The 72,089-nt window shown below is 43.7% G+C and overlaps 1 long non-coding RNA gene across 1 annotated transcript; it reads right to left on the bottom strand.

Moving 5' to 3' along the window:
* Positions 1–27,245: 27,245 nt before the first annotated feature.
* On the bottom strand, positions 27,246–41,646 carry LOC309552134. The gene is made up of 3 exons (XR_014225127.1): positions 41,602–41,646; positions 30,499–30,612; positions 27,246–27,283 (listed from the first exon to the last, which is right to left on the bottom strand). It is a non-coding gene; the product is annotated as an uncharacterized lncRNA (long non-coding RNA).
* Positions 41,647–72,089: the final 30,443 nt, after the last annotated feature.

Raw genomic sequence — 72,089 nt, 5'->3', positions numbered from 1 at the left:
ACTGCCCAACGCAGCAAGGGAACGAGCGCACCAAAGTCAGCTCAAAAGAGTTCTCTAGCGTGGAAGTTCTTTAGAAAATGTGCTGATGACAGGACACGAGTGGTTTGCACCCTGTGCAATCAGAGCCTGAAGCGAGGCATAAACCTTCTCAACCTGAGCACAACCTGCATGATCAGGCATCTAAGTGCAAAGCACGAGCTGCAGTGGAGTACACACCTTCAAAACCAAGAAATGTCTCTGGCTCATCCTGCTTCCTCTTCTGCTGCAGTCTCGGCCGCTCCAGCCACCTCTGTAGTCATACCGGCACCTGCCACCCCGCAAACAGACGATCTGTCAGCAACACCACCACCTGGGTCACCAACAACCATCTCCACAATGTCCCGTGGAAGCGTTCAGCTTTCCATCTCCCAAACACTTGAGAGGAAGAGGAAGTACCCCCCTACCCACCCGCGATCCCTGGCCCTGAATGCCAGCATTTCACAATTATTGGCCTTTGAAATGCTGTCATTCCGTCTGGTGGAGACGCCCAGTTTTAAAAAGCTTATGTCGGTGGCTGTCCCACAGTACGTCGTGCCCAGCCGCCACTACTTTTCCAGGCAAGCCATCCCTTCCCTGCACAACCAAGTGGGGGAAAAAATCAGGTGTGCACTGCGCAACGCCATCTGTGCCAAGGTCCACCTAACTACCGATACGTGGACCAGTAAGCACGGTCAGGGGCGTTATATCTCCCTAACGGCACACTGGGTAAATGCAGTGGCGGATGGGCCTGAGGCGGATAGCAATTTGGCACATGTCCTTCCACCACCGAGGATTGCAGGGCGCTTCAGTTTGCCTCCTGTTCCTAACTCATCCTACTCCGCTACCTCATCCTCTACCGCCTCCTCATCCGGACAGCGTAATACCTTCACCACCAACTTCAGCACGGCCAGGGCTAAACGACAGCAGGCAGTTTTACAACTTGCCTGTTTGGGGGACAAACCACACACCGCGCAGGAGTTGTGGAGGAGCATGGAACAGCAGACAAATGAGTGGTTGCTGCCAGCGAGCCTCAAGCCCGGCCTGGTGGTGTGCGATAACGGGCGAAATCTCATAGCAGCTCTGGGCCTAGCCGGTTTGACGCACATCCCTTGCCTGGCGCATGTGCTGAATTTGGTGGTGCAGAGGTTCCTTAAAAACTACCCCGATATGTCAGAGCTGCTGCAGAAAGTGCGGGCCGTCTGTGCGCACTTTCGGCGTTCTCACCCTGCTGCTGCTCGCCTGGCAGGGCTGCAGCGTAACTTCGGCCTTCCCGCTCACCGCCTCATATGTGACGTGCCCACAAGGTGGAACTCCACCTTGCACATGCTGCAAAGACTGTGGGAGCAGCAGCAGGCCATAGTGGAGTTTCAGCTGCAGCACGCACGCGTGAGTCGCTCTGCGGAACAGCACCACTTCACCACCAATAACTGGGCCTCCATGCGAGACCTGTGTGCCTTGTTGCGCTGTTTTGAGTACTCCACCAACATGGCCAGTGGCAATGACGCCATTCTCAGCTTAACTATCCCACTTCTATGCCTCCTTGAAAAAACAATTTGGGCGATGATGGAAGAGGATGTGGCACAGGATGAGGAGGAGGAGGAGGAGGATGAAGAGGTAACATTTCAAAGGCTTTCAGGGCAGTCATTCGCAAGGGGCTCCGAGGGTGGGTTCCTGCACACACAAACGCCAGGGACACAATTGTCCAGCAGGGGCACAGTTCTGGAGGATGAGGAGGATGAGGAGGAGGAGGAGCTGGAGGAGGAGCTGGAGGAGGAGATGGAACCATGTTCACAGCAGGGTGGCACCCAGGCCAGCTCATGGCCATCACTGGTGCGTGGCTGGGGGGATACAGAGGACACGGACGATACACCTCCCACAGAGGACAGCCTTTCGTCGCCTCTGGGCAGCCTGGCACACATGAGCGATTACATGCTGCAGTGTCTCCACAACGACCGCCGAGTTGCCCACATTCTAACTTGTGCTGATTACTGGGTGGCCACGCTGCTGGATCCCCGTTACAAGGACAACGTACCGTCCTTAATTCACTCACTGGAGCGCGATCGCAAGATGCGCGAGTACAAGCGCACGCTGGTAGACGCGATGCTGCTGGCATTCCCATCTGACAGCGGGGCCACAGTGGAAGCACAAGGCAGAGGAGGAGGAGGAGGAGGAGGTCGCCAACTCAACCAGGGCACCGCCAGTACCTCAGAAGGCAGGGTTAGCATGGCCGAAATGTGGAAAAGCTTTGTCAGCACGCCACAACAAACAGCAGCACCAGCAGCTCAGATGGAACATCTTAGCAGGAGGCAGCATTTTACCAACATGGTGGAGCAGTATGTGTGCACACGCCTACATGTAGTGAATGAGGGGTCTGCCCCCTTCAACTTCTGGGTCTCCAAATTGGGCACATGGCCTGAGCTTGCCCTTTACGCCTTGGAGGTGCTGGTGTGCCCTGCAGCCAGTGTATTATCTGAACGGGTATTTAGCACGGCTGGGGGTGTTATAACAGACAAGCGCAGCCGCCTGTCCAGAGACAATGTGGACAAGCTCACGTTCATTAAAATGAACCAGGCATGGATCCCACGGGACTTTTCCGTACCTTGTGCAGAATAGCAATGGATACCGACCTTACCCAGCCATTGTTCCATTTTTGCTCTTTCTCACTCTTTTGGGGTGTACCCTCATTTAAAATTTGTGAAAAGAAGCAGTGTTGGCTACCTCGTCCTCCTCCTCAGGGCCAGATTAACGTAGGGGCTATTGGAGCTGCAGCTCCATGCAGGCCCCTACCTTTTATATAGGCCCCGGGTTGGCCATATTCACTGTGACCGCTCTTCTGTCTCTTGTAAACACAGAAGTCTGGCTTCTATGCTCGCTTCCCCAGGCAGCACCCTCAGAACCTCCCCACACAGCGCGAAGGCCGGACAAGGAGGGACAGTTGCCGATGCATGGATGTGTTTATGGGCTTCAGAGACAGCATCCCATGTTGAATTAGGCATGCATGGCTGCACCCTTCCTCCTCTGGGTGCATGCCAAGGCACGGCCCTTAAGGCCCTTCAAAATCCTCAGCACCAAGACCATGATGCTCTTAATCCGGCCCTGGTCCTCCTCCACCGCCGCTTCCACCTACACCGCCCATAGGTGTGCGCAGCCTATTGCATTAGGGTGTGCACCCCAAAGTTGAAATACACATGCATGTGTTTGCCTACATGTACATGGCCCCGATACATTACTCTCCCTGCTGGCAAAGAGAAATAGAGCAGAGCAGGTGCGAGGGAGATCTTTCCCATCTCCTCACTGGCAAACAGAGCGATAATGCAATGTGCCCTAGGTGATTAGGGTGTGCCCAGGTACACCAGGCACACCCTGTGCGCACGCCTATGACACCGCCACATCCACCACCACCTCAACCTCCCTCCTACTCCATATGGGCCTCGTCCTTCAGAGATGAAGAACATTGTTTTATTTTTCTGTTTTTTTTTTGTTGTTTTAAGTTATTTCCCTATCCACATTTGTTTGCAGAGCACTTGCCATGCTCTTAACTACGTTTTGCTGCCATTTGCAGCACTCTAGCCCTTTCCATTGGTGTTTTAGAGCCATTTTAGTGCCTTAAAGTTCGGGTCCCCATTGACTTCAATGGGGTTCGGTGTCCGGGAAAAGTTCGGTAAAAGTCCGGGACACGGACCCGGACTTTTTTTTAAAGTTCGGCCGAACCCGTCGAACACGGACATCTAGGTGTCCGCTCAACCCTAATTAGCACCATTGCACTTTCTTTATAACACAATCTAACAGCGCTGAAAATTTTTGCTTTTCCATTGTACTATTGTGATGAGCTCAGTAATTGGTCACAGTGCTCAAATGGTACAGATGGAGGCAATCACAGCTGATCTGTACCAAGTGATTTGCTGTGGCTAATCACAGTAGTAAACACTGAATGAATAGTTTTCAATTCAGAAACAAATGTTTGCTTATAACTGCAAAATTCACAGTTATAAGCAATCATAGTGTGTAAAAAAAAAAAAAAAAAAGAAATCCTGATCACCTCTCCAGAGTAGTACAGTGTTACTATGGTAACACTGTATTGCGCTAGTCACCATTATCAGTGAAAGTAAAAGAAAATCTCAAGAGATTCCCTTATTTGGCAGGGATTTCCTCTAATTTCCTGTTTGGCTATGGGACAGGAAGTGAAGAGAAATCTCTGCAATGGGACACAGGGGACGCTCCACCCATCCTGGATCGGTACCACCACATTCCCCTAGCCCTGTGCAGGAGGTTAAGGACTTGCTCTGCTACCTGATAGAATGGGGTGATTCGGGAAAGCAATAGTCCATACTCTGGTCACCATTATCATTGAAAGTGAAAGTAAAAGAAAATCCCAAATTTTGGGTTGTCCCCAGAAAAGTAATAGCGGGGAAATCTTCCAATGGGGACACTTGTTCTGCTGACCTGGGACACAGATGGCAAAAAAAGATTCTGCCAGGGGTTATAACCCTCCTTTGCTCTATCCAAAATGAAAAAAATTAAAGTGTTGCCTATAGTTCTTTAACTTTACCATAGGGAGAGTTATTTTAGCTGTTGTAATTTCAAGGAGGGTTAGTAATTGTTACAGAGAGGGTTGGTGTGAGGGTTACAGGTAGATTTCATGTGAAGGTTACAGGGAGGTTAAATGTGAAGACATTGCTCTCAACTCTGACCATAAATGTACCAGTGTCAAGCTGATGATCGTAAAAACTGATGTATTAATTAAAGTTCTTTCATTCACTGGACATGGATAAAACAGATCCAGAGTAACATAACAATTTTGAAAATGTATGAATAATTTGCTGTACTTACTGTGATAATTGCACAGACTGGACCTAGAAAGCTCCAAACAATACCATGAACGAGCCAGCAACTGATCAAAATAACAATAGAATATTGATCACATCTACCATATTTAATATGATTAGAACACAAAGGGACATAACACAACACAAACCAATATTTTTTCTAAAATATGTAACAGTGAGAGCGGTACTCTAATGAGCGATAATGGCAAACAAACATAACAATGGCTTACAAAAATAATTTTATTAGCATTCATATATTTAAAATTCAAAAGCTTCCTAATTTTAATGGGATTATTATTATTATAATACAGAATTTCTACTGTATAGTGCCAGCAGTTTGTGCAGCACTTTACAAAGTAAAGGCAGACAGAAAAGTTACAATACAGTTCAATATAACGGGGTTAAGGGGGCCCAATTGTGAAGGCTTACAACATAAAAGGGAGGGGCAAGTGATAAAAAAGTATAAGCTGATAAAGAAACAGGAAATATGGATTTGAGGTTGAGGTTGGACCGAATGGGGTAGGGAGTTCCAGAGAACAGTAGAGGTTCTTGAGGCAAGCGTGGTAGGTTGTGAGGGGAGAGCTAGAGATATGGTAATCCTGGGAAGAGCAAAGAGGATGGTTTGGGTGACATTTTGAGATGAGGTTGGTGATGTACTGTAGCTGGGGGCAGAGTTGTTGATAGTTTTGTAGATTGTTGTTAATATTTAGAATTTTTTTATGTTTGGCTACTGGAAGCTAGTGAAGGGATTGGCTGAGAGGGGTGGCAGACACGGAACGTAAGGTGAAAGACAGAAGATGCGAAAGCCTGTGTAAGGGAAGGTGAACGAGAAGGGCTGAGGTGAGATTTAACTAGGGTGAAAATGAATTAGCTTGTGGTCTTGTTTGTTAAAAAAAGGGAAAATGTTACGGAAATCTGTTGCCAATCTTTCCGGTGACAACTGCTGCTGTCTTTTGGGTGACAACTTTGTTACATAGTTACACAGTAGTTGAGGTCGAATAAAGACAATAGTCCATCCAGTTCAACCTGTGTAGGTGTGTGTGGCCTAATCATCTCTCATACCCGTAAATGTTGTGATCATTGAGATGTATGTCCAAGAGTCTTTTGAAAGCAACCATACTTCCCACAGAAACCACCTCTTGTGGTAGAGAATTCCACAATCCTGTAGCCCTAACAGTAAAAAACCCCCTGCGTTGCCTGAGGTTAAAACACTTCTCTAATCGCATTGTATGCCCTCGAGTCCTCATGCAATCCTTTCGACTGAATAGCTTTTTTTATGCTGAGATCACCATTGAGGTATTTATAAATTGCTATCATGTCCCCCCTCAGGCGTCTCTTCTCCAGGGAGAATAAATCAAGCCATTGCAGACGCTCTTCATAATTAAGGTCCTCCAATCCCCTAATTACTTTAGTTGCCCTTCTCTGGACTCTTTCCAGCTCCAACACATCCCTCCTGAGGACTGGCGACCAGAACTGGACAGAATACTCCAGATGCGGTCGGACCAGAGTTTTATAAAGTGGTAGGATTATAGTTTTATCTCTGGAATACATCCCTTTCTTTATGCATGCTAATATTCTGCCGGCTTTGGCAGCTGCCGCTTGACATTGCATGCTATTGCCTAGTCTATCCTCTACCAAGACTCCCAGATCTTTCTCCATTTTTGATTCCCCCAAAGGTCCCGCCCCCCTAAAGTGTATTGTGCTTTTATGCTTGAAATAGTGTATAATACAATTTCTGCATAGTGAATTATTCTTATACAGGATTTATATAACGCCAACAGTTTGCACAACACTGGTAGAATTTATGTTTTTTATAATGTTGAAGATGTTGTACCACGCAAGGGCTTCCTTTGTGCCAGGAACATAGCACAGCATCCGGCAACTCATCCAAGCACCATAGTGTTTCTCATTACTAGTAGGTATGTTTTTAAAGTGTATGCAATCCCTAATAATGAGCTTACCTTTTTTGCTCCTTTTTGGTCTGTTAAATATAGTATAGAAAGCATTTTGTTATATTTGTTTGAAAATTAAAAAAAAATACCTGTTCATCCTGCCTGAAATCTTGTTAGCTCATAACTTACAAAGCTCTCTGACTGTACTGCCTTTGTATCAGTTACACTGTTTCCAGTTATCTTTGAGGACTACAGAACACAACCCCACTATTTTATGGGGAAGAAGAAAAACAAAGATTCAGTAGTCCTGTTCCTGTTGTCCTGATACAGCAGGGTGAGTGAGCTTTGTCACTTTAGAACAGGAATTGTGTTAACTGCAGAATCACCAGGAAAAACATAAAAAAGAGAAAACTAATGCAGCCACCATGTCTAAGGACGGGTAACCAATGTGTTACAATTTTCTTTTGGCTTAGATTCACTTTAACCCTTACAGTTAAACATTTCAACTAATCAACAGGAAAATAAAAAGCCCATACCATGACCCCCATGTTCCGTTCCACATGCACGTCAACATGCAGAGTTTGCTTTGCTTTTTCATGTTTTACTGAGGTGCATTTACATGCATGCTCAAAGTACCACATTGGTGTAAACTAGACTTGTTTAAATACTTCTTCAATCGACTTCGGGTCCAGGCTCCGACATCTTAAATAAGGAAAACCGTCAATGAAGCCGGGCAGATTCACAGCTGGTTTTCCACTGCATGTTGCTCGAGCCGCACTCCGCTTTGTGAATGGTCCTACAGTCTTCTGGGACCTCTGATGTGTCCCAGAAGGCTGCGAGGGAAGCGTGGGTGAACTTCTGCTCGGATCGTCATGACTATCTGACCAGAAGTAGGAGCGGGTGGGTACCTGTCAAAACCAGGTACCCGCTTCCCCCACCCCCAAAAAAGTGCCAATCATTAAAGTGTATGGGGGGGGGAGAGTATTAACGTTTCACTATAAGTTCTGTCCCCACTCTGTTTCTAGACTCCATCATGCCTAGGAAAGCTTCTGCTTGGTCCTTGAATACATATGGACTTAGCAGGAAGGTGGTGATACTGGGATCTCAGAGGGGTCTTCCAAGGAAATTTATGAGAGTTTTAAGAAGCAGTCAGGTTATTTTAATTTGTTGGTGTAAATGCAAACTGAGTTTGGGATAGACTTAACCCCTATCTAGACTATTATATACTTGTACTAGATACTACATGGAAGCTCTGCAGGTGAAAACAAAACAGAAATACATGACTCTCAAACAATACAGATAGTACGACTAGAACTTACTTTTTTTCTGTCCCGTAATTATGAGGATGAACAGCTGCTGAGATCCCCACAATCACAGATGGAACCCCAAATCCCAGTAGACACATAATTGGGAAGTTTGATTTTCGGGAAGCCATATAATTCACAGCCCTCAGGTTTCGGACAGTCATGAAGAGCAGAAAACCCTCAATAGACATCCAGCAGAAAGCACAGAGGAAGAAGAATTGGAGCCCACCAGCAATGAAAGCACACAGGAGCTATAACAAAAAAGAAAAGAAAATGATCATAATATAAGTTATGCTGCTATGCACTAAATATAAGGCTAGTTTTCTGATTCTGTGCACAGGATTGTTACATCATACTTATTTGAAATTTACTGTTCCTGACAACTGTAAAAATGTATTTACTATCTCCTGTCCTGCCTACATTTACATAGTTACATAGTTTGTGACTTGTGAGGTTGAAAAAAGACATCAGTCCATCCAGTTCAACCTATGATGTGTTTGTGTTTGCTGTTAACCGTACATTGTATACCCCTGTATGTTGTGGTCTTTAAGGTGTCCATCTAATAGTTTTCGAACACTTGCAATTGGCAAACACTAAACGGCCGATTTATAAAGCAGTGGTGTGGCTGTACTGATTTGCTTTCCATTTCACCTGCTTTGTGAAGGCACATTCATTCTAAAGCCCCATACACACACGCAGATCGTCGTCATACAAATGTTCATCTTTTCTCCCCGGGATGTCGGTGTCTGTTGAAAAGTGCAAAGACAGCACAAGGACAGCACAAGAATTTTGTCTGCAGACTTCAGCTGACTGCAGAAGTGATGTCATGTAATGGTTAACTTTCCCTGTGTTTTTTATTTTCTGAGCATGCCCAGTCTTGCAAATCTGCGGTCTGTCGGCTGATTTCTGTACTGACAGGCAAACAATTGTCCGTTCTGGTGTCTGCAGACAAAAATTTTCATGTTTGCAAGAAAGACTCTTGTCCGCAGATTGTGTGCAGACATCTGTCGGAGGCACCATACTAACACGCATACAATCGGCAGATCTTTCGTCCGCAGACGTTTGTATGAAGACGATCTGCGTGTGTGTACGGGGCTTAAGTGTCAGCAGGAGGTGGAACCTTTCACATGATTTTGAGAGGTCATGTGACAGGGCTGTCTTCTGCAGTATTGTGCAGAGAACACTCCAAAGGATACAGCAGGCTTCATGCTTTGGATTTCATTAATAAAAATGTAAAATGCAGAGACATTGTGGAGTAATCATTTCTATATACTGCAAAAGGCAAATACTTCTACATGTTATATTCAGGGTCCTTAGAAAATTATAAAGACACTATACCTGGTATATGTGTACATTCTTACCAAGAACTAGACCAATTTCTGCTCAGTCACAAATAAGCTTTAGACCCTTCATTCTGCTCAGAAATAAATTGCACTAACAATAACAAGTTGGCGGAATATCTTTTTGTTCTAGTAATGACAATTAATTTTTAGGACTTCTGGAGACAGAGGTAGCAGAGAAATTGGCTCGGTTAAAGGAGTTGTAAAGGCAGAAGGTTTTTTTTATCTTAATGCATTTATGCATTAAGATAAAAAGCCTTCTGTGTGCAGCAGCCGCCCCAGCACCCCTTAATACTTACCTGAGCACCATCTCTGTACAGCAATGTCCACGAGTCCCTCGGCCACCCAGGACTCTCCCTCCTGATTGGCTGAGACACAGCCGCAATGCCGTTGACTCCCACTGCTTTTAATCAAAGTCAGTTAGCCAATCAGGAGAGAGAGGGGAGGGGCAGGTCCGAACCACAGCTCCGTGTCTGAATGGACACACGGAGCTGTGGCTCAGCTCAGGTGCCCCCATAGTATGCTGCTTGCTGTAGGGGCACTCGACAGGGAGGGGCTAGAAGTAGCGAAAAGGGAACCGGGAAGAGGAGGATCCAGACTGCCCTGTGCAAAACCACTGTACAGAAGAGGTGAGTATAACATGTTTGTTATTAAAAAAACAAAAAATTAAAATGAGGCTTACAATCACGTTAAAGCTTAATAAAGCAATGGGCCCTGATGGTATTCATCCCAGAGTTCTAAGAGACCTTCGAGGTATAGTTGTTGGATGATTACCTGATCTTTTTAATTCATCTCTTCTAACAGGAGAAGTTCTCCATGACTGATGGACAGCTAATATTGTACCTATCCACAAGAAGGGCAACAAGGTAGAAGGTTGCAATTACAGGCCAGTGAGTTTAACATCTGTTGTAGTCAAGCTAATAGAATATCTCCTAAAAAGAAGGATCATTGATCACTTAAAAATACACAACTTGCTTGACCCAAAGCAGCATGGCGTCACTGAGAGGCTTTTCCCGATCATTTCAGACCAATCTGATTTAATTTTTTGACTATATTACCAATGTTATGGATCAGGGAGGTGCTGTGGACATGGCATATCTTGATTTCAGCAAAGTATTTGATTCAGTTCCACATAATGATCTAACACAAAAGGTGTACAAGTTAGGACTTAGAGCGGTAGTATACTCCCGGTCATAAAAAAAAAACAAAAACCCTGCAAGACAAAGGCATAATGAGCTAGTATGCATCGCATGCCAGCTCATTATGAAATACTTACCTTAAAATGAAGTCCCAACACGGACCCCGGACACCGCTCTGGGAGCTGACATGCTCCCTCTGCGTCTCTTACGGATTTAGCAGTTCCGGCGCTGTGAGTGGCTGGAGCCGCGATGACGTCACTCCCGCGCATGCGCGTGGGAGTCACTTTCCGGCAAGTTCCCGGCAAGGAACTCTGAAGGTCCGCCGGACCTTCAGAGTGCATGCGCCGCTAGCTTTACTGGCTGAATGCAGGGCAAATATCTCCTAAACCGTGCAGGTTTAGGAGACACAGTATTAATTGTACCTACAGGTAAGCCTTATTATAGGCTTATCTGTAGGTAAAAGTTAAAAAAAGAGTATACTACCGCTTTAATCCTTGGGTGGTTAAGTGAATATGCAGTTGGCTAAAGGATAGATACCAGAGTATGGTTGTAAAAGGGGTACACTCAGAACAGAGACCAGTCACTAGTGATGTACCCCAAGGCTCTATACTAGGTCTGTTCTATTTAATCTATCTGTAACTGATATAACTAAAGGTTTGTTGGGCAAGGTATGTATTTTTGCTGATGACACAAAGGTGTGTAATAGGGTTTACATCCCTGGAGGTGTCTGTAACATGGAACATGTTTGGCATTGCTGGAAGATTGGTCAAAGCAGCGGAAACTGCAGTTCAATGTTTCTAAATGTAAAACAATGCACCTAGGGAAAAGAATCCCTTGAGATAGTACAACATTGGGGGTACAGTGTCATCTGCAGGAGGAAGAAGGTTATGATTCCCCTATATAGATCTGTAGTGAGACCTCATTTAGAATACTGTGTCAAGTTCTGTAGACCTCACTTACACAAAGATATTGATAAGATAAAACGAGTCCAGAGACGGGTAACAAAAATTATGAAAGGTCTAGGGGATAAAACATGCCGAGAGCGATTTCAGGAAATTAATATGCACAGTATGGAGGAAAGAAGGGAAAGGAGAGACATCATTGAAACCTTTAAATACATCAAGGGGGTGAATAAGGTTAAGGAGGGCACTTTTTTCAATATGAAACCAAAATCAATAACACGGGGACATGACCTCAAACTAAGAGCAGAGCAATGCGCTCCGACACTCCCCACTTTTGTGATGTCCTGGCTGTGATTGGTCCAGTCTCCAGCCTGGACCAATCATCATTCAGGACATCCTGACCCCATTGTTGGGGGCGGTCACCAGTTATAAGGCTCTGCATTGGAAGCTCAGCAACCCCTGAACCGCCCGCACAGCCCGGGGACTGACTCATCACCGAGGAGGAGGAGGGGTAAGGGGGTGGGCCGAGCCGAGCCTGGCCCTGCACGTGGAGAGCAGCCCCGGGGGCTGGAGGAGGGGAGACGAAGGCTGTGTGCATCCTCCTCCATACAATGCATGATCTGGAGGACCGGTGCAGGACTGTCCCATCTGTCACAAGGACTTTATTCTAAGGCACCCCATGCATGCTATGCGGACATCTCTACTGGCTCTGCTTGTAGTTTTCCCTACAGGACGGCTACAGACAGCACTACAAGCCAGGAGGACAGCTCTGATAGCTGGAGCCTAGTCGGTCCCGGCTAGTTTGGGACTCTGCTGCTGCTGAAACACAAAAGGTGAGTGAAAGCAACCCCCCCCCCCCATCACACTGAGACTCCATACCCCCCAGTTGTGTAACCCTGTCCTGGCTGGACTAGCCTGCAATGCAGAATTGTGCTTGCCAGTAAAGGGATCATGTAATGGACAGGCTGGAAGGGGTTAAATAAGCAGGTGACTTTTTTTTTTGGGGGGGGGCATCCAAGTAAGAACTAGGCTGAAGTCCATAGGAGGGACTGGAATATCACCTACAAAGTGCAGCACCTCCATATTATTTGTCGGGTTATTATATATTAATCCTTATTATTAATAGCAATGGGTGTCATTTATCCAGCCAGCCCCCGGGGCACATATGCCTATTGCCTTCTTGTAGCCCATTTACTTTTTTGGGGGTCATCCCAGCACTAGGCTGTAGTCTATGGACCTGACTGGGACATCAACTATAAAGTGTAGCACCTCTATATGAATTGTCGGGTGATTTTTGTATATCCCTATTATTAATAGCAATTGTGTCATCAATCCAGCCAGCCCCCAGGGTCTGGAAACCCATTGCCTTCTTGTAGCCCATTGTCTTCTTGGGGGGTGGGGGGATCATCCCAGTAAGAACTAGGCTGAAGTCTATGGGAGTAAACTGGGACATCACCTACAAAGTGCAGCACCTCCATATGAATTGTTGGGTGATTTTGTATATCCCTATTAATAATAGCAATTGTGCCATTAGTCACGCACCGTCCCCATGTCACCTTCCCGCCCACCGTCAGAGAAGAGGCAGCGGGTGGCGCGCATGGAGGAAGAGGAGTCCGGTGTCCGGTCGGAGGACACTGGTCCGACCAAGTCGCGGCGCCATGGAGGAGGAAGAAGTCGACTTCCGAGCAGCATGGTCGCCAGGGAGTCGGGACGGTGATGGGTGGCGCGCATGCAAGTCAAGACGAGGACTCAGAGGGAGAAGACGTCCGACCGAGTCCCGAGCAGCACGCCAGGCACGGTGATGGCAGTGACACCAGAGGTAAGTGAAGTCTCGGGGGGGGGGGGGGGGCGCACGCATTGATGGGGACATGCTGGTCAGGTCACTGTGCATTAATGGGGACATGCTGGTCAGGTCACTGTGCATTGATGGGGACATGCTGGTCAGGTCACTGCGCATTGATGGGGACATGCTGGTCAGGTCACTGTGCATTGAATGGGGATATGCTGGTCAGGTCACTGTGCATTGATGGGGACATGCTGGTCAGGTCACTGTGCATTGAATGGGGACATGCTGGTCAGGTCACTGTGCATTGAATGGGGGACATGCTGGTCAGGTCACTGTGCATTGATGAGGGACATGCTGGTCAGGTCACTGTGCATTGATGGGGGACATGCTGGTCAGGTCACTGTGCATTGATGGGGACATGCTGGTCAGGTCACTGTGCATTGATGGGGGACATGCTGGTCACTGTGCATTGAATGGGGACACGCTGGTCAATCTTGAACCAACCTAATGATTGTTTGTTAAGTCACGTAATTTTTTTACAGCGTTTTTTGCCACAAAGCAATGCCTATTACATTTTTCTGTTTGTGCCCCCCCCCCCCCAAAAAAAAAAATTTTGAGAACCAGCTGCCACTGGTTTCTATGTAATCCTGAAATTGGGTTTTGGCAATTTGTGGATATGGGAAATAGTTCCAGTCCTTAGAACAGCTATGAACACTTACCTTATTCCAGGTTTGATGAATGCCCACCATAAATAAAAGTTGTCCCAGGAAGAGACATCCACAGAGAGCTGAGAGAACGGAGGTGTGAGCGCTCCTCAGAGTCCGACACAGGATAAAAGTGAGAAGAGACAGACACAGGCAGACTACAGATATACTCAGTCCAATGTAGGAGAGAATGTCAACAGTAAAATCCTCCTGTACAAAAAGAGACAAGAAGGCTGAACTACTAAAGGAAAGGAGAACCATTACTCAAAAACTTGGGTAAATATTCACTGTTATCCAATCACATGAAGAGTAAATTCCTGTCCCAATCATGTACAGATGCTTTTCACAACATTGGTGTCAGAGAAACCTTCAGCTGCAGACTGGTCATCACATGACAAGCACCACATGACTTCCACATGACTTCCTGGCTGCCTATAAAAGCTGAGCAAGTGCTCAGAGGAATTGCTGGTTTGTCTTTCAGCTTCCTGTACCTGAGTTCCTGTTTCCTGTGTGATCGTTTACCTGCTGTGACCCGGATTGACCCTGACCTGCTCTGCTCTTCTCCTGGACCCGACCTTGGCTTGTTTTACGGACTTTGCTTTTGCTTACCTGTGTTTGACCCTCTGCCTGCGACCCGGATTTACCTTCAGTCTCCTGTGCCTTGACCCTCTGCTTGTGACCAAGTCTTGTCTCCTATCTCCAGTGCCTTGACCCTCAGCCTGTGACCTGGATTGTCTGCTTACCTGTGTTTGACCCTCAGCCTGCTCCGGACTTTTACTGCTGGATCCTGATCAGTCTCTGCTCCAGCTCTACAGGACCTCCACGCAAGCTCTACCCTGCCTGCTGGTAGCTTGTGCCTCTTTGTGCCATCCACCCTCTGTATCACCTCCAGAGGGGCGGAGTGCGCTTAGTCGCAACAGCGAACCGCTCTCGGCATCTCGGCCTCGGTGAGTACCTCTATTCTGATAGTACAAACCAGCCATGTCAGAGGCCGACAGAGCGCGTTCTCCTCTTGAGATCCTGTGCCAGCAGGTCACAACCCTCACTGATGCAGTCCAGAAACTGCAGGAAGGCTATGCCCAGATTGACGGTCGTCTCCAGCAACTTTCAGGGTCATCTGCATCAACAGCCGCAGCCCCTGCGCCCACCAGCGGAGCCTCCTCTTCTCAAGTTGCATCAAGCCCCACAGTGATCATGGCTACCCCTGAGCCCAGGGTTCCCACACCGGAGCGTTTTTCAGGCGATCGCAAAAAGTTCCGGGCCTTCAAAAATGCATGCTCCTTGTACTTAGCCCTTCAGCCCAGGACTTTTTCGTCCGAAGTAGTTAAGGTGGGATTTGTCATCTCCCTGTTGACCGAAGAGCCGCAGGCCTGGGCCCACAGCCTGATGGAACAGAGGAGCTCTCTTCTGAACTCTTTGGACCTTTTCTTTGAAAGTATGTCTCAACTATATGATGACCCCCAACGCACCGCTACTGCAGAAGCCGTGCTACACTCCCTGTCCCAAGGAAAGAGACCAGTGGAGGACTACACTGCTGAATTTCGAAAATGGTCAGCTGACACAGGGTGGAACGAACCCGCTCTTAAATACCAGTACCGCCAGGGGCTGTCAGAAGCTTTGAAAGATGAGTTGGCCAGGATTGAAGCCCCTGCCACTTTGGAGGATTTAATCCAATCCGCTACCAAGCTAGACAGGCGCATGCGCGAGCGGCGCTCTGAGCGCTCCCAGGGTCCCCGACCTAGTTGGATGCTCCCTAAACCTTCTCCCGTTCACCCATCCTTTCCAGTGACTCCTGTCACCTCTGCTCCAGAGGCTGAGCCCATGCAGCTTGGATTGGTCCGTGCTCCTCTTACCCCTGAAGAGAAGCAACGACGGCGACAGGCCAATCTCTGTCTGTACTGTGGGGGAACTGGACATTTTCTGCGTACCTGCCCCGTGAGACCCAGTAAGTCACGCTCGCAGTTTTTTATGAACTTTCAGAACCCTGATTTATCCCAGACTTATGTCACCCTCTCTGTCTCCTTACAGCTAATGGAAAAGGAAGTTCATCTACCAGCAATTATTGATTCCGGAGCCTGTAGTTGTTTTCTAGACACTTCACTGGCCCAAAAACTGCACATTCCACTGCAAACCAAAGAACAAGGCCTCCAAGTCTACCTGGCTGATGGGTCTCTCCCTCGCTCTGGATTTGTCACACAACAGACAAGGCCCATCCTTGTCACCACGGACTCCGGCCACCAGGAGCTTCTAAGCTTTGACATCATCTTCTCCCCCATGTTCCCCATCATTTTGGGGCTCCCCTGGCTACAGGCACATGAACCTGACATCAATTGGAACAAGAAGAAAGTCTCCTTTTCCTCTCCCTACTGTTCCCAGCATTGCCTTCCTCCAGCTCCAGCCGCCTGTTTAACCTTAGCACCTACACCTGACAATCTCCAGCACGTCCCTCCGGTATATCTTGAATTTAGAGATGTCTTCGATAAACAAAAAGCTGATTGCCTACCACCTCATCGGTCTTACGACTGCCCCATTGATTTGCTACCTGGTTCTGAAATACCCTTTGGCCGTATCTTTCCACTATCAGAGACTGAACTAGCGGCTCTTAAAACGTATATTGATGAGAACTTGGATAAGGGTTTCATTCGTCCATCATCTTCACCGGCCGGAGCCGGCATCTTCTTTGTGGAAAAGAAAGATGGTTCCCTAAGACCATGCATAGACTATAGAGAACTGAACAAAATAACGATAAAAAATCGCTATCCTCTTCCACTTATCCCAGAGTTGTTTCAGCGTTTCCGTTCTGCCCGAATCTTCTCCAAGTTGGATCTGCGAGGTGCCTATAACCTCATCCGAATCAGGCCTGGAGACGAATGGAAGACTGCCTTCAGGTCCAGGTTTGGACATTATGAATATTTGGTAATGCCCTTTGGGTTGTGTAACGCCCCGGCCACATTTCAGCACCTGGTAAACGACATCTTTCGAGAATATCTGGACAATTTCCTAGTTGTTTACCTGGACGACATTCTTATTTTTTCTGCCACCATTGAGCTACACCGGGTTCATGTAAAGACAGTCCTTGCAATTCTCAGGAGACACAAATTGTACCTTAAAGCAGAGAAATGCGAATTCGAAAAATCTGTTGTGCAATTCCTAGGCTTTATCATTTCTACCAACGGGGTCGCAATGGATCCACAGAAGGTCAAGGCAATTCAGGAGTGGCCGGCTCCAGTAGACAAAAAGGGGGTACAGCGGTTTATCGGATTCGCTAATTTTTACCGGAGGTTTATCGTTGGCTTCTCATCCATTGTTGCACCCATCACCCAACTAACCCGCCAACATAGTCGTTTTCAGTGGTCCCAAGAGGCCCAGGAAGCTTTTACCAAGCTCAAAGCCCTGTTCACCTCTGCACCAATCCTACGGCATCCGGATCCAGCCCTGCCATTTGTGTTGGAGGTAGATGCCTCGGAAACCGCCACTGGAGCCATCCTCTCCCAGAGACAGGGCCCCAAGGCTCTCCTCCATCCTGTAGCTTTCGCATCTCGGAAACTAAGTTCCCCGGAAAGGAATTATGATGTGGGAGACCGGGAGCTGTTGGCCATCAAGTTCGCTCTGGAGGAGTGGAGATATCTGTTGGAGGGTGCTTCCCATTCCATCATGATCTTCACCGATCATAAAAACCTAGAATACCTCAGGACAGCCAAACGCTTAAGACCCAGGCAAGCCCGGTGGGCCCTCTTCTTTTCTAGGTTCAACTTTCATATCTCTTATAGACCTGGCCTCAAAAATGGGAAAGCAGACGCACTCTCCCGGATGTTCCCTGAATCTCCCCAGTCAACGGAACCTAGCACCATCTTATCTCCACAAAACTTCCTTCTGCTCACAGACACTGATCTTATGACCACCATCAAGTTGGCATCCAGCCATTGTACTGACCCAGAAATATCCTCCTTGGAGAAACGAGATGACTTGTTCTGGTCCCAAGGAAGAATTTTCGTCCCACCGGAGGCTAGACCCATGACGTTAAAGTTGCTTCATGACCATAAACTGGCTGGTCACTTTGGGACTCAAAAGACTTTGGAATTGGTTGCCCGTTCTTTTTGGTGGCCTGGTTGGAGGCAGGACTGTAAAGAGTATGTCCTCTCTTGTATTTCTTGCCAGCGCAGTAAAGTGGCTAACACCAAATCTTGGGGATTACTTAGACCTTTACCCATTCCAGAACGCCCATGGGCTGAAGTTTCTATGGACTTCATTGTTGATCTTCCTCCCTCGGAAGGTTTCACCTCCATTCTGGTTGTTGTCGACCGCCTTTCCAAAATGGCACACTTCTTGCCCATGGTGGGCACCCCCTCTGCTTTGGAGACAGCTAACATTTTTATCAAAGAAATAATAAGGCTACATGGAGTACCCGACAGTGTTGTTTCTGACAGAGGGGTTCAGTTCACCTCCAAATTTTGGAAAGAACTTTGTAAAGCACTACAAATAAAGGTCTGTCTCTCCTCTGCGTATCACCCTCAAAGCAATGGCCAGACAGAGAGAACGAACCAAACTCTGGAGCAGTATCTCCGCTGTTTCTCTTCTGGCTCTCAGGATGACTGGTCCTCTCTGCTACCCTACGCGGAGTTTGCGTATAATAATTCAGTTCATTCAGCCACCAACCAAACGCCCTTCTGGTCTAACTTTGGGTTTCACCCTTCTTTCCTTCCAAACGCTACCCCTGAATTATCTGTTCCTGCTGTCCAAGATCGCATAGCCTCCATCCAACAGAACTTTCAAAGGATTCAGGAAACCATGCAAAAGGCCCAGGATGACTATAAGAAGTACTACAACAGGGGAAGGAAGGAGAACCCGGTTTTCAAGGTCGGTGAGGAAGTTTGGTTATCTTCAGCTAACCTCAAATTACCTTTTCCCTCACGGAAGTTGGGCCCAAAGTTCATAGGGCCGTTCAAAATCAAGAGGATGGTTAACCCTGTGGCCTTTGAATTGGCCTTACCCAGCTCTTACAGGATTCATTCTGTCTTTCATGCATCCTTACTAAAACCAGTGATTCCTAGCCCCTTCCCAGGAAGAGAGGAGCCGCCTCCTCCACCGGTCCAGGTGGATGGAGAAAATGAATTTGAGGTTGAAGCCATACTGAACTGCAGGAAGAGGGGTAGACTTCTCCAATACCTAATCAAGTGGAAGGGGTACCCACCTGAAAACAACTCTTGGGAACCCTCAAGAAACATACACGCCCCTCGCTTGATCCGAGCTTTTCATGTGAATCACCCGGAATTGATGTCCAGTTTGGGCGTCCAGAGGCCGCCCCTCGGGGGGGGGCACTGTCAGAGAAACCTTCAGCTGCAGACTGGTCATCACATGACAAGCACCACATGACTTCCACATGACTTCCTGGCTGCCTATAAAAGCTGAGCAAGTGCTCAGAGGAATTGCTGGTTTGTCTTTCAGCTTCCTGTACCTGAGTTCCTGTTTCCTGTGTGATCGTTTACCTGCTGTGACCCGGATTGACCCTGACCTGCTCTGCTCTTCTCCTGGACCCGACCTTGGCTTGTTTTACGGACTTTGCTTTTGCTTACCTGTGTTTGACCCTCTGCCTGCGACCCGGATTTACCTTCAGTCTCCTGTGCCTTGACCCTCTGCTTGTGACCAAGTCTTGTCTCCTATCTCCAGTGCCTTGACCCTCAGCCTGTGACCTGGATTGTGTGCTTACCTGTGTTTGACCCTCAGCCTGCTCCGGACTTTTACTGCTGGATCCTGATCAGTCTCTGCTCCAGCTCTACAGGACCTCCACGCAAGCTCTACCCTGCCTGCTGGTAGCTTGTGCCTCTTTGTGCCATCCACCCTCTGTATCACCTCCAGAGGGGCGGAGTGCGCTTAGTCGCAACAGCGAACCGCTCTCGGCATCTCGGCCTCGGTGAGTACCTCTATTCTGATAATTGGATAATTGAAGTGAATATGCACATAATTTTTTTATGCGGATTCTCAACTCCTTTTGTAGAGCAGCCTAATTAGGTGGACATTTGATGACAATACAATTATTGCTACCATCTATTCTGTGCAATAGGAACAACCCTTTTGTTGGCTTTAAGCTGAATTACAGGCAAATAATAAACAAACCACTGAAATACACACATGGGGCTGGTTTTAATCTCTAGAATTTATATTTCTATCCATCCAGTCTTTTTATAGGCATGGGCGACAGCAGAGCAAGCCAGGTGGCTTTACTTTTCTCTTCTATACTTAAGCAATTTGTAATTTTCTCCTGCAGTTATGTAGGTTACCTCCTCACCCCAATCTATAATTGTACAGTAAAGGTGCTGCAGCAAACTAATAAAGTTATCTCTTTGCTCTACACAAGGGTACTCACACTCAGATACTCACACCCAGGTACTCACACTCAGGTTCTCGGGTACTCACACTCGGTACTCGGGTACTCACACTCAGGCGCTCAGGTACTCCCACTAGGTACTCACACTCAGGTACTCGGGTACCCACACTCATGTACTCGGGTACTCACACTCATGTACTGGGGTACTCATACACAGGTACTCACACAAGGGTACTCATGTACTCCCACTCAGGTACTCTTGTACTCACACTCAGGTACTCACACTACACCCTCAGTCAGTCTAGTCACAGTCTCAGTCTATGCTTACCTTATCTGTGTCTCTGTGCTCCTGCACAGCGGCCCCTGTAACTTGAGACTGAGACTTGCAGGCTAACGGCCAATCCTCCTCCCTCAGTCTGCCTGTCAGTCTCCTACCCTGCTCCCTCCGCCTGTATTGTCACTTACCCGCCACCTTCGGTCTCAGTCAGCCCTCGATTAGCCTGTCCTTTGGATTCCTGTGTCCCTCAGTCCTACTGCTCACCTGATCACCCGCCGCCTCTTCTGGTCCCCTGCTCTCCCGCTGCTGGAACCCACCGCCTCACAGTCCTGGGGAAGGGGGTGGGGGGGGGTTTCATTCAGGATAGTAGCTCTCTCCTCTCACTCTGCACTCTCCTTGCATGCTGACACGCTGACTCCGCTGACTGTTCTCCCGCCTTTTCCGCACCACGTATGTATTTGGCAGTCATTAGACTAGGTTGAACAAAAAGAACCCATGCCCCCTATGTGTTCCTCATCAGAGTCCCCCTTTACATCATGGTCCTCATCAGAGTGCCCCCTTAAATCAGTTGTCCTGATCAGTGTGACCCCCTAAATTCAACTGTTGCCATCAGAGTGCCCCCTTACAACAAATGCTGCCCTCAGTGCCCCTTACATCAACTGTTGCCATCAGAGTGCCCCCTTACACCAAATGCTCCCATCAGTGCCCCCTTACATCAACTGTCTTCATCAGAGTGCCCCCTTACATTAATTGTCCCCATCAGACTGGCTCACAGGATTCATGCACTCTCAGAGACCTGGAGGGGCACAACTAAAGCCCACTAAGGTCTGGGCCTGTTACAAAAGGTGTTTCTGGAATTTTTTTATCTGCCTGGATTTTGGCTTTAAGTGGTAGTATACTCCACTTTTTACCTTTTACCTACAGGTAAGCCTATAATAAGGCTTACCTGTAGGTATTATTAATATCTCCTAAACCTGCAAGGTTTAGGAGATATTCATCCTGCATGCAGCTTCTGAAACCAGTGGCGCATGCGCTCTGAAGGTCCGGCGGACCTTCAGAGCTCTTTGCTGGATCCTTGCCAGGAAAGTAACTACCGTGCGCATGCGCAGGAGTGACGTCATTGCAGCTCCGGCCACTCATAGCGCCGGAGCAGCTGAACCAGGAAGAGACGCAGAGAGAACATGACGGCTCCCTCAGCGGTGATCGGGTGACCATGTCGGGGCTTCGTTTTAAGGTAAGTATTTCATAATGAGCTAGTATGCGATGCATACTAGCTCGTTATGCCTTTCTCCTGCAGGGTTTTTTTTTTTTTTTTTTTTTAGGTGAGTATACAACCGCTTTAAATGAGTTTATTAAGTGACCTTTTTAAACTACTATGTTTTATCAACATTCCCATGCCCTGTAATTACCTGTATTTCAGAGGGCGCCATGAGGAGTCCAAAACTGGAGAGGTGGGTACAGGAGCACTTGGTGTGGGTGCCATCGGATTGTCCCGTCTCACAACCTTTTTCTGACCAGCCATCCCTTACAGGGTCCCAAAATACACAGATAAACTTAAAAAGGGGCTGCAATGGCTGTAATGGAAAGATTTATACATTTGAGTGACCTTGTGATGTCATTCATACATACAGTACTTTCCAAATGTTTCATCCGAGAAAAAGGTAAAGTCTGGTTAAATAAACTGAGGTATTTTAATGTAATCTTTTCAATAATAAGTGCAGAGAAAAAAAGATCTGGATGCCCAGATGACCACAAGGGTATGTACAATTCTCTGCCCACTGTCCAAAAATATGGCGTAAGGCAGTCCATACATTAACTTTTTTTCAATCAACCAGCAGGTTGACCAAAAAAAAAACAAAAAGAAAATTCCCACTCGATGTAGAAAAAGGGAAATTCTCCCACTGTGCCTTTGTATTTTGACAGCAGGGAGACTTCCCTGCCCCCAGAATACACTGATCAGTGCCATTGGCTATCACCAACAGATTCTGTTTAACCTGCCTGCCCATACATGGATCGAAATGCAGCCGGTCCCTGCTAAACCGGCTGAATTTCAATCCATGCATGGCCGGCTTGAGCTCCTTGTTGCTCAGACTTGTGGAAAAGTGATGTCATGCTGTTCTTGGAGGTGTCTGATGCAAGAATAAGATAGTCTGTGTTGTCTCATTGCAGTCAATCCTATGCAAACCACATTAGTTGCTGAGGGCAGCACGACAGATAGCCTTACCCTTAAAGTGTTTCATAGATAAAGCCATGTTTGAGGGTTTTCAATTCCCTTTGAATCTCCTTGCCCTAATCTTAAATTATATGTCCCGGCAAACTGTTTTTTTTTTTTGTGGATAGGATGGGGAAATATTAGAACCAGTGTCAAGTATTGCTTTTCTGGGCTCCGTTAGACAGATTTCATAGTTTTTGAGGTTGAAAAAAGACATCAGTCCATCCAGTTCAACCTATGATGTGCGCGTGTGTTTGCTGTTAACCGTACATTGTATACCCCTGTATGTTGTGGTCTTTAAGGTGCCCATCTAGTAGTTTTTTGAAACTATCGATGCTCCCTGCTGATACGACTGCTTGTGGAAGAGAATTCCACATCCTTACTGCTCTGACAGTGAAGAACCCCTTACTAGAGATGTACCGAACGGTTCGCCGGCGAACGGTTCCTGGCGAACTTCGAACGTTCGCCGCTGCGGGCGAACATATGCGATGTTCGGTCCGCCTCCTATACATCATCATTGAGGCAAACTTTGACCCTGAACATCACAGTCAGCAGACACATTCCAGGCCAATCAGCATACCTCCCTCCCACACCCTCCCACCTCCTATAAACTTCACAAGTACACTTTTTAGACCCCCTAGACACTAAATCACACAAAAAAGTTCTTAAAAATTGTCATTTTTGATAGAGAGACAATTATTGGAAAACTTAACAAAAAAAAAATTTCTTTGTATTTATTGTTTGGGGGGTCTAAAAGGTGTACCTGTGAAGTTTCAGCTCTGCAGCATGTCCAGAACCAGGAAAAAAAGATCATATAGGTGTAAAAGGGGTTCCCACCATCCCTGCTCTACTGAAAAATTATCTTTTTTTCTGGTTCTGGACATGCTACAGAACTGAAACTTCACAAGTACACTTTTTAGACCCCCTAGACACTAAATCACACAAAAAAGGTCTTAAAAATTGTCATTTTTGATAGAGAGCCAATTATTGGAAAACTAAAAAAAAAAAAAAAAAAAAACTTAAAAAAAAAAAATTTTTTGGATTTATTGTCTGGGGGGTCTAAAAAGTGTACCTGTGAAGTTTCAGCTCTGTAGCATGTCCAGAACCAGAAAAAAAATAGAATCAGGGTTAGGGCTAGGGTTAGGGTTAGGGTTAGGGTTAGGGTCAGGGCTAAGGTTAGGGTTATTTTTAGTGCTTAGGGTTAGAGTTAGAGGCGTAGGGGTAGGGCTACTAACTCTAACCCTAAGTATCTCACCGTAACCCTAACCCTCTAACCATAACCCTAACCCTCTAACCTTAACCCTAACCCTCTAAGCCTAGCCATAAAAATAACCCTAACCCTAAACCTAACCCTAACCCTAGCCCTAACCCTAACCCTAACCCTAGCCCTAACCCTAGCCCTAACCCTAGCCCTAACCCTAATTCGTAATTTTTTTTGGTTCCGGACATGCTACAGAGCTGAAACTTCACAGGTACACTTTTTAGACCCCCCAGATGCTAAATCCAAAGAAATTTTTATTTTTTATTTTTTTTTAATTTTTCCAATAATTGGCTCTCTATCAAAAAATTACAATTTTTAAGAACTTTTTTTTGTGTGATCCCTCTCCGGCATGCCACAGTCCAGGTGTTTGTCCCCTTGAAACAACTTTTCCATTACTATTGTGGCCAGAAAGAGTCCCTGTGGGTTTTAAAATTCGCCTGCCTATTAAAGTCTATGGCGGTTCACAATGTTCGCCGGTTCGCGAACATTCGCCGATGTTCGCGTTCGCCGTTCGCGAACAGCGAATTTTATGTTCGCAACATCACTACCCCTTACGTATTTTATGGTTAAACTGTTTTTCCTCTAGTTTTAGTGAGTGGCCACGTGTCTTATTGTATTCCCTTTCTCTAAAAAGATTGTTCCTTATGCTAGGGGAGGTGGAGTTGTTTCCTCTGACGTCACCCGCTGTTGTCTCAAGCATCTGCTGGGCTGGCTGCCGTTGTGCAGAGCCCTCGGCGCTATTTTCACCCGATGGATGGATGCATTACTGCCTCTTTGCTTGTAAGTGCGATTCTTTATTAAATGTTATTTAAACATACAGTGTGCACTTAGAGGCTTTGTCTATTTCTTTTACACTGCATATGAAGTTTTATTCAAACGGACTGGAGTATAGGAGGCAAGCTGTTTTCTGAGATCATTGGAGAAATCTGTCATACTGCTTTGTTTGACCTGCTGGTGAAACAGGGGTCAAACTTTGAGGTGAGCGCAGTGGTGTGCTTCTTGGTGAAGGGATTCTCTGATTGGATTCTGTGTGACCTGCCTATTTTAGCACTTTTTACGGATTTATCTACCTCTGATGACTCTCTGGGACTTTTTACCATTATTGATGGACAGTTCTAATATGTTCCTGTTTTACTAATGTACATATTATTTGTTATTCATATTTTGATTTGCGCTGCACTGATTTTTGCAATAATTTCTGTCTGGGATCCTCTGTGTATTCTGGTTCGGTGTACAGCCAGCATTTCATTTTTATATTTGTGTTTTATCACCTGTCTGCGCTGTTTCTTTTGTATTCGCATTGGGAATTATAGCAGAACCCAAACTGGTTATAACTTTTCTATTTCAATCATGTTTATTAGTTTTTCCACAACAAGGAGAAAATATAATATTAGTATTTTCAAATATCAAAAATGTACAATTGAACAAAAAGAATTAAGAAAGGTTAAGCCCAATACATATGAAAAAAAGTCTAGAGAAACAGTGACAGTCAATGTACAGTAAAATTAAACATAATATTCAGAAAGCTCTAATCTTATTCCTGCTGTCTTAAATATCTTCATCCCTTATGGGACCACCTGAACAAGGAAAAGGTCAAAATAAAATGTTACAGATAGGTAACAGCATAACCAAGCTCAGTAAGATACACAAACATTTGCCTGCTTAGGGAAAGGGTGGAGGAGGGCATGTATTAAGGATCTTGTGGCGACAGAGTGTTTTGGGAAGTGACCCCTCAAAAAAGGTTATACTTACTTATACAGGCACCTTGTCACATAGTGCAAATCTGATCAGAAAAGGGAGTTTATAGTGTAAGCGGGCAAAATAATTGGTTATAACTTGTAATTGATGTATAATAGCCAGGGTAGGGTGGGGGAAAATATTATTTATTTTTGGCAGTCATTGCCAAGAGCTGCTGAATAGTTTTATGACTTGTGTGTCATCTTTACTCGCTATTAATTTAAAGCCTACATTTAGCAGAAAAAAAATGTTTTCATAAAATCCGCACAAGGGACATTACTTACATTTATTGCAAGTGTCCTTTGTGCTGGTAACTGGTTGTTTTAGTGGATAGTGGATTAGGAGTGATTCCCCTCTTAATAATAATATCTGTGCAGTGTTACATCTGATTCTTATCTCCTGGGGTCCTTTGAGTGCACTATGCTCCTCCTGTGGCTACCTGTGTTTTCCCTGGGTTATTAGGTTAGGACTGTTTTAACTTTGCCTGATAAGTATGGGTACACCATATACCTGTAAGTATGAAAGCACACCCTACATTGGGAAAGTAGTCCTATTTTGCTCTAATACAGTATATGGAGGTACTTACTTTACACTATTTATATGATCCTTGTATATTTCCGCCCCTAACAAAGAGATATCAAATAGTGTTGGGCTTCCACCATATGGACAATTATTGTAATCCACTGTGAATTTATTTAAATTGATGTGCAAAACATGGAGACTGTGTTAGGATTTGGTGTATCAGTTAGTTACGATATGTCAGTCATTTTGTTTTTATGTATTTTTAAAAAATATTTTAATGGATACAATAAAAACATTGTATGTTATTGCTTAATTTGTTGTATGCAAGTGGTGCCTAGAAAATCCCATGTTTCTTTACACATTGTTTTGTACCACTTAGTAATAAAGAAAACACATACTGTACACTCTATGTATTACTATATATGCAGCATGACTGCATTGCAGTAATAAATACAGAGGCTTCAATTTTAACTTCAAAGTGTATGTAAACCCAAAATAAATGTTCTTTATTTATGGATAGAATAAGGAAGGAGGTTTTCCTTTATTTCTGCCCTAGAAACACAAAAGGAAAGTAGTAAAAATTCTCTCCAAAGTAAATGGAATCACCATCTTAGAGTATTTTCCTTCACCTCTTGCTCTAATGCCAACGTCTTAGTGACAATGTTCATCAGGACAAAAAGATGGGTGAATGTTCCCAGAGGGAACACAAAACAAACAACCTCACAAAGGGTCTAACCCTTCCCCACTTGATTCAAAACTGAAAAAATGGCTTTTACACTTCAATGGGGCAAAACTGTTTAGTTTATTCTAAACATGGTGGCTAAAAACCGTCCCATGAGTCACCTTCCTTTATGTCTAACATACTGACCTGTAGATGGGAAAGTCTGAAATTAACGGGGGATCTCAGACTTGTGCTATTACTGTTTGTGATTGCTCCGGTCACCACCTTTGAGTTGATCACTGCCATATTATGTTGTCTATAATAATTCCCATTAAAGATGAAATTAAACTCTTTGTAGGTAATAAAAATAGCACCACCTAAAGAAGAAAGAAACCAAGATGGTAAGACAGAAAACCAATATAACTCAGAAGCACAGCAGTCTTCCTCTTAGCTCTAGTACAGGACATTCATTTAAATGCATTCCTACTCATAAAAATCTAGGTTGACTAAAAGCTTATCTGTATACCATATTATATTAAAGTACTGACAAATGTATTATTACTAGAGGGGTAGCTGTGGAAGTAGTATACTTGGATTTTTCAAAAGCATTTGACACAGTTCCCAACACGTCTAATGTGTAAGGTAAAGTCTACAGGCTTGGAAAGATCAGTTTGTAAATGGATAGAAAATTGGCTAAAAGATAGAATTTAGAGAGTGGTGGTTAATGATGCTTACTCTGAATGGTCTAAGGTTATCAGTGGTGTACCCAAAGGTTCAGTGTTGGGACCCTTACTTTTTAATATCTTTATAAATGATACGGGATCTGTGATTAAAAGTACCATTCAGTCTTTGCAGATGACACCAAGCTTTGCAGTGAAATAACTTCCTTACAGGATGTCTCCAACTTACAATCCAACCTCAATGCACTGTTTCATTGGGCAACTATGTTGCAAATGAGGTTTAATGTTGATAAATGTAAAGTTATGCACTTGGGGGCTAAGAGTATGCATGCATCATAATACTAGGGGGAGTAGAACTGGGGGAATCCATAGCAGAGAAGGATCTGGGTGTTCTGGTAGATCATAAGCTGTGGTTTCCAAAGCAAGCAAAGTCCTTTCTTGTATTAACAGAGGCATGGACTCCAGAGAGAGAGATATAATTTTGCCCCTTTACAAATCATTAGTAAGACCTCATCTGGAATATAAAGTTCAGTTTTGGGCATCAGTTCCCAAAACAGATATCGGGGAACTGGAGAAAGTGCAGAGAAGGGCAACCAAACTAATAAGAGGCACGGAGGAGCTCAGCTATGAGGAAAGATTAGAGGAACTGAATTTATTCTCTCTTGAGAAGAGGAGATTAGGGGGGGTATGATCAACATGTATAAATACATAAGGGGTCCATATAGTGAACTTGGTGTTGAGTAATTCACTTTAAGGTCAACACAGAGGACAAGGGGGCACTCTTTATATCTAGAGGAAAAGAGATTTTGTCTCCATATTCGGAAAAGGTTTCTTCACAGTAAGAGCTGTGAAAATGTGGAATAGACCCCCTTCAGAGGTGGTTCTGGCCAGCTCACTAGATTGCTTTAAAAAAAAAAGCCTGGATTCTTTCTTAGGGGTAAATAATATAACTGGGTACTAATATTTATAGGTTAAGTTGATCCAAGGAATATCTGATTGCCTCTTGGAGGGATCAGGAAGGACTTTTTCTACTGCTGTAGCAAATTGGATCATGCTTTGCTGGGGTTTTTTGCCTTCCTTTGGATCAACTGCGGGTATAGGATTGTGTATATGGGATTGTAGGGTTGCGTTTTCTTTACTGTATTTTGTTTTTAATTGAAACGTAGAAACATAGAATGTGTCGGCAGATAAAAACCATTTGGCCCATCTAGTCTGCCCAATATATCTGAATCCTATGAATAGTCCCTGGCCCTATCTTATATGAAGGATAGCCTTATGCCTATCCCATGCATGCTTAAACTCCTTCACTGTATTTGCAGCTACCACTTCTGCAGGAAGGTTATTCCATGCATCCACTACTCTCTCAGTAAAGTAATACTTCCTCATATTACTTTTAAACCTTGAGCCAGATGGACTTGTGTCTTTTTTCAACCTGACTAACTATGCAACTTAACTGGGTACTAATATTTATAGGTTAAGTTGATCCAGGGAATATCTGATTGCCTCTTGGGGGGATCAGGAATGACTTTTTTCTACTTCTGTAGCAAATTGTATCATGCTTTGCTGGTGTTTTTTGCCTTCCTTTGGATCAACTGCGGGTATAGGATTGTGTATATGGGATTGTATGGTTGCGTTTTCTTTACTGTTTTTTGTTTTTTATTGGTTGAGCCAGATGGACTTGTGTCTTTTTTCAACCTGACTAACTATGCAACTATGTAACTAGACAATTTATTTCCTACTAAGGGCCTATTCATACTAAAGTGGTAAAAATCAACATTTTACATTTATGCACATTACTGCAATGCAAGTTAACCCACAACCTATGATGTGGTGTGTTGCAGAATGGCACCCCAGTGCACTACTACAGTATAGAGAAACACATTGACACTGCAAATCACCAAAACATGCATACCGCCACATTGTGGTGCACCAATTTAAAAAAAGGGTCAAGTCAGTAATTTTCTGCATTAGGTGCTAAATATAAATGGGCTGCCCTAGTACTGCACACCTTAAGGATTGATAAAGTGTTGTAGTACCACATGGAATGGGCCAATAGATTGAAAAATAAGACCTCCTCCATGTTCTTCATCTTGTGTGATATTTGTCTTGATTTCTCTCAGACTAAGAACCCCATGTAGAAAGAAGAGGTATGGCCTTATCAGTACCTAACTACTACTTTAAATAAAAAATATGCACTGCGTGTACAGTATATAAAGGACAGTGATGCCATAAAGAAGAATAGAGGAAAAAGGGACCAGTAGGGGAGCTTGGTCCTATGACCTGTCAAAGTCATGTGACCATCCTCTTTTCCAATCTCAGGGTTATATCTCTAGCGTTTGAAAAATGGGTCCCAAAATGTAGGCCCCGGTGTGGAGTAATGCTGCAATGTCCAGCAGATAGTAGCAACAGCTTACTGCTATGAACTGGAGCCTAAAGCAGCCCATACATTAACATTATACACTTTTGTTCATTCCACCAGCAGTTTGTGCTGATTCCTCCATCCACACATTTGAGGAGGGTGGAGGAATCACTCCTGCTTTAGTATTGTGTTCTGACGGTGGGGAGCCTTCCCCGCCTTCAGAACACAATAATCAGTGTTGCTGGCTGGCTATATATATATATTGTTCAGGAAAAATGTGACAGAGAGGTGGGATAGAAGTTGATCAATAGATCGACTGCTGTATAACCAGAATGCCCATACATGGATCTAATTTAGATCAGTCACTGCTGAAGCCACATTTTGATCCAGATTCGGTAACTTAAGCCACCCTAAATTAATATTTCAGTTCATACTTGTGGTTTGGACCACACACCAGCTCTGCCAGTAATCCAGTGTGTTTGAATACTTTTTTGAATACTTTTTTGGTTTATATCATAATATTAGCAACTGAGCCATTTTGATTTTATATTACCTCCTTCTGCAGGCATCAGAGTGCAGGGCACCTCCATAATGTTGTCAACTGAGACCAAGGTGAAGGATTGGACACCGGAACTGCAGATATCATTGGAAGGCTTCAAAGTAATGTCTGGCAAAAGATAAGATGTGCTTAGCTAAATTACCTTTCTCACTTTACTGTAAAGTGTATCTGCATTTTGCACACTTAGAGAAAACCAACAGGTTCATTTTAAAGTGTACATCTTGCCAAAACTTTTAGTAAGGAATGATTGGAACCCCTGTTAAATTTTTACTGTTATCCAGGAGCTCCAGTAAAGAGATTTTCCCTCACTTCCTGTCCTGCTGACAATGATTTTACAAGACAGAAATAGAGGGAAACTCTCTCACAGTATCACAGACAGAAAAATAATGTATTTGTATAGTAGGGTAGCTGAAGACTACAACCCCTGTCTATGTATGTTACATACACCTGTCCTCTGCACTCTACTTTACCCCTTCCTGACCCCCACACTATATTACACACCTGATCCCTGCACTATGTACGTAATCCACCCCAAATCCAACTACTATGTACGTTACCCAAGCTGGAACCTTGCAGTATGTATATTACCTGACCAGAACCTCTGCATTATGTACATTACATACTTCTGATTCCTGCACTCCTGATCTCCTTAGGATCAATTTTTAAGCCCCTACATGCACCACTATTAGCCCCACCTTTCACTCTGCCCCCTCCTTCTCCCCATTCTCAGGAATTCTGATTTCTACAAGTTCCAAAGTATGCCAACCAATGTTGTCACACAATGAGTCCAGAGCCCTGTGTTTGTTACACTTTTAGCTTACACAGGACTCATCTTCACTAATAAACTCAGCTGAACAGGACAACAGTAGAGACTAAACTCTTGATTCTAGTTCACAAAGCAATGTCTGCATATGTATCACACAACATTTTTTTTTTTTTTTTGCCATGCTTACATCTGAGTACAATAAAGTTATCACAAAATAAATAGTAATAATAATTTAGAGTTTGCAAATATTTTTGGAAATAAATAGGATTATTTAATTGCACAAATGTTTACCAAGATATTTTCCTTGATCACCCAGTGATGGAAAGTTGCTGCAGATATGACTCTTACCACTAAACATGGTGCTGGGTATATAACTGAGCCTTGTTTTTTTTTTTTTGAAAATTACAGGAGCAAAGAGACAGAAAATGGCAACATAACTGTGTAATTCTACAAGAGAGAACAATATAATGAAACTACCACCTAGTGTCAGAACTACTAATCGCAGTATAATACAGTATATGAGAATGCTTAAGTATTAAGCCCTCTGGATTGGTATCAGGATAAGCCTGCACCCCATGTTCTGGGATACAGGGATATACTTTCTAGACATGTGCAATTCGTTTCGGTCCAAATACAAAATCAGACACATTTTTGGTTATTCGGAGATGCGGATGTACTTGAATCTCCGAAATGGAATAGTAACGAATTTCATTGAAATTCATTAAAGTTTGTTTAGTTTATACATTTTCTAACAAATTCTAAATTTTCAGAATGATTAGAATTTGAATCGGTTGAAAAATGATCAACCAATTAAAATTCTGTGTGAAGAATAGCTGGTTGTTAAGCAGTGGGCTGGGAAGCATGGGGTCAAGGGTCTCTTCCCCGCAACCCTGGGCTGTAGTTGTGGGAGTCTGCAGGCAGGGGGCTTATCGGAAATCTGGAAGCCCCCTTTAACAAGGGGCCACCAGATCCCGCGCCCCCCCCCATGTGAATAATTCACCAAAATGTGTAAAAAGTGAATAAAACAATAAACAAGTTTTTGACAATTCCTTTATAAAAAAAATAGAAAATAGTGTCCCCCGATGTAGAATCGTCTCACGCCCCTTGCTGCACTGAAATATTCTCTGAAATATTGCCTGTAAGAAGGAGGGATTTGGGTTTTTAGAGCACTGGGCTCACTTTTCATTGGGGTGCAACCTATATACTAAAGATGGTTTGCACTTAAATGGAAAGGGGTCTTTTGTGCTAGGGGAGAGGTATATGGGAAGGCTGGAGGAGTTTTTAACATAGGATTGAGGGCTAGCTGCTGAGCCGGATGGTCGCGTAGCTCGTGAGCTCCGTCTAGACACCAGTGTTAGTGGTCCCAAGCAACCAGACCCGGCCACGGAAGCGGACATCCTTCTTCTTCCAGGCCGGCGGTAGTGATATCAAAGATGGCGCTGGATCTCCGTCCTCCACACGAGGCAGTAGCAGCTCTCCACCAGGAACACAGGCAAGTTCAGTGTCTCCCCTGAGAACATTACATATCCCCTCCTCACTGACAGCCTCTACACCCCTGAGCAGGAGCCCAGTTAAACCAAAGCCTAGACTGGAGAACCAGGCTCAGCAGCTGGATGACCTAGGCAGCCCTGATTTTCTCAATCTCACAAGAGAATTGCCAGATTCCATACTGTCCTTCCCCACTGTCAATCAGCTCACTGCTGGATATGACCATGAAGGACATGCTGGTATCTCTCAGGGGCTCTATTAATGCGGACATAATACAACTGATAAAACACTTTACTTCTGAAATTAACACATTGACAATCTCCCGAGTAGACCATATTGAAAACAAAATGGATGAATTTGCCCACACAGTAAATTACCTAATTGACGCATAAAAGGAGCAGTCAGAGGATCAGGACTGGATCAAAGCTAAGCTTGCAGATTTAGAGGACAGATCCAGACGTAATAACCTGAAAATCAGGGGTATCCCAGAATCTGTCCAGGTGCAGACCTTGCGCCAGTATGTGCTGGATCTGTTCAAATCCCTTTTACTGGAGGTGCCAGATTCTGAGCTAGTCATTGACAGGATTCACCGCATTCCTAAACCGTCATTTTTACCGGACAAGGTGCCCAGAGAGGTGTAACCACTTTTTCCACATTAAGGAACAGTTGATGGCAGTTTCCCGCGCACAGGGTCCGCTCCCAGCACCGTATAACAATATACAACTGTTTGTAGACTTTCACAATACAATATACAGTTGCGGAGAAAACTGACAACTATAACTAAAGCTTTAAGGAACCACTCAATTGTCTACAAGTGGAGGAATCCCACAAAGCTCCTGGTGACTAAAGATGGGAGAACCCATGCAATATCCTCATTGGAGACGGGAATACAACTCCTTAAAACTTGGGGTATTATTCCCGAATACCTGCAACAAGACAGGGGTCGGGCTCGGCCCTTGAATCAAGATACTACCTGAACTCAGTTCAAGCACCCTTCTTAGACACTATATTGCTGCCTTCCGAACAAATAGTGATCATTCCACACTTCACTGGAGAGCATAGATGCCTCCTTTATTAGTAGATTATTAGTAGACTGTTCCCCTTCACTAATGGAGAGAGGTAGTATTTTCAACTGCACATGGATCTCAGATCCATTCTTTTAATGCTATGTTCTTGGGTGTATGTTGGGTGTACGTTTTCTTTTTGTTTTTATGTTTTATTGCAACCCATCCTGGAGTCCAACACAGTGCCTCAACCGGAAGTCCCAAGTGTGCGTCATAGTGAGCCAAATACATGGAAGAATCTTCAGAACTTGGCATCCCCCGGAGTGTCGACTACCACACGAGCACGACACGTAAGTCTATCAAGAGCAACCAAAACACACCATTACATATACAAACATGTAGATAAAGATACTATCACTTAATGCTAGGGGCCTTAACCACCCCGCCAAGCGCCGATCACTCTGGAAGGAGGCCACGAGACACAAAGCAGATATTTTGACTATCCAAGAGACACATTTTTATCAAGCATCTAACCCTTATTATCATCATCGTAGTTTTCCACATACATTTCTAGAGTCCATGCGGGCAAAAAAAAGGGGAGTACTAATCGCCCTGTGAGACAGGATAGGGCAGCAGTGTCTTGATTCCTTATTAACTGACATCAAATCTATTGAAACACAAAACAAACTTAAACCGACTCCCACACTTTTAGTGCAACTGACGGCCCTTAGAAGTGAACTTCGCAATCTCCTAGTTGAATCACATGAAAAAACTATCAGACACTTGAAAATGACACATTATACCAGCGGCAACAAGACGGGCAAGGTTCTCGCTCAGAAACTTAGAGGCTACAGACATAAAGGTAAAATAAGCCACCTCACCCATCACGCTACAGGCTGTAAACTATTTAATCCCCAAAACATTGCCAATGCTTTTAGTGATTATTACAGCTACCTATATAATCTAAAAGCAGATGAGGCCACCCCCAACCCTCACCTTCTATGGCTGAAAATTTTCTTGAGAAAATCAGGCTGCCTAAATTGTCCACAGCCCAACTACAATCACTCAACTCCCCTTTTACAGAACAAGAACTCACCACAGCTACTGGCTCCTTGCCAAACAACAAATCTCCAGGCCCAGATGCGTATAGTGGAGAGTACTATAAAACATTTCATAACATACTTACCCCTTACCTATGCAATGTTTTTAAAACAGCTGCTGCCCCATCCTATTTCCCCCAGGAAATGCTGAAGGCTTTGATCATTACGCTACCGAAGCCAGGAAAGGAGCCTGATGCTCCACAAAATTTCAGACCCATCTCATTGCGCAATGTTAAATTGAAGTTGTATGCTAAACTAATAGCTTCTAGGTTGGCTGATGTGCTACCCACACTGGTCCACCAGGACCAGTCTGAGTTCACAAAGGGCAGGCAATCCGCTGATGCTACTAGAAGGGTGATAGATATACTTCATATTGTGAGGGTGTCCAAAACGCCCTCAATGCTTCTAGCTTTGGATGCGGAGAAGGTGTTTGATCGCATACACTGGGGTTACCCATTGCGAGTTCTACAAAAATTTGGATTTGGAGAATAGATATTCTCAGCTATTATGGCCCTATACACTAATCCCTCTGCTCAGGTGTATACAGGTGGCTTGCTGTCTCGACCATTCAATATCACCATATCACTCTGTGTATACAAAGGAGCATGGAGGAGCTCATGACCATAATGAGGATAGTATTGACACAGCCCCAAATGATCCACAATGGTTCAAAAGTGTTATGGTCCAGACAGAATAAGGGTAGATAAAGCGCCTGGACCAGATGGCATCCACCTAAGCATCCTAAAAGAATTGAGTGATGTAATTTCAAAGCCTTTGTTTTTAATATTTAGGGACTTGTTAAGGACTAAAATAGTACCACTGGATTGACGTAGGGCCAATATGGTGCCTATATTTAAAAAGGGATCAAAGTCTTTGCCAAGTAACTATAGACCTGTTAGTTTAACTTCTATAGTCGGGAAGATACTGGAGAGTTTAATGAAAGACCACATAGATGAGTTCTTGCTGGAAATTTTTTTTTTAAGAAACAGACAGCATGGATTCATGAAAGACAGAAGTTGTCAAACAAACCTGATTTCGTTTTATGAGGAGGTAAGTAAAACCTTGGACAGAAGGATGGTTGTGGATGTAGTATACTTGGATTTTGCGAAAGCGTTTGACACAGTTCCCCACACATGGCTGCTGTGTAAGGTAAAGTCTACAGGCTTGAAAAGATCAGTTTGTAAATGAATAGACAAATGGCTAAAAGATAAAATTCAGAGAGTAGTGTTTAATGATTCTTACTCTGAATGGTCTAAGGTTATCAGTGGTGTACCCCAAGGTTCAGTGTTGAGACCCTTACTTTTAAATATCTTTATAAATTATATAGGGTCTGGAATTAAAAGTACCATTTCAGTCTTTGCAGATGACACCAAGCTTTGCAGTGGAATAACGTCCTTATAGGATGCCTCCAACATACAAACTGACCTCAATGCACTGTTTCATTGGGCAACTATGTGGCAAATGAGGTTTAATGTTGATAAATGTTAAGTTATGCACTTGGGGGCTAAAAATATGCATGCAGCATACATACTAAGGGGAGCAGAACTGGGGGAATCCATAGCGGAGAAGGACCTGGGTGTTCTGGTAGATCCTAAGCTTAATAATAGCATGCAATGCCAAACTGCGGTTTCCAAAGCAAGCCAAGTCCTTTCTTGTATTAACAGAGGCATGGACTCCAGAGAGAGAGATATCATTTTGTCCCTGTACAAATCATTAGTAAGACCTCATCTGGAATATGCAGTTCAGTGTTGGGCACCAGTTCTTAAAAAGGATTTCGGGAAACTGGAGAAAGTACAGAGAAGGGCAACCAAATTGATAAGAGGCATGGAGGAGCTCAGCTATGGGAAAAGATTAGAGGAACTGAATTTATTCTCTCCTGAGAAGAGGAGATTAAGGGGGGATATGATCAACATTTATAAATACATAAGGGGTCCATATAGTGATCTTGGTGTTGAGTTATTCACTTTGAGGTCAACACAGAGGACAAGGGGGCACTCTTTACGCCTAGAGGAAAACAGATTTAGTCTCCAAATACAGAAAGGTTTCTTCACCGTTAGGCCTCATGCACACTGGACGTTTTTACAGCTGCTGTTAGCAGCGTCAGACGTTTTTTTTTGCAGCTGCAGAACGCCCATCCATGTTATTCTATGGCCTCATGCACACATAGAGCTTTTAGGAGCTCCAAGTGGCATAGGCGTTTTACAGCTCCAAAAAAAACCCAGAAACTGTGGGTTCAGGAGCTCCAGCGTCAAGCTGCAAAAAACGTCTGACGCTGCTAAAGGCTCCATAAGGCTCCATAACGTTGCTTAACGTGCGTTAAGCCACGTTATACGTTTTTTTTCTTCCATTCAAAATCAATGGTTCCCTATGGGAGCCTATTGATTTGAATGGAAGTCACACCGCAGGTCGGATCAGGGTGATCCGACTTGCGGTGCGACCTGCACTGTGAGAATCTTGAGGGGGAACTCCACACCAAAATGGGGAAAAAAACGGCGTGGGGTTCCCCCCCAGGTTCCAAACCAGGCCCTTCGGATCTGGTATGGAATTTGAGGGTAGCCCCGCGCCGAAAAAACGGCGTGGGGTCCCCCCCAAAATCCATACCAGACCCTTATCCGAGCATGCAGTCCGGCATGCCAGGAAAGGGGAGGGGACGAGCGAGCGGCCCCACCCCCCCTGGATCATACCAGGCCACACGCCCTCAACATGGGGGGGGTGTGGGTGCTTTGGGGCAGGGGGGGCTCTGCACCCCGCACCTCAAAGCACCTTGCCCCCATGTTGATGAGGACAAGGGCCTCATCCCCACAACCCTGGCCGGTGGTTGTGGGGGTCTGCGGGCAGGGGGCTCATCGGAATCTGGAGGCCCCCTTTAACAAGGGGGCCCCCGATCCCGGACCCCCTCCCTATGTGAATGGGTATGGGGTACACTGTACCCCTACTCATTCACCCCATAAAATGCAGTGTATGGAAATGACGACAGGAGACGTTTTGGAAAATTTGTTAAAAATCTTCATCCGGCTCTTGTCCTCTCCGGGGGTCTTCTCCTCTCCGAGGGTCTTCTGCTCTTTTGCTGTCCGCCCTTCTTGTCTTCTCCTCTCCGGGGTCTTCTGCTGTCTTCTCCTCTCCGGGGGTCTTCTGCTGTCTTCTCTCCGAGGGTCTTCTGCTCTTTTGCTGTCCGCCCTTCTTGTCTTCTCCTCTCCGGGGGTCTTCTGCTGTCCGCCCTTCTGCTGTCCAATCTTCTTGTCTTCTCCTCTCCGGTCTTCTGCTCTTTTGCTGTCGGCTGTCCTTCTTCCTCCGGTCCTCCTCCGACGACGTCTTCAGCGATTATGCCGGCCTCTGGGCTCCGCAGCTTATTATATAGCCATTAGGGGCGTGGCCGCCAGATGACGTCATCGAGAGACCACGCCCCCTTGTGTCACAGGTGACGTCACCTGTGACACAAGGGGGCGTGGTCTCTCGATGACGTCATCTGGCGGCCACGCCCCTAATGGCTATATAATAAGCTGCGGAGACCAGAGGCCGGCATAATCGCTGAAGACGTCGTCGTCGGAGGACCGGAGGAAGAAGGACAGCCGACAGCAAAAGAGCAGAAGACCGGAGAGGAGAAGACAAGAAGATTGGAGAGGAGAAGACAAGAAGATTGGACAGCAGAAGGGCGGACAGCAGAAGACCCTCGGAGAGGAGAAGACAGCAGAAGACCCCCGGAGAGGAGAAGACAAGAAGGGCGGACAGCAAAAGAGCAGAAGACCCTCGGAGAGAAGACAGCAGAAGACCCCCGGAGAGGAGAAGACAGCAGAAGACCCCGGAGAGGAGAAGACAAGAAGGGTGGACAGCAAAAGAGCAGAAGACCCTCGGAGAGGAGAAGACCCCCGGAGAGGACAAGAGCCGGATGAAGATTTTTAATAAATTTTCCAAAACGTCTCCTGTCGTCATTTCCATACACTGCATTTTATGGGGTGAATGAGTAGGGGTACAGTGTACCCCATACCCATTCACATAGGGAGGGGGTCCGGGATCGGGGGCCCCCTTGTTAAAGGGGGCCTCCAGATTCCGATGAGCCCCCTGCCCACAGACCCCCACAACCACCGGCCAGGGTTGTGGGGATGAGGCCCTTGTCCTCATCAACATGGGGGCAAGGTGCTTTGAGGTGCGGGGTGCAGAGCCCCCCCTGCCCCAAAGCACCCACACCCCCCCATGTTGAGGGCGTGTGGCCTGGTATGATCCAGGGGGGGTGGGGCCGCTCGCTTGTCCCCTCCCCTTTCCTGGCATGCCGGACTGCATGCTCGGATAAGGGTCTGGTATGGATTTTGGGGGGGACCCCACGCCGTTTTTTCGGCGCGGGGCTACCCTCAAATTCCATACCAGATCCGAAGGGCCTGGGGGTGCAGGTCGCACCGCAAGTCGGATCACCCTGATCCGACCTGCGGTGTGACTTCCATTCAAATCAATAGGCTCCCATAGGGAACCATTGATTTTGAATGGAGGCAGAAAAAAACGCTGCTAACAGCTACTGTGGCCAAACGTGCAATAACGCTAGTAGGAAAAGCTACTGAAAGCACGTTTTTACAGCTGCTGTTTCCCGGCGTTATGTAAACAGCTTTGGAGCACGTTTTTATGACGCCCTGTGTGCATGGAGCCTAAGAGCTGTGAAAATGTGGAATAGACTCCCTCCAAAGATGGTTTTGGCTAGCTCACTAGATTGCTTTAAAAAAGGCCTGGATTCTTTCCTGGGTGTACATAATATAAATGGGTACTAATATTTATAGGTAAAGTTGATCCAGGGAATATCTGATTGCCTCTCAGGGGATCAGAAAGGAATGTTTTCCCCTGCTGTAGCAAATTGGATCATGCTTTGCTGGGGTTTTTTCGCTATCCTCTGGATCAACTGCGGGTATAGGATTTTGTATATGGGATTGTATGGTTGGGTTTTCATTACTGTTTTTTGTTTTTTATTGGTTGAGCCAGATAGACTTGTGTCCTTTTTCAACCTGAATAACTATGTAACTATGTAACTGCCAAACCCCCCAAAAAAACTTCTGGCCTCAATGAACACTTCCCACGGACTGCCTGCTCTTCCGTCTGACATTTCTTAAATAGCTAAGTGGCGGGGTCACCTGATGACATCAGCAGGTGACCCCGCCCTCTAGTTAGGTCATGACCGGGGCATGCTAGGTTGATGATGTCACAAGGGGATGGGGTCACCAAGTGACATCTCCCAAGTGGCCCTGCCCCTTACCTATTTAAGAAATGTCTGACGGAGGAGCGGGCAATCCACAGGGAGCATTTGGCGAGGCTGGAAGTTTTTTTTACTTTTTTCGGGTTTTTGGCGGTGCAGCGGGTGGCATGGGATGGATCTACATCAGGCGACATTGTTTTTTTTTTAGTTAAGGAATTATCAAAAACTTGTTTATTGTCTTTAGTCACTGTTTACACATTTTTGGTGAATGGGTAGGGTTACCATGTGCCCCATACTTATTTACATGGGGGGGGGTGGTATCTGGGGGCCCTCTTGTTAAAGGGGACTTCTAGATTCTGATAAGCAACCTGCCCGTAGACCCCACAACCACCGCCCAGGGTTGTCGGGAAGAGGCCTTTGTACCCATCAATATGGGGACAAGGTGCTTTGGGGCAGGGTGGCAGAGCCCCCCCCGCTCCAAAGCGCCCACCTCCCCCATGTTGAGGGCATGTGGTCTGATATGCTTCAGGAAGGGGGGTGCTTGCTCACCCCTCCCTTTCCTGGCCTGTCAGGCTGCATCCTCGGAAAAGGGTCTAGTATGGACCCAATGGTGGGACCCAATGCCATTTTTTTTTCTATAGTGTCTGGGGAATCCCATTAGTCTGCCTGTTAGTGGGGCATCTGTAGCATGCATAGGACATGCTGCAGCAAAAATGAAATTTCTAAAGAAAAAAAAAATGCATCAAATCACATTTAAATTGAATCTCGGTTGTACTTGCCGGACCAACTAAAAAAAAATTAAAAATAAGAAAGAAAAAAATAGCCCTTTGGGTCTAGTATGGATTTTAAGGGGAACCCCACGCCAAAAATGTAAAAAACAAAACGGCGTGGGGTCCCCCCCAAAATCTATACCAGACCCTTATCCGACCCTATGCTGTTTTCTTTACATTTTGGCATGAACACAACGCTGTTTTTTTTTTTCTCAAATCTTTCTATTGCCGGCATTGTTTTGTTTTTATTTCAGCTGTCAGTGGGGAAGCCAGCTAACAGCTAAAGACTCATTGGTTGTTAAGGATGCGGTGGCCGGCTTCCTGGCCTGCCGCTTAACAACAAGCTATTCTTCACAAAGACTTTGAATTGGTCGATCATTTTTCGACCGATCAAAATTCGAATTGTTATGAAAATTTGGAATTTGTTGGAAAATGAATAAACAAAATTGCATTTAATGAAAACGAAATGAAATTGAACAAAAACAAAATGAAACTTAATGATTTCCGAAACCACACTAGAAAATTTTTGAAACAAAACGAAATTAGTAACATAATGAATATATCCAAAACAAACACATTTTTCAGTTCTGCACATGTCTAATACTTTCACCTCTACTTCGAGTGGCACCAAAAGCAATAGAACAAGTCACATATAAGAATGCTTGTTGCACCTGTGTCTATATAAACAGCATGCGAACACCCTACTTATACTACTACAAAGTTTGCTTGCCCAAGCCCCATTCAAGAGACCTTAACATTCCATACATTTAAGCCCAGCATTGTGCATAATTTTTACCTAGTTCAGAGGTGTTAATATGCTGAATTCTTGGTGCCTCCAAAAATGATATGAGCACAACTCTTTCCACGCTGTGTAAAAATGCTGTAATTAATCTCCCTCTCTGGACATTTTTAGCGACTACACTGTGGTTTGCCAGAACCCAACTGAGATTTTCAGCTTTCTGCTGGAGCATTTCCTTTTCTTTCTGTAATAAGGCAGATACACATAAGGGGATATGTATCACTGGTTAAATAGTCAATAAGTCTGATATAGTTTGGTAAACATTCATTATATATACTGTATATAATGTAAAAAAAAATCTATATATACTGTGTATATATATTTATTTCCTGGCTCTGCGTCATGCCATCAAGACTACGGGTCAACCCCGCCCTCTTGACTCCCATAGGACATCCCTGAATACAGCATAAAAGGCAGGCAGTACCCGGTGGAGGTGTTCTTATTTTGTCCTCGCTCCGGACATTCCTGTTTTTTTCTTGTGCTCCTGCCCGTGGTCCCACGGTGGAAGGTCCTCTTGTTGGGGGTACACCCCCCTGATTTTGGATGCTCCTGGTGCCGGAGCATGGCATCTACATAACATGTTGCAGCCTTTGTGAGTAGAAGCAGCTGTCCTGGGTTCTTTTCTCTCTGTAACCGCCCAAATCCTGCCAAAATGGACTAGTCTTGCCCCCACCACCAACATCTGGCAAACCTTCAGAAGGACTTAGTCGCTGTCTTGGGGGGTTGGGAGGTTGAGAAGCCTTGGACTTTGTTCGGTCCATAAAGCAGTTGCGAGGACACCATGTAAAGCGGCTAAACTCCCTCCCCGGATGATACAATCTTGCGTCCTTAAACTGCTCTCGAGGCCTATTCGTGTGAAAGGACTGAACCCGACATCTCTGATCCTGAGGAAGAAGGCCAGATTTTCCTCCCCTCACCCGATGGATCGCATCCGCCAAAGTTTTGCTAAAAAATGTGCCCCCTGAAAATGGAATAGAACATAGGCCCTGCTTCAAGGCAGGGAGCATGGGACCAGCGTTTTCCGTGTTCCTCGAATCTCCTTGAACTGAGGGCAGCCAGGGAGATGCTCAAGACGTTTCTGCCCATAATCCAGGGCAGGAGAGTCAAACTTCTCATGGACAACATGATGGTTGTGTCGTACATTGTGAAGCAGGGGGGACAAGAAGTCTGTGACTTTTCCAGATTACTGCGGAAATCTTTTCTTTTGCCGAAGCCCACTTGCTGGACCTATCTGCATCGTATCTCCCGGGCCCTCATAATACCCTGGCAGACCAATTGAGCAGGAACTTCTCCCGCCACACGGAATGGATGCTGAATCCGAAATATCTGGTGAGAATTTTCGCACAATGGGGTTTCCCGAGATAGATTTAATGGCAACACTGTTCAATAGTCAGGTGCCCCAGTTTTTTCAGGCCTCTTCTACATGCAAGCTCTGGCCCAGGATGCTCTCTCTCAGAAATGGCGCTTCAAGCAAGTCTACCTATTTCTGCCAATTGCTCTGATCCTCAAATCATTACTGAAGATCATAGAGGAAGGAGCACCGGCTATTATGATAGCTCCATTCTGGCCGAGGAGGCCATGGTTTTCCCTTCTTTGTCACCTGGCAGCGTGTTCTCCAATCAGGCTTCCCCAAGCCAGAGATATTCTCATTTACAACAGCCACACTCACCCCAACCCGCCCCGCCTGGCCTTGTCTGCATGGAATTTGAGAGGAGCAAGCTCCAAAGCATAGAACTCTCTGACTCGGTAATGTCCACCATTTTGTCGGCCAGGAAGAATTCTACTAAGGCCACTTATTATAGAGTGTGGCAAATGTTCGAAACTTTCTCGGTTCAACTGAGGTTTTTTTTCCATTCCCCCTCGGTGGCTAATATATTGGACTTCCTGCAGTCTGGCCTCGACACAGGACTTTGCTTCAACACCCTTAAAGTTCAAGTGTCAGCATTTTCAGCCCTTACCAATACCCCATGGTCAAAGGAGTCTCTGGTAGTCCGATTCCTTCGAGCGGCGATCAAGATACGCCCGCCTATTCATCCTTTCTTTCCAAAATGGGATTTACCATTAGTTTTGAGCGGGTTGCTGAAGAAGCCTTTTTTCATGGATTCAGACAGTCCTTTATGGTACCTCACGTTAAATTTTTTTTTTTTGACAGCCTTGGTCTCGGCTAGGCGGGTCTTCTACATTGCTGCCTTCTCCTGCAAAGAGCATTCTGCACCTTCTTTCCAGACAGCGTGGTGATGCGCCCTTCCCCGAAGTTCCTTCCTAAAACCTCATCAGATTTTCATTTCAGTGGGGAGTCTGTTCTGCCAGGCCTTTTCACCTTCTATGTTCATATTTGGCCAGAACGGTCTCATTCCGGAAGACAGATGCTATTTTTGTACTTCCAAAGGGGCCCAGGATGGGTATGCCGACCCCTCCAAGAGTCCTCTCTACATGGATAGTTAAGGCGATCCAAGCAACTTACTCCCCGGAAGGCCTCTCCCCTCCTCAGGAGATCCAGGCACACTCCACAAGGGCAATATCATCCTCATGGGCAGCTTGGTCCAAGGTATCGGCGGATGTAGTCTGTAAGGCAGCAAGTTGGAGATCTCCTAATACCTTCATAAAGCACTATAAGCTGGACGTGGTTTTGTCCCAGTACGCTCAGATGGGGGCTTCAGTATTGTCTTCTGCTCTGTCAAGATATTAACATTTTTTTCTGCAGCAGCACCTGGTGTCTATGGTTTATTCTTTCCCTCCCTGGGTTTGGCTAGTTAAGTACCGTAGTCTTGATGGCATGATGCAGAGCCAGGAAAACAGAAAATTGCTACCAATACTTACCCTAATTTTCCTTTCCTGGCTCTGCGTCATGCCAGCACATGCCCTCCCTGATCCGTCATGAGCTCTTTACAGAACACCTCCACCAGGTACTTCCTGCCTTTTATGCTGTATCAGGACTGTCCTATGGGGGTCAAGGGGGTGGGGTTGAACCGTAGTCTTGATGACCAGGAAAGGAAAATGACGGTAAGTATTGGTAACAATTTTCCGTTTTATATATATATATATATATATATATATATACACACACACACACCCTGTTCTTCAATACAAAAATCTATGTTTTGTACATTTAACATTGGCTTGAACTGTTATTTGCTAAGATTTCCATGGTTTAGACTGTTGAATCATTGCTTTTTGTTTTTTACTGAAAACGGCATGATTAAGAAGAATATTGAACCAAAGTTTTTAATAAAAGTTTAATAAAGGTTTAACACTTTTTATTATACACTGCTGTTATTACAATCTTTTTTTAATTAAAGTAAAGTTTTTTTTACCTATGATATTTTGTATAACTTCTGTTAAATTTGTGTTTTCCTAGTGTCTTAGCTGTTTCTAACATCCACTGAACTGCTGCCGAAACATACAGAGGGAGCTGCATTTTAGTCTTCCCGCCATGTTGGAACAGTGTCTATTACAGAAACCCGTTCCAAGTACTGTGTCTCTGCCCCCACCCTCTGCTTCACCATTCACAATGCACAGCCTCTGACGATGCTGCAAGTTTTCTTTGTGAATGGCTAAGCAAAAGGATTGTCCAGAGGCACAGCACTAAGACTGTTGTCTGTAACAAAAAATGTTATTGTGGCAGGGCCTAAGATTTGCTGGCAGCAACTCAGTTGAGCTTAAAAAAGGCTAATTAAAGCAGAGTTCCACCAATTTTTAAAAGTTGCTTTCATCCATATGCCCTCCCGCAGTGCACTCATAAAAGGATAATCTTTTTTTTTTTTTTTTTATGTCTGAATACCTTATTTTTATCTGTGTATCTGTGTATCTTCTGGTCTGGCTGCCTAGGCGATGTCATCATAAGGTAAATCTCTTGGTCTCCTGGGAAATCGGCGTCTCGTGTAATTTCCCCAACCGCAGCTGACTTCCACTTTGTCTTCTGCAATCAACAAACTTATCCTCGCAGTATCATTACTGCGCATGCGCAAGATCGGGAGGTGCATGCTGGGTAGCCAACTGCACCAATTCCCGGAAGTAAACAGTAGCGGGCTTCAGATGCCCACATCCACCATGGCCCCTGATTGCTGACGAGATTGTGTGATCAATTACAGATGTAACAACATCTGTATTCATACAGGTATGAGAATAGTTACAACAATAGCCAATTTTTGCCATACAAGTAATAACAATCATGGTGGTGCTTTTAAAAAAAAGGTAGTGGAGACTGGAGCTCCGCTTTAAGTAAGAAAACACACATTTAACAGAAGTTATTAAAAATATTTAAGGTAAAAAAATGTAAAAGCGACTGTGTTTGGAGTTGTTGGGCTTTAAGCATACCAATAGACCTGCTGTAATATGTAAAAGTCTGTAATAAGGCTAGGGAGTTGTTGCATGCATTGCTTTAAGCCTAGCCCTATTACAGGCTTACATAATACATATAGAAAAAAATATTTATTTATAATAATGATTTATTTCTATAGTGACAGACCTAAATAATACGATTTAGCATCCAGCCATTCAGAACAGTGACATGGACACACACTGTGTCATTGAAGCAGATATCCAATGAAAGTCCTGTCCCCAATGGCACACCATTTTTGGTGGTAGGAACTTTGCCAGTGAAATGCTAGGCCGCATCGGCAGTTGAAACTCACATGCAGACATTATCGGGCATTGTCCTTGTTAAAAGGCAAGAGGATAGGAGGTCTGATAGAGGTAAGACCCCATGAGTGGGCAGGCTCCATAATCCAGCAGGATGGCAGGAGTACAGGAAGACCTGTCTGCGAGGTAGAGTACCACCACCAGTGGTCATGGCACCCTAGGCCATAGCCTGCGTGGCCTAATCTAGAATTTGCCCCTGTGCATAAAACATAAAAGTGTCTGTAAATAAAATTGCCTTTAAACAAAATATGTTATTTTTCAGACAACGGCCCCAGATATTTGCTTAGGCACAATCACCTATCTCCTACTCAAAGAATGCATCAGTCAGTTTAAAAAATATGTTTAAAATGTTGCCTCTTTTAATTGCCATCTCTATGATATCTGACATGCTGTTTTAAATAACACAAAAAAATTTTTGTATGACTTTAATGTGGTCTGCTAGCCAAACCACTATAATACAATAAAAAGTGCATTGAATTATTCACATCATATTAGTATTATATCTTCCAATGTTCTCACCTCTTTAGGGATGTTGCTGTTTTTTGTTTGGCAGGAATAGTCTAGAAAATTAAATGGAACCTCAAGCACAGAGCAAAATAGATCCTGATAAAAGAGATCAAAGTAACTTAAGAAAAAAATCAAAGCTGCTCTCCTTAATCACACACAGGTAGAGAATAATACACATTTAGAAATCCAGTGGAATAGTGCAAACATCTGCTATATGGCTAGCAAAATTCGCAGGTGTATTAAAAGAGCGACAGATGCAAACTTGTGTTCACCACTGTACATCCCTTGACAGACCACATGTATCATTTTGGACCCTTATCTACAAAAGAGTAGTAAAGCTTGAGCGTGTTTAACAATACCAGTTAAACAATGAGGATTATGGATTTTTACTGGAATTTTAGACAAATTAAAAGACATATTAGAAGAGCTCCAAATAATATTTTTTGAGTATATCTAAACTCAAGAACAAAAATGTAATATATTGTTGGTTAAAAGGCCTTGAATGTGATGGATGCATTAATTTACTTGTTCATGCTAAGTACATGTTCTGCAAGTACAGAAAAATACCTGTAGTTCTTGCCAGAAATGCAATCATAGTCACTAAACGTAAACCATGTACAATGTTATCGGCTTTCTCATCTACCTTCTGTAAACTACAAAGCGAATCCCCAATATGTATTCGAGATGAGGAGAGGGGGAAACGTTTAAAGTCCATATTAGGAGAGCAGCCTCAGGTGACAATGCTGCTGCTCTAAAGATACAGTACATTGAAGGAGCATTGTCCCTCTAAGACAAAAAAAGTGTTTTTTTTTTTTTTTTTTTTTTGCAACATCACCAGGTAGAAGTAAAGAAAAAAAGGCAGAAAAAAAATGTTATGCACATGCCTCATCTAAGGACTGGTAAGCTTCAGTATACACTATATTACCAAAAGTATTGGGACGCCTGCCCTTACACGCACATGAACTTTAATGGCATTCTATTCTTAGTCTGTAGGGTTTCAAATTGAGTTGGCCCACCAACAGCTTCAACTCTTCTGGGAAGGCTTTCCACAAGGTTTAGGAGTGTGTCTATGGGACCTTGTGGACAGCTTTTCCAGAAGAGTTGAAGCTGTTATAGCTGCAAAGGGTGGGCCAACTCAATATTGAACCCTACTAACTAATGGGCCATACACACTATAAGATTTTCTGAAGACTTTTCCCTTTAGACTTACCAAAACCATGTAATATGAGGTCAAACCTAAACACTTTCAATTTGTATGCAATCTGGCAGGCCCTTGAACTACATAGAAAAGGTAAATCTGAAGGAAATCTAACCACAAAAGTTGGATAGTGTGTATCCAGCTTAAGACTGGGATGCCATTATAGTTAATGTGCATGTAAAGGCAAGCATCCCAATACTTATGGTAATATAGTTTATCAGATATTTTTCTTGGTTTAGATATGCTTTGAGTATATTAGAAGTCAGAATAAAGAGCTGTCAAATATAACATGTGTGACAAGTGGATATCCACAGAAGGATTTTGTCATCAGCATAGAAACAGACAAATATTGGCTATAGTCAGATGTTGGGGTTTATTGATCCTGGCGGGTGATGGCTAAGAGTAATAGTAAACACTAATGGTGTTTGGCCGTGTTTGTTACTAGAAATGGCATCTCCAGCTATTCATTATTGGTAAATTGTATCAGTCATTTAGCTATCCACAGAACCAATCTGCTACCATTGCTTTAAGCTCAGGAATTTGTGAGAAGAGCAAGAGATCCTGAGAACAAATGGCTTGGTATTTTTTTTTTTCCTTTACCTTTTTTTAGAATCATGGTATTAAAAAGGTAGACTAAGTAAGCATAATGATTCATTACCATTTTTTGAGTAGACTAAAATTCTGATATGAACCACTGTTGTATATGAGTGGATAAGTCATAGTCCTTTTTCTACCAGCAGGGGGTGCTGCAGTTGGATTCTAAGATTGTGGATTTAGGTTTCAGTAAAAAAAAAGAATTTTTAAGTTACCACTGTATAAAAGTAATTACAATAAGATTCAAATGTGATGATTTTATATTTATTATGGTAAATAAAAGATGCAGAAATTTACACACCTTTATTGTCTGGTTGGCGCAATGCTCCAGGAACTCTGTTTTGGTAACATTAGATGTACATTCTTCTCAATTTATTTGAGAGAAAACAAAAAAAGAAATAGTTAATGAAGAATTTTAAGAACACAGTTCTGCTTTTTTAATAGTACAAAATGCTTCATCTACTGTGTTGCTATTGTATACCTTCTCATATTTCACTACATTGTTTTGTTCCAAAAATAATAAAATCACAAATTATGACTGACTTTACTTTTTAAGCAAATGGATAACAGCTACTAATAAAATAATAATAATTATAAAAAATAATAATAATAGTAATAATAATAATCACGTACCTCCGGTATCCAGAAGCCTCTCAGATATACGTATTCTTCATAATGTGACAGAACAACACACACAATGTAGATAAAGCATTGTGAAGTTAAGTTTTTCACAATCAGACCTACTCAGCTAGGATAAGTCAAGTCACCTATAGGTAAAAATATTTGTACATGTATATGATAGAGACATGGGGTACTTGGTATACAGGTTCACCAAAAAAAAATTTGAATATTAACAAAAAGTTAATTTATTTCAGTAATTCAATTCAAAAAGTGAAACACGTATATTATATAGAATCATTACACACAGAGTGATATATTTCAAGCTTTTCTTTCTTTTCATTTTGATGATTATGGCTTACAGCTAATGAAAACCAATAATTCAGTATCTCAGAAAATTAGAATATTACATAAGACCAATAAAAAAAGGTATTTTTTTATATAGAAATAAACAAAGACAAAGTATGTCCATGTACAGGGTAGTATGTACTCAATACTTGGTTGGGGCTCCTCTTGGATGAATTATGCATCAATGCGGCGTGGCATGGAGGTGATCAACCTGTGGCACTGCTCAGGTGTTATGGAAGCCCAGGTTGCTTTGATAGTGGCCTTCAGATCATATGCATTGTTGGGTCTGGTGTCTCTCATCTTCCTCTTGACAATAACCCACAGATTCTCTGTGGAGTTTAGGTCAGGCTAGTTTGCTAGCCAATCAAGCACATTGATATCATGATTATTAAACCAGGTGTTGGTACTTTTGGCCGTGTGGGCAGGTGCCAAGTCCTGCTGGAAAATGAAATCAACATCTCCATAAATCTGGTCAACCAAGGGAAGCATGAAGTGCTCTAGAATTTCCTAGTAGAGGGCTGTACTGACTTTGGACTTGATAAAACCCGGGACCAACACCGGCAGATGACACGGCTCCCCAAATCATTACTGACTGTGGAAACTTCACACTGGACCTCATGCAACTTGGATTCTGTGCCTTTCCACTCTTCCTCTAGACTCTGGGACCTTGATTTCCAAATGAAATGCAAAATTGACTTTCTTCCAAAAAGAGGATTTTGGATCACTGAGCAACAGTCCAGTCCTTTTTCTCCTTAGCCCAGATAAGACGGTTCTAACATTGTCTCTGGTTCAGGAGTGGCTTGACACAAGGAATGCAACAGTTGTAGCCCATGTCCTGGATACGTCTGTGTGTGGTAGCTTTTAAAGCACTGCCGTAGTCCACTCCTTGTGAATCTCCCCCAAATGTTTGAATGCCCTTTGCTTCACAATCCTGTCAAGGCTGCGGTTATCCCAGTAGCTTGTACACCTTTTTCTACCACATTTTTTCCTTACACTCAACCTTCCATTAATATGCTTGGAAACAGCAAGTTGTCTTCTGGACAACTGTAAAGTCAGCAGTCTTCCTCATGATTGTGTAACCTACTGAACAAGACAGAGAGACCATGTAAAGGCCCAGGAAACCTTTACAGATCAATACAGAATAAAGACTCCACTGTGTTAATACTAAATGACTGTATAATCAGAATATAACAATATTAAATGATTAAAAAGTGTATACATATAGTGAAATATTGTTCAACATATAGTGAAATATTGTTCAACAGAAACGTGCAATCACCATATAACAACGAAAGAGTCCATGCAAATGTTTGCTTGCAATTAAAATTTAAAGCAAAAAAAAAATCAATCAAAAAAAAAAAACACACACCGCTTGATCCGCCGTGGAATTCCTTCTCAGTGCAAAAAATCAACAGTGTGCCACCTCGATGAGCTCCCCCCCACCAGATTATTCTCATCTTGGGGAGGGGCCAAGACAGTGACAACACCTAGGAACCAATGTGGAGCTGGAGGCTATGTTTGTCTATGAGGCTGCTGCTTACATTGATTGTCCCAAAAACAATGTATCTTCGGATTGTGAACGCTTTGTGTTGGTTTGGTGCGCTGCAAGCACCTGTAAAGAGTGACTGCCCTGTGATCTTTTTTAATAAATGCAAATTTTAAAAGGGTATAAGCACTATTGGCTTTTTTTTATCTTTCATTCATTATATCGGAATACTACAATCCGTAATGAGAGAAGCCTTGATGGAGGTTGGAGAAGTTGGATATAGCCAATAGTGGGCTAAAAAGCTGGTTTGGATCACGCTTAATTGCGGTGATCACAATACCCCAGGTGAGAATATTCCTGGTGGGGGGAAGCTCATCGAGGTGGCACACTATTCATTTTTTGCACTGAGAAAGAATTGCATGGCGGATCAAGCAGTGTGTGTAAGCAAAGTGATTGCACATTTATGTTGGACAATATTTCACTATATGTATGCACTTTTTAATAGTTTAATATTGTTATATTCTGATTATACAGTCATTTAGTATTCATATAGCGCAGCATTTATTGTGTATTGATTTAGTTAGCACATGAATGGGATTGTGAACAATGCAAGCAGCCTTATATTCACTTAATTTCATAGATAGTAGCTTGCAGGATCAATATATTTAATTTGTAAACCTTTACAGGTGTTTTGAGTTAATTAGCTTATTAGAGTGTGACACCATGAGTCTACAATATTAAAGTTTTTCACAATATTCAAATTTTCTGAGATACTGAATTTTGGGTTTTCACTAGCTGTAAGCCATAATCATCAATCAGCAATCAAAATTAAAGAAAGAACTGCTTGAAATATGTCATTCTGTGTGTAATGAATACATATAATATGAGTTTCACTTTTTGAATTTGAATTAGTGAAATAAATTAACTTTTTAATGATATTCAAATTTTTTTGAGACACACTTGTATACTGTATATTGTCCCCTCTCTCCTTGTGATTGACAGCAGGCAATAGGTGGATCCATGCACAATAGACAGCCTGCTATTGTCAGTATGTGGGTGGGGCCTACTTGCCCTGCACGTGAGGGCACCTTTTGCATGGAGTGCGCTCATTAATGCCCGGAATCAGGCTGCAGTCATGTGAAAAATCTAACATTAAGGCAGCTACCTGACTTAGAGATGAACTTTCACTGTGTACAATTAATAAAATGCAGAGTCCCTTTGAAAAGTCACTTGTCTCTAGTGATGTCGCGAACCTAAAATTCGCCGTTCGCGAACGGCGAACGCGAACATCGGCAAATGTTCGCGAACCGGCGAACCGGGCGAACCGCCATAGACTTCAATAGGCAGGCGAATTTTAAAACACACAGGGACTCTTTCTGGCCACAATAGTGATGGAAAAGTTGTTTCAAGGGGACTAACACCTGGACTGTGGCATGCCGGAGAGGGATCACGCAAAAAAAAGTTCTTAAAAATTATAATTTTTTGATAGAGAGCCAATTATTGGAAAAATTAAAAAAAAATAAAAATAAAAAATTTCTTTGGATTTAGCATCTGGGGGGTCTAAAAGGTGTACCTGTGAAGTTTCAGCTCTGTAGCATGTCCAGAACCCCTAAAAAACAGCATTTTTCTTATATTTTCAGGGATATGGCTTCTCTGCGGCTGGCTTTTTCTCTTGCAGGCATTTAGCGGGCATTTTTTTAGGCAGGCATGTCATTTTTTGTATTTAGTGTCTGGGGGGTCTAAAAAGTGTACCTGTCAAGTTTCAGCTCTGTAGCATGTCCAGAACCCCTAAAAAACAGCATTTTTCTTATATTTTCAGGAATACGGCTTCTCTGCGGCTGGCTTTTTTTCTTGCAGGCATTTAGCGGGCATTTTTTTAGGCAGGCATGTCATTTTTTGTATTTAGTGTCTGGGGGGTCTAAAAAGTGTACCTGTCAAGTTTCAGCTCTGTAGCATGTCCAGAACCCCTAAAAAACAGCATTTTTCTTATATTTTCAGGAATACGGCTTCTCTGCGGCTGGCTTTTTTTCTTGCAGGCATTTAGCGGGCATTTTTTTAGGCAGGCATGTCATTTTTTGTATTTAGTGTCTGGGGGGTCTAAAAAGTGTACCTGTCAAGTTTCAGCTCTGTAGCATGTCCAGAACCCCTAAAAAACAGCATTTTTCTTATATTTTCAGGAATACGGCTTCTCTGCGGCTGGCTTTTTTTCTTGCAGGCATTTAGCGGGCATTTTTTTAGGCAGGCATGTCATTTTTTGTATTTAGTGTCTGGGGGGTCTAAAAAGTGTACCTGTCAAGTTTCAGCTCTGTAGCATGTCCAGAACCCCTAAAAAACAGCATTTTTCTTATATTTTCAGGAATACGGCTTCTCTGCGGCTGGCTTTTTTTCTTGCAGGCATTTAGCGGGCATATTTTTAGGCAGGCATGTAATTTTTTGTATTTAGTGTCTGGGGGGTCTAAAAAGTGTACCTGTCAAGTTTCAGCTCTGTAGCATGTCCAGAACCCCTAAAAAACAGCATTTTTCTTATATTTTCAGGGATATGGCTTCTCTGCGGCTGGCTTTTTCTCTTGCAGGCATTTAGCGGGCATTTTTTTAGGCAGGCATGTCATTTTTTGTATTTAGTGTCTGGGGGGTCTAAAAAGTGTACCTGTCAAGTTTCAGCTCTGTAGCATGTCCAGAACCCCTAAAAAACAGCATTTTTCTTATATTTTCAGGAATACGGCTTCTCTGCGGCTGGCTTTTTTTCTTGCAGGCATTTAGCGGGCATTTTTTTAGGCAGGCATGTCATTTTTTGTATTTAGTGTCTGGGGGGTCTAAAAAGTGTACCTGTCAAGTTTCAGCTCTGTAGCATGTCCAGAACCCCTAAAAAACAGCATTTTTCTTATATTTTCAGGAATACGGCTTCTCTGCGGCTGGCTTTTTTTCTTGCAGGCATTTAGCGGGCATTTTTTTAGGCAGGCATGTCATTTTTTGTATTTAGTGTCTGGGGGGGTCTAAAAAGTGTACCTGTCAAGTTTCAGCTCTGTAGCATGTCCAGAACCCCTAAAAAACAGCATTTTTCTTATATTTTCAGGAATACGGCTTCTCTGCGGCTGGCTTTTTTTCTTGCAGGCATTTAGCGGGCATTTTTTTAGGCAGGCATGTAATTTTTTGTATTTAGTGTCTGGGGGGTCTAAAAAGTGTACCTGTCAAGTTTCAGCTCTGTAGCATGTCCAGAACCCCTAAAAAACAGCATTTTTCTTATATTTTCAGGAATACGGCTTCTCTGCGGCTGGCTTTTTTTCTTGCAGGCATTTAGCGGGCATATTTTTAGGCAGGCATGTAATTTTTTGTATTTAGTGTCTGGGGGGTCTAAAAAGTGTACCTGTCAAGTTTCAGCTCTGTAGCATGTCCAGAACCCCTAAAAAGCAGCATTTTTCTTATATTTTCAGGAATATGGCTTCTCTGCGGCTGGCTTTTTCTCTTGCAGGCATTTAGCGGGCATTTTTTTAGGCAGGCATGTAATTTTTTGTATTTAGTGTCTGGGGGGTCTAAAAAGTGTACCTGTCAAGTTTCAGCTCTGTAGCATGTCCAGAACCCCTAAAAAACAGCATTTTTCTTATATTTTCAGGAATACGGCTTCTCTGCGGCTGGCTTTTTCTCTTGCAGGCATATATATCAGTGGTGGGTGGGCAGTGGCACAGTACACTCTCTGTGGACCTGACAGCAGTCACTGGCACCCAGGCAACTGCAATTTAAAAAAATATATATTTTTTTTTACTTTGCAAACTGCTGTGCCACCTTATATATCAGTGGTGGGTGGGCAGTGGCACAGTACACTCTCTGTGGACCTGACAGCAGTCACTGGCACCCAGGCAACTGCAATTTTAAAAAATATATATTTTATTTTACTTTGCAAGCTGCTGTGCCACCTTATATATCAGTGGTGGGTGGGCAGTGGCACAGTACACTCTCTGTGGACCTGACAGCAGTCACTGGCACCCAGGCAACTGCAATTTAAAAAATATATATATATTTTTTTACTTTGCAAGCTGCTGTGCCACTTTATATATCAGTGGTGGGTGGGCAGTGGCACAGTACACTCTCTGTGGACCTGACAGCAGTCACTGGCACCCAGGCAACTGCAATTTAAAAAAAAATATATATTTTTTTACTTTGCAAGCTGCTGTGCCACTTTATATATCAGTGGTGGGTGGGCAGTGGCACAGTACACTCTCTGTGGACCTGACAGCAGTCACTGGCACCCAGGCAACTGCAATTTAAAAAAATATATATATTTTTTTACTTTGCAAGCTGCTGTGCCACCTTATATATCAGTGGTGGGTGGGCAGTGGCACAGTACACTCTCTGTGGACCTGACAGCAGTCACTGGCACCCAGGCAACTGCAATTTTAAAAAATATATATTGTATTTTACTTTGCAAGCTGCTGTGCCACCTTATATATCAGTGGTGGGTGGGCAGTGGCACAGTACACTCTCTGTGGACCTGACAGCAGTCACTGGCACCCAGGCAACTGCAATTAAAAAAAATATATATATTTTTTTACTTTGCAAGCTGCTGTGCCACCTTATATATCAGTGGTGGGTGGGCACACAGTGGCACTGCAGTGGGCACAGTACACTCCGTGGACCTGACAGTAACTGGCAGCCCAGGCAACTGCAATAATAAAAAATATTTTTTTTTTTTCAATTTATTGCAACAAGATGCTGTGCCACCGTATATATATCAGTGGTGGGCAGTGCACTGCAGTGGGTACAGTGCACTCTGTGGACCTGACACAGCACTCACTGCAATTATGTGAGTTAAATCACTGCAGCAGCAGCAGCAGCTCTCCCTACTCTCACTACACACACTGCTTCAGAATGATCTAAGATGGATGCTGCCTTTGCTTATTTATAGGAGGTGGGAGGGTGTGGGAGGGAGGTACGCTGATTGGCTGGAAATGTGTCTGCTGACTGTAAAGTTCAGGGTCAAAGTTTGCCTCAATGATGTCTTATGGGGGGCGGACCGAACATCGCATATGTTCGCCGGCAGCGGCGAACGCGAACATGCTAAGTTCGCCGGGAACTGTTCGCCGGCGAACAGTTCTATACATCTCTACTTGTCTCATGTCACTACATACTCTAACTTGTATGTTGTGTTAGGAGGGACATGCTGAGCCTGCACCCAATCCACCAGTCCAGCGTACTTAATTTGATCATTCCATATAAAATATTTGATGTTTAAAAAAGTCCCAACAAGTGGAACAAGATAAAGAATATATATATTTTAGCATGCCACAGATTACACATAATGATAGTATAACATTTAGTAAGACACATTACAGATGATATTGTCCCAAATATATTGATTCCTCAGGGACTGGAACAAATAGATATCTTCAATGCGTTTTGTGGGACAAAGCCCACTTCTTCAGGAAGAAGCTGCTATTGTGTGTCTGTTACTCATGTTGAAAATATATGTGTACATGGAGGACATGGCTGTCATGGAGAAGATTGGACTTTTAACCACTTGCTGACCACCTAACTGGGAATGTATGTCATGATTTTGACTTTAAATACCAGGGTTATGGCAGTTAGCTGCCATAACCCCAGTATTGTTTTTCCCTTAGGCGGCCAGCTTTCATATAAAAGGGATCGCAGTGATGAAATCACCATGGGATCACTTTTATAGGTGACAGGAAGGGTGACCCCCCCCCCCTCCAGCCACTTTCAGGTCGTTTCCAAGCTTACCAAAGCCGTCGGTAAGCCCAGAACCAATCTGATGTAGCTGAATGCTACATAAGGGGAAGATAGCCCCCACTCGACTCTATGCCCTTGGAGGACCGGAGCGACCCCCAATCTCACTTTCGGTTCTTGGGCTTAAAGACATGATTTTTTCAGTTAAAGCAAAAATTGCCTCTGGCGATATCCAATGGGATGAAACATGGAAGGCTGGACTTGATGCTGGTACTTCCCCATGCCGCGGCGGCTACTATTTGAGTTATGCCTGTTTACTCTACTCGTTTGTAAGTACTATTTCAATAAATCTATTATTCTTAGAAAACGGTGCTTCACTATCGTTAAAACCTTTTTATGTCTTATGCATGATGGTTCCCTACACCCTGGAAAATTGAGCTACAAACACCCACCCATTGGAGTTCATGATAAGAAGTGCCTGTAAGATTAGGAATCATCCCTATACAGCCGTTTTTCTCCTTGCTCCCTGAGTCATACTACATGCTCCATGGCTATGGAGGTCTGGTAAGCAGCCTCTTTAGAGCACCTAGTCGGGTGGTGTGTGGGCCCATCTCTCACGACTCTCTGGTGACGGGATCTATCAATAAAGGCTTGGACTGTTTTTAGAGTTCATTATTCACTCAGTGCTGCTTATTTGGATATATATATATATATATATATATATATATATTGTGACAGGAAGTCAGGTAAATCTGTGGGTGTTGTCACAGACGGTAGATACATTTCTGCCTTGTTAATTCACCAATTACTATCAGGCGTCGGCTGCGGAGGTAGCCAGAAAGGTTTAAGGACGTTGGAAAGCTTCAGCTATTCAGAATGAGGAAATTAAGGCCTCTATAAGTTATCCAGAGGATGACTACTGATTGCTGCCTCCTGAGACTTTTTGCGTTAAGGAGAGCAGTGAGATGAGAAAGACTTCTGAAGATGAGGTGGTGTTGACTTTTTCTGTGTGAAAGGAAAACAAATGGGCTATTGGTTTTCTGCTGTCTGCCCAGCAGTAGGTTGGGACAGACTCCATATGTAGGTTCCTGTGTTGTGAAGGTAGACGCCCCAAGTGGCAAGGGTTTATTTTATGTTTGTTTGATTTATGCTGTTTGGATGCTTGCACTTGTTTCCAGCAAATTTGAAGAATAAACCAAAGACCGTTGTTTTCAACCACTCCTCGGCTGTCTCTCTGTGTAGCGAACCCACCCAAGGGGTAACCCACACCCGCTACCGAGCTAACCCCTTACATATGGTTGAGTGCCGTGGGCAGTTAAAGTAAACCCAAAATGGAGGAGATACTGAAATAACTGGCTATAGCAAATGCAAATCAACAGCAGGCAAATGCAAATCAACAGCAGACAAATGCGGATTTTCAGCGGAGCCTTGCAGCTCAACAACAGGCTCACCAAGAGAGCATTGCAGGCCTGGAACAGAGACACCAGCAGCAAATGGAGGCCATCGTGAAACAGTTTCAGAGACAGCAGACCGAGGCTGGGAGTCAGGCCAGTAACATACCGACTTTTCGGGTAAGACATTTATTGCCAATGATGACTGCAGATGATGACCCTGAGATGTTTCTGACCACGTTTGAAAGAATAGCGAAGAAAGAGAGTTGGCCTAAAGAAAAGTGGGCTGGACTAATGGCCCCCCTATTATCTGGAGAAGCCCAAAAGGCATATTTTGATTTGGAGCTTGCAGATGCAAAAAACTATGATCGATTAAAAGAGGAAATATTGGCACGTTTTGGGGTAACCTTGGATGTCCGTGCTCAGCGGGTCCACAATTGGAGTTATCAGCTGAGGAAGCCACCTCGGTCGCAGATGTATGACCTCATCCATTTGGCTAGGAAATGGCTGCAGCCCGAAATTCTGTCCGGACCAAAAATTTTGGAACGAGTAGTCATGGACAAATTTCTTAGGTCTCTTCCTAACACCCTGCAGAAATGGGTGAGCCATGGTGGTCCGGAAACCACAGACAAACTAGTAGACCTGTTTGAAAGGTACCTAACAACAGAGAATTTGACCTCTTTCCCCAGAGACACACAGACTTTTCACCCCAAGACCAGACCCTCCCCACCTATAGGTAAGACTGCATCAAGGGATGGGGGTGGAGAGAGGGACCAAAGAGCAACTAGAGGTATTATTGGGACTACTGCTAATGTTTGGCGAGAGCGGCCTGGAAGACCCATCCCACAGGAGAGTACCAGAAGGTTGATTTGTTACCGTTGCCGGGAAGAGGGACATGTAGCAGCGGTTTGCCCAGCGGGTGATGAACCCATGCAGTGTGACTTTCTGACAGAGACGACAGTCCCTTTTTGCAACCACATGCACTGCAGTAAAGGGGAATGAGAAACCTTTATATAGAATGTGCTTAAATGGTAAAGATGTTGTGGAATTGTTGGATTCAGGTAGTCTGGTCACCTTAGTGAAAAGTGATCTAGTGGTGGGAAAAACCTTACATCTTAGGAAAATGGCTGTAGTTTGTGTACATGGGGACACTCGAGAATATCCGGTGACTACAGTTTCCTTTGAAACCTCCCTCGGTAACTTGTGTCACCAAGTGGGTTTAGTTCCAAAACTGCCACATGACGCCATTATGGGAAGGGATTTCCCAAAGTTCTGGGAACTCTGGGATTGCCCAGATTCCCCAGTAGGTGGTTCTTCTGAGCCTGAAACATCTACTCCAGAATCCTCTAACTAGGAGGAATCTCCTGAGTTTCCGCTCTCAGTCTTAGCAGGGGAAACACCAGTCCCTATGGAGGAGCCTGCTACCTCAGAAGAGGAACAGCGGCCGATGGGGTTTGATGACCTCGAGGTACACCGAGAAAATGTTATCACTGAGAAATTGAGGGACCCCACAAGAGCCCGGGAGAATGTAGTGAAGATAGATGGGGAGTTAGTTAACCCTGACGAGAGGATTGCCCTCCCTTACTTCATTATTGAAAGAGACCTGTTATATTGAGTGTCACAGAGGATAGAGGACACCCTTGAGCAACTGGTAGTGCCTAAACCGTACTGCAAGATGGTTTTGGAACTGGCCCATGGGCACATTCTTGGGGGACATTTGGGAGCAGAAAAAACCCGGGAGAGAATCACCCAGAGGTTTTGTTGGCCTGGGATCACTAAGGAAGTGGAATTGTACTGCTCTTCCTGTCCAGTGTGTCAGATTACTGCACCCACCCCACATTTCCGCAGTCCTTTGGTACCCCTGCCCATTGTCGAGGTCCCTTTTGAGAGGATCGCCATGGACTTCGTTGGCCCCTTACTGAAGTCCCCTAGAGGGCACCAGCACATCTTGGTAATAATGGACTATGCCACCCGTTACCCAGAAGCGATTCCTCTACGAAATACCTCTGCTAAAACCATTGCCAAGGAGTTATTTCAGGTTTTCGGCCGTGTGGGTCTTCCTAAGGAAGTCCTAACTGACCAGGGCACCCCGTTTATGTCTAGGGTGACCAGAGAACTGTGTAAACTCCTGAAAGTGATCCAATTACGTACATCAGTATATCACCCTCAAACAGACGAGTTAGTGGAGAGGTTTAATAAAACTTTAAAACAAATGTTGAGGAAGGTGGTGGATAAAGACGGAAAGAATTGGGATTATCTGCTCCCTTATCTGATGTTTGCCATAAGAGAGGTTCCCCAATCATCCACAGGGTTCTCTCCGTTTGAGCTGCTGTATGGGAGGCACCCCCGGGGCCTACTGGACATTGCCAGGGAAACATGGGAGAGTGAGAGTTCCCCTCATCGAAGTGTGATTGAACATGTGGCACAAATGCAAGATAGAATTGCCCAAGTGATGCCGATTGTGAAGGTACATTTAGCCAAAGCCCAGTTGGCTCAACAAAGGATTTACAATCGTGGGGCCCAGGTCCGTTCTTTTGCACCTGGTGATAGGGTGTTGGTGCTGGTCCCCACAGTCGAAAGTAAATTCCTAGCCAAATGGCAGGGTCCCTATGAAGTGTTGGAGAGAATGGGGGTGGTGAATTATAAAATTAGCCAACCGGGAAGAGGAAAACCTGAGCAGCTCTATCACGTGAACTTTTTAAAACCATGGAAGGATAGAGAGTCCTTGGTCGCTGAGACTACCCGATTTTCTGCTCCATTTAACCTGGCTGTCCCTGAAGTTGGGATAGCGGAGACTCTGTCCAAAACTCAGCAACAGGAGGTTAAAGAATTTGTGCTCCGTAATAGGGAGAAGTTTTCAGACCTGCCAGGTTGGGTCTCCGGATTTAAACATGACATTATCACCACATCAGGGGATAAGGTCAAGTTAAAGCCCTAGGGCTCTTTCACACGGGCGGTCCGATCAGATCCGCCTGTCAGTTTTTTAGGCGGATCTGATCGGATCCTCCATGCAGCTCTATGGGGCAGCGGATGTCAGCGGAAACACCTCCGCTGACACCCGCTGCCATCCGTATCCGATCCTGTCCTTGAAATCTGGACGGATGGAAACCCTATTTTTCCATCCGTTCAGGTATCGGATAAGATCGGATCGGATGAGAGTGGACAGGCGGTCCGCTCTCATCCGATCCCCCATAGAGAGCAGCGGGGGCTGTGACACCTTCCTCTCCGCACTGCAAGCAGAGATGGAGCTGTCATCCGTCGGCTCAGTGGGGATCGCGGATCGATCCCCGCTGAGCAGCACGGATCCGCCAATGGAGGCGGACCGTGTGAAAGAGCCCTTATAGAATTCCAGAAGCCCGGCGAGAGGCAATTCGCCAGGAAGTAAAAAAAATGCTTGATTTGGGGGTGATAGAAGAGTCAAATAGTGATTGGTCCAGTCCCATTGTCTTAGTGCCCAAACCAGATGGAAGTTGACGGTTTTGTAATGACTTTCGCCGCCTGAAAAAAATCACTAAGTTTGACACCTATCCTATGTCCCGCACCTATGTCCCGCATAGATGAACTGATTGATCGCCTAGGCACTGCCCGATACATGACGATGTTAGACCTGACCAAGGGTTATTGGCAAATCGGTTCGGCCCGAACATTGGGTGTTCGAGGTTCGGCCGAATTTAGAACTTTTTGCCAAAAAGTTCGGAATTCGGCAACCAGAACCGACCAAAATGCAATGCTTCAGGAAATGGGCTTTAAAAGCCCGTGATTGGACCAGAACCATTAGCAAAAGCCAATTGAGGGGTCAGGAGAATGCTAGGAATGTGATTGGAGTGACTAGGGGGTCCCTAGACCAATCATTAGTGAATACGCCCCCCAGTATATAAGATCGCCCCCGCCATATTCCTAGCATTGTTATACTGGACATGGAAGAGAGTGGAAGCAGTTCTGTTAATTTTACTTTAAAAGTGTCATTTAGCATTTATTAGTGTGAGGAAAGGGATATCTAGTGTAGTTAGAGTGCTCCTTTACACTTAAGTTAGCTTCAAAAATTTAGTTTCTGTAGGGAAAGTGTTAAGTGTAAGGGGACCGTAGTGTAGTGTAGGGTTAACTGACAGTGACTGCTATGGAAGGGTGACAAAACCCTTCCATAGCAGGGTGACCGCTATAGAGAAATGATCATTTCTCTGAATTGCTTCGGCACAGGAATATGGCTTCTCACCAGCCAAGCATTTTTCATGCTGCAGGGGCTGCCACTGCCAGTGCTTTTTTGAGGACATGTTTGATGTCAGACATGACATCTGAACATGTGTATAGGGGGTATATATACACATATATGTCTGTATATATACCCCTAGACATATATAGGTGTGATAGTAGCAGAAATATATGCTTGCGCTAATGAAATCATTTACAGTAATATATTTCTGCTACTATCACACCTATATATGGCTAGGTGTCTATATACATATAATTATGTGTGTATATATACCACTATACACAAGTTCAGATGTTTTGCCTGCCTCAAAAGAACCCCAAAAAATGCCAAAAAAACCACTAGCGTCAAAAAAAAAATGCCCAGGTTTGTTTTTGCTGGCATTTTTTGGGAGTTTTTGGAGGCAGGCAAAACATCAGAACTTGTGCACAGTACCACTATACACAAGTTCAGATGTTTTTCCTGACTGCAAAGAACCCCAAAAAATGCCTGCTTTGAAACCGGCAAGGTGTGAAAACCGAGGAGAGAAGCTAACCCCCTGAGCTGAAAGTTTTCTAATACAAACAATCCTTTTTTTTTTTGGTTCTGGACATGCTACAGAGCTGACACTTCACAGGTACACCTTTTAGACCCCCCAGATACAAAATCACACAAAAAAATTGTCATTTTTGATAAAAAAGCCAATTATTGAAAAAATTAAAAAAAAAAAAAAAAAAAGAGATTTTTTTCTTTGGATTTCAGATCTGGGGGGTCTAAAAAGTGTACATGAGAAGTTTCAGCTCTGTAGCATGTCCAGAACCATAAAAAAAAAAGATTGTTTGTATTAGAAAACTTTCAGCACAGGAGTATGGCTTCGCTGCTGTAACACCTTGCCGGTTTAATAGAAGGCATTTATTTGGGTTCTTTGCAGTCAGGAAAAACATCTGAACTTGTGTATAGTGGTACTGTGCACACGTTCTGATGTTTTGCCTGCCTCCAAAACCCCCCAAAAAATGCCAGCAAAAACACACCTTGGCATTTTTTTTTTTTGATGCTAGTGGTTTTTTTTGGCATTTTTTTGGGGTTCTTTTGAGGCAGGCAAAACATCTGAACTTGTGTATAGTGGTATATATACACACATACTTATATGTATATAGACACCTAGCCATATATAGGTGTGATAGTAGCAGAAATATATTACTGTAAATGATTTCATTAGCGCAAGCATATATTTCTGCTACTATCACACCTATATATGTCCAGTTCAGATGTTTTGCCTGCCTCAAAAGAACCCCAAAAAATGCCAAAAAAACCACTAGCGTAAAAAAAAAATGCCCAGGTGTGTTTTTGCTGGCATTTTTTGGGGGGTTTTGGAGGCAGGCAAAACATCAGAACTTGTGCACAGTACCACTATACACAAGTTCAGATGTTTTTCCTGACTGCAAAGAACCCAAAAAAATGCCTTCTATTAAACCGGCAAGGTGTTACAGCAGCGAAGCCATACTCCTGTGCTGAAAGTTTTCTAATACAAACGATCTTTTTTTTTATGGTTCTGGACATGCTACAGAGCTGAAACTTCACATGTACACTTTTTAGACCCCCCCAGATACTAGATCCAAAGTAAAAATCAAAAAATCTCTCTCTTTTTTTTTTTTTAATTTTTCAATAATTGGCTTTTTTTATCAAAAATGACAATTTTTAAGAACTTTTTTTGTGTGATTTTGTGTCTGGGGGGTCTAAAAGGTGTACCTGTGAAGTTTCAGCTCTGTAGCATGTCCAGAACCAGAAAAAAAGATCATATAGGTGTTAAAGGAGGGTCCCACATCCCTGTTCTACTGAAAAATTATCTTTTTTTTTCATGGTTCTGGACATGCTACAGAGCTGAAACTTCACATGTTCACCTTTTAGACCCCCCAGATACTAAATCCAAAGTCAAAATCAAAAAATCTCTCTCTCTTTTTTTTTTTTTTTTTTCAATAATTGGCTTTTTTTTATCAAAAATGACAATTTTTAAGAACTTTTTTTGTGTGATTAATAGTTAATGGGGCATGACCCAGAACCCTAGGCACTTTTAGGGGCATTTATTGGGTTTTAGGGCTTAAAAATTGTGTTTTTTGATTACCGAAGTTCGGGTCCCATTAATTTCAATGGGGTTCTGAAATCCGGGCCGAACTTTCGGGAAGTTCGGATGTTCTGGCCGAACCGAACTTTTCAAAAGTTCGATCATCCCTAGTCGGCCAGGGAAAAAAAATGAATTTGTAACTCCAGACAGATCTTTCCAATATCGGAGGATGCTTTTTGAGTTACAGAATGCTCCCGCCACATTTCAACGTACCATGGATAAGGACCCATCGACCTCATCGAGCCTATGCTGCCGCATACCTCGATGACGTGGTCATCCACAGTGAGGATTGGGACTGACACTTACCAAAAGTTCAGGCTCTGTTGGATTCCATCTGGAAAGCCGGGTTTACAGCCAATCCAAAAAAATTTACCCTTGGGCTAGAAGAGGCGAAGTATCTGGGGTATACCATTGGAAGAGGTTTAATCAAGCCCCAAATAAACAAAGTTGAGGCTATTCAGGATTGGCCACGTCCCACCAACAAGAAACAGGTTCGTGCATTTTTGGGGATCGAAGGTTATTATTGCCGTTTTATTCCCCATTTTGCCTCCAGTTCTGGATTCATTCAAGTGATCTGGCAGCATGAAGTGCTTGTTAATGGCCTACCAAGCTCAATGAAAAATAACTTTCTTCTATATTTAATGAGGGGAGAGGAGACAGAGGGGGACCCTACCACCTTATCCGTTTGAAGCAAGCCAAAAAGATCTTTTAGCCTGGAAGGCTATACAAGCTTGATAGGTCATGGTGCTATAAGGCACACATGACCCACAACGTCTGGTAAGTGATTGAATCTTACCTTTGTCACAGGATCACTACTGAGTGGATAAATTAACCATCGCGCTGAGCACTTGCACTTTTGTTAAGAAATTTGCACAAAGGACTCACTATATTGCACATTTATTGGAACTTTTATTTGGAATTTTTTGCACTAAGGATTCATCTTATATTTATATTGGACATTTCTTAAATTTTGGACTTTATATGTAATAATGTTTCATGAAATATGATTTATTAATTTATTACTTTATATACTATATTTACTTTATGAAGCTAAATATATTCACATTAATTTTAATCTTTTAAAGCAAGCACTATAGGTAGCCTTTTTAGACTACTTACCTGCACACAATTTTTTACTATAGCAGCTGCTATTAATATACCCAATTTTAATATATTTATTCACTAAAGTATAATCACAAATATATATTATTTAATTCACTTATTTATAAATACATGGCGCGGGGTATATACACCAGTATATTCCTTACATTGAGAAAGAGTGTCTGGCGGTGCAATGGGCTTTGGATTCTCTCCGGTACTACCTCCTGGGTAGAGAGTTTGAACTGGTGACGGATCATGCCCCATTGAAGTGGATGGCACAGAACAAGGAGCCCAATAGGAGAATAAATAGGCGGTTCCTGCCCCTTCAGGAATTTAGCTTTGTGGTAACGCATCACCCCGGTGTTAAAATGGGGAATGCAGATGGTTTGTCCTGAGTGCATGCGTGCCTGGCAACCTGTGTCCCAACCCTAGGGTTGAAACAAGAGGGGGGGGGTATGTGACAGAAAGTCAGGTAAATCTGGGGGTGTTGTCACAGACGGGAGATACATTTCTGCCTTGTTTAGACAATTCACCAATTACTATCAGGCGTCGGCTGCGGAGGTAGCCAGAAAGGTTTAAGGATGTTGGAAAGCTTCAGCTATTCAGAATGAGGAAATAAGGCCTCTATAAGTTATCCAGAGGATGACTACTGATTGCTGCCCCCTGAGGCTTTTTGTGTTAAAGAGAGCAGTGAGCTGAGAAAGACTTCTGAAGGTGAGGTGGTGTTGACTTTTTCTGTGTGAAAGGAAAACAAATGGACTATTGGTTTTCTGCTGTATGACCAGCAGTGCCTTCCCAGCAGTAGGTTGGGACAGACTCCATAGGTAGGTTCCTGTGTTGTGAAGGTAGACGCCCCAAGTGGCCAGGGTTTATTTTATGTTTGTTTGATTTATGCTGTTTGGATGCTTGCACTTGTTTCCAGCAAATTGGAAGAATAAACCACTCCTCGGCTGTCTCTGTGTGCAGCGAACCGACCCAAGGGGTAACCCACACCCGCTAGCGAGCTAACCCCTTAAAATATATATATATATATATATATATATATATATATATATATATAAAATGTTTGGGGGTTTTAAGTAATTTTCTAGCAAAAAATACAGATTTATACTTGCACACAACAAATGTCAGAAAAAAAGCCTGGTCTTAAATTAACATGCTTTGCACATGTTCTATAACCTGACAACATCTTTTTCCATCAGTGATTAACAGAAACTACTCTGTGGAAGGTACTGAGGGGTCCATCTGTCTGCAAGTGGCATCCCTCAAAACAATCTTTGCTTTTAGGTGTTCACATACATTTTTAGCATGCACAACAGACACTATTATCAACAACATATTTCCCCTAACTCTAACTATAGTAGTTTTGCTGCCCAGGAATACCACTGTGAGGTGAGAGTCCATTAAGGCATTGTCCTTAACTTGGACAATGCCAAGTCAAGCCACTGCCTACTGTCAATTACAAGGAAAGAGGGTACCTGATAGGGAACTAGTGTCTCATCTTCCCTATCAGGCTTTGCCCACATGTTGGTATCATTGGTTGCTAGGTGCCTGTCAGCTGGGATGCAAGCAACATCTTAACCAGTGACAGGTAAGGGTTGCGGTGGTAAACTCATCACTCTGGTACTGCCTGATTACAGTGATCTCATTGGTTTGGCTGGCGTGGCCACCTCCTCAGCTCTATCCAAGTAGTATTTTCACAGTAGTCATGCAATATTTTTTGGACCAAATAGCACATTTGATTGCAGAATTTGATTACAGAGAACATAAGTGTGCTTCCATGCTTCCCCCTGCAAAGTCTTTATCTGATCTGCTTCTATCCCTAAAGGCCTCTGAACTAGAGGTTGACCGATTTTAGGAGCGGCTGATTATTGGGGGTCGATATTCACATTTTTCACATAATCGGTATCGGTCAGAAACCTACCGATATTACCAATATTACTGATATTTCTGATATTACTGATATTGGTCAAACCTCCTCCCCCTGTCCCTGCGTGGTGCTCAATGTAGTCCTTGCCAATCTGTCAGCAATGCGGTGGGCAGCAGAGAGATGGCATCACTGCTGTTCCGCCCCTACAGCAGGGCCATGAAGGCTGCTTTTAAAAGAGCTGCAGCCACGAGCGAGCAGGGAGATAGTTACGTCATCTCTCACCGCCCGCATGTGAACGTTTACATGCTCGTACTCCGCTGCCAGAAGTAGTGTAAGTAGTGGCAAGCTGCATATGGGTGGCGGGTGACAGTGGCAAGTGACATGCTGCATCTGGGTGGCAGGTGACAGTGGCAAGTTACATGCTGCATTTGGTGGAAGGTGACAGTGGCAAGTGACATGCTAAATTTGGTGGCAGGTGATGTACAGAATGTCACCTGATATCGGCTATTGGACTGAAAGGCGCTGAAAAATCTTTATCAGTATCGGCCCTGAAAAATTATATCGGTCGACCCCAACTCTGAACCTTCAGCCACCAATGCCCTGTCTGATGCACAAAAGATGCACATGCACCAGAGGAGTTGCAGTCTTCTGCTATTGCTCTGAAACGTAAAGGAAATCATGTTAAACATTATTAAGGAGGTCTGCACCTCTTTTAAATTAGCGGGCCAGCTAGTAGCGTCTACTAGTGCAGGGGCGTCCAACCTGCGGCCCATAGACTGCCTGTGGCCCAAAGCGAATATGAATTCAGCCCAACACAAAATTGTAAACTTATTTTAAAATGTTCATTTTTGGGGGGATTTTTTTGTGAAAATGCATTTTTACTTATGGGGCTTTTTCACTGCATGGTTTGAACAGTTCGGTACGGTTTGGTACAGAAGCACTTATTCACTACATGGTACAGCTCGGTACGGCTCGCTTAAACAGGACCACTTCGGTTGGGGTTCCAAGCGGGCCGTACCTATACCATATCCCACAGTCCTTTGCATGCAGCCTTGATTGTTTGTCACTACTAGCCACTGATTGGTCAGAGAATCGTTGTAATTCCACCCACTTACTACTTTAATGGAAAAGCAAACCAAGCCGAGTAGAGTAGAAGACAAAGGTGACCAGCGCTATGGAGTATGAGGTGGAACAGTGAAGAGTGGAATAAAGTAGGTGTAAGCAGCCAACAACCAAACCCCGAAGGGTTAAGAATAAAGTAAATGTGCAAAGGGGTTGAGACGGCTCAACCTAAAGTGATCAAGTGCTGATAAAGTGCAATAGTGTGCAAAAAAACCCTTATGAAGAGGGGTGACACCGGCTGATTTTAAATTATAATTCCCAAAGGTTTAAGAAGCAAAAAAACCACAATTCCGTGTCAATAAACATCAACCGATTCGATCTGTCAATGTATGGTGGATATATATCTATAAATAATAATTGTGCAACAACTGAACAAATCTTATAGTGAATTTATTCCAATAAAGTGATACAGTGCAAAGCTGATCAGACTAATAAATAATACATATAAATAAGAAATCCCTGGTGGTGAAGTGGTGAATATATATAAAAAAGTAAATCCTGAAGTGATGTATTTCCCAAAGGTTTAGGTGCTGTATTACCCTATGTGACCACTAGGTGTAGCATATACGACCTGTTCCAATGGAGTGGTCCCAAATGGGGTAGATCTCAGGGTTCCTCTTTTGATCCAGCAAGGCACCGGCTGGTGGTCTCACAAAAAGAAAAGAGAGGGGAACCCCATGAAGCAATGTGTAATAGTACGCCAATACAGAAAATAATATTGACTCACGGTGAAGCTGCCTCAGATCAGTGTAGAGCAAACGCCGGGAAGCTTCCGCGTTCCACGGCTGCAAAGTCAGAGACCGGAAGTGACGCAATGGACCCGCCCTACGCATTTCATCAGAGGACGTCTGCTCGAGCCGAGTAGAGCCTATACAGTGCTGAAAGGTGCCGACTCATACCATGCAGTAGAAAAGCAAACCGAGCCAAGCAGGGCCAAGCAGTGCCGAGTGGAGACAAGCCGGTACTCGCAGTGGAAAAGTGGCAATAGTGAACACATGTGGCCAAAGAAAAATTTGACAATGTCTTTTTACTAGACTTTTATAAGTTTTATCCTTCCAAAGAAAAATCTCCCACTCTTCACAATCACGCCTTATTCATGTCATCTGTTGTACTAAACTTCGCAATAACATTTACTATTGATTCTCTTTGGGGTGTGTCCCAGACCTAGAATTTACTTGTTGCACCTAGATTTACAAATGTGTTACCTTTACTTATGTATTTTGGTATAAAGAAAGTTATAAAAAAGTGGCTTGCACCCCTAGAAAGTAAAGTGGAATTTCTGTAACCATCATCTATGGTAAGGGTATAACCTCAGTAAATCATACCCATTGTATGTGGATTTGGATATGAATGTATGCAGTGGGGACAAGCATACGAATACTGTTCAGATTCAAAGCAAACCTCACTATGCTGACGCTGACCCCATTGAGAAGGAACAGGACAATGTTTTGATCTAAAATTGTAAATGCCTTAGTTGCTGTCCCATAAAAATTAAATAAAGGTATATTATTCTGTGCTGAGCAGGGTCATGTAAAATATAAGCCAAATACATTGATGACTAGGCATGTTTTTGGATCTATCTATGGTAGTAGTTATATTTATACCACTTCCTGTCTGGGACAATTCTGACATTTCTCTGGCACATGTAAAAGTCTGCATTTTTTTGTTAGAAAATTACTTAAAACCACAAATGTTATGTATCTTTATATTTATATCCCCTGAAAAATAAAATGTTTGTTTGTTGCAATTTTTTGCAATTGTTGGACAATCCTTACACAGCGCAAATTTTCGGACAAAAAGAAACTTTAATGAGTTTTAGTACATGCAAATACAATATAATACCCAATGATTTGGTAAATTATAAAAGATGATTTTAGGTCAAGTAAATAGATATGATACTCTTTAAAACTATGCACGCCCATAGAATGTAGACAACCTTTAGAACAATAAATTATCCACAAGAAATGCTTTCAAAGCTGTTACAGAATCATTGCTCTCACTCTGACGTTCGCAGCAATACCACACATGTGTGGTGTGATTACTGTTTACATATATAAAAAATAAAAAACGTTGCACTGTTATTGAGGGTGCTTTAAATGCTTAATTAAAATTACACAGAAATAATGAAATTACTGTAAGTGCTATCATAATACCAATATCCATAAAGTGCATATAAGTGCTTAAGAAATTCATAAAGAACTATCCATCACATAAATACCACAAAAAATCATTAAATTGATTCTAAATTAATAAATTATTAAAAAACAAAGTTCATGAAGTTTGTGTTATCATGCAAGAAATATTGTGCCAAAGTTCAAAAATATTGAACAAAAAACATAAAATTCCGGCTGCAGTGATATAATGTTGAAATGGTCCTCCACACGTGCACTTCCTATTTCATTAGTGCTCGAAGTGATCACCCAGTCGTGCTCTATGCTAATGTAAAAAATGGCACCTTACCAAGCATGAAGACCTTATTATAGGGTCTGACCTCGCTTCAGTGAGAACACCCCTCACTGTGGGTAAGATATGTAACTCCCCTTAGAAAGGCCCATGTGGAGATTGGTCCCTTAGTAAGGATCTCTGGATCCCTCCACAGATCAATTGTCACACCAAACCATATAGAGCAAGGCACGTGTGAAGAGAGGGAAAAAATACTCATTGCCCAATGTCCATAAAAATATATACTTTAATAAATAAAGGCCATATACTCACAAGTCAGATAAAACAAACAACAGGCATTTAGCACATAATGTCCTCCAACTCCTCGGCCGGCATGCTGACTTCACTGCTAGGTCCTCTGCCCACCGTACGTTTTGTTGCAAGAGACATTGTCACTGGGGCAGCGGAGATAGCGATGCTCACAGATGGAAAGAATATATACCTGCATGACTGAGACACACTAGAGGGTGATGCCACCTCAGTAATTTAACTTCAATAAACAGTAGTCGTCATATTATCAGAGTTCTGGGAAGAACCTCCAGCATTTGTAATGGGGTTCTATCCACTGCTACAGACATAAAGAGGTGTTAAAGGTATACATTTCATTTAAAAAGGAATCTATATCAAATAATATATATAAAAAAATATATTATAGAAGTTATAAAAAAGTAACCAGGGTTGGGTGCTCCATTTCATATATATGCAGCAATCTAAAGGAATAGGGAAATGCCACAGAATGACCAATCAAGCCACTAGAGGTTACACATTATAGGTTGTATAAAAAAAGATAAATATGGAAGTGGCAGCATAATCTGAGAACGTAGTAATAAATACTGCACTGAAACAGAAATTGGTAAAAAACTGAAATCAAGTGTATTATAATCAAAATAGAAACTGAAAAATGCGGAATGTCACTATTCCAAAACCTACAGAATAACTAGGATGGCCTGCCATTCATCCCAGATCCTAACTATTAATAATAAAGCAATTCATGTCCCATTCAATAATAAGCCCCTGTGGGCAATAGGTGTTAAGCTCATAAATCCAGCGGGTTTCATGCCTGGAAATATGACGAACTACATTGCTCCCCCGTCAATGAACAAAAATGGTTCTATACCCACTATTTTTAATTCCAACCAAGGGCAAAATGTCTCAAAAAGCTATGTTTACTGAACCCTTT

This window comes from Pelophylax lessonae (genome assembly GCF_965119305.1).
Source record: "Pelophylax lessonae genome assembly, chromosome: 4".
NCBI lineage: Eukaryota > Metazoa > Chordata > Amphibia > Anura > Ranidae > Pelophylax > Pelophylax lessonae.
Note: the sequence above shows the minus strand (reverse complement) of the source record. Positions and strands in the feature narration are given on the sequence as shown.